Genomic DNA, 71610 nt, shown 5'->3' with positions numbered 1-71610 from the left:
CTCCTCATCACTGATCATCAGGGAGATGCAAATCAAAAAAATGATGAAATATCATCTCACACCACAGAGATTGGCACACATCACAAAGAATGAGAACAATCTTCTTCTGAGGAAACTGAGGAACTGAAGGGAGCCCTGTCCTGTGCTTCTCTGTCTTTCCTGAATTCTTGAAGCTCTCCTCAGAGCCCTGGGAAGTGAACCCCAAAAAAACTACATTCTGAAGCTACCCAGCGAGTGAGTGAGTAAGAAATGGCTGGCTGTGGGGGTTGTCAGGCAGAGTGCTGATTGCTCTACCTGCAGAGTCTCTGCCCTGCTGTGCTTCTTCTGAGGAAATTGAGGACCTGAAGGGAGCCCTGTCCTGTGCTTCTCTGTCTTTCCTGAATTCTTGAAGCTCTCCTCAGAGTCCTGGGAAGGGAACCCCAAAAATACTGCATTCTGAAGCTGCCCAGTGAGCGAGTGAAAACTACGCCTGCCCAGAGGGGCCCGACTGTGAAAAACTGTGAGTGCTGCCTGTGTGTGTCTGTCTACTATTCTGTTGCATGAACCTCTTGGGAGTGGGCCGAAAAGAGGCTCCAGCAGAGCACTTTGGCTCTGCTTCGCTACACAGCTGTGCACTCTTTGTAAGAAAAGAACACCATCGCAACAAGAAGAAAAAAATGACACTAAGAACTGTGCTGGATCACAGAAGCAAGCATTTCTCTCCGGACTGTCTTCTCTGCTGCGTGCAAGGGGATAAGATTTGATCCTGTGTAAGGGAGGACTCCCCTCCCTTAGAGGCAAATCAGCCCATCCAGAAAGGGCGGAGCCAGAGGAGTGTGCTGCCTGCATCATGTAGCCAATGAATACCAACACAACACGTAGAAAAACCCACAATACAAGTGTGAGAATGGGGAAACAACGCAGGCCAGCATCAGACATAGAGAATGAAGATGACAATTCTGATGACCAGATAATGACCAACCAACTAATCAATCTCCCAGATAAGGACTTTAGACTAGCAATATGGAAGATACTCAACGAACTCAAAGAAACCATGGATTGAGTTGAACAGAACACTAATAAGAACCAAGAAAATATGAAGACAGAAATGACAAAACTCCAAACTGAAATAACATGTCAACTAACAGGCCTGAAAAAGTCAGTAAACGAAGTGAATGACAAAATGGATAAGCTCTGGGACAGGGTATCAGAAGCTGAGAATAGAGTTGGTGCTGTGGAAGATGAGATAAATAACAATTCCATACAGCAGGAGAGATTGGAAAAAACTTAAAGCAAATGAAAAAAATGAAAAAAAAAACTTAAAGACAATGGAAAAATTAGTCAAAGAATGGGAACAGATGAAAATAGAACTCTATGATAAGCTCAACAGAAACAACTTAAGAATCATTGGAGTCCCAGAGACCCAGGAAGAAAATTTCCAGGAAGAATCAACGGTCAAGAACATCATTAAAGAGAAACTTCCAGAGCTAAAGAATATATGTGATCAAATCCTGCCTGCTCGAAGAGTACCAACCAACAGAGACCCCAGAAAAACCACCCCAAGACACATCCTAGTCACAATGACAAATCCCACAGATAAAGACAGAATTCTGAAAACAGCAAGATCAAAAGGGGAAATTACATTCAAGCAAGCATCCTTGAGATTTACAGCAGACCTGTCACCAGAAACACTCAAGGCCAGAAAGCAGTGCTGGGATATTGTGACAAGACTGAATGAAATGAATGCTTCACCCAGGATACAATACCCAGCAAAACTCACTTTCCGGTTTGACAGAATACATGTTTTCACAGACAAAAAACAGCTCAGAAACTTTACAGACTCAAAACCAGTCTTAAGAGAGAAACTGAAAGACCTAATTTAAGACAAGACTAACCAGGGCCGGGCGGTGGCGCTAAAGGTAAGGTGCCTGCCTTGCCTGCGCTAGCCTTGGACGGACCGCGGTTCGATCCCCCGGTGTCCCATATGGTCCCCCAAGCCAGGAGCAACTTCTGAGCACATAGCCAGGAGTAACCCCTTAGCGTTACCGGGTGTGGCCCAAAAACCAAAAAAAAAAAAAAAAAAAGACAAGACTAACCAAAAGACACACCAAATTTCGATATAAAGATGGCATTAAATCCCAGGATAATTCTTTCTCTCAATGTCAATGGACTAAATGCACCAGTTAAGAGACACAGAGTGGCTAAATGGATCAAAAAACTCAATCCAACCTTCTGCTGCCTACAAGAAACGCACCTGAATAGTCAGAACAAACATAGAATCAAAATAAAAGGCTGGAGAAAAATTATCCAAGCAAACAACACCCATGAAAAAGCTGGAGTGGCCATACTAATATCAGATAATGCAAACTTTATACTCAGGAAGGTTGTAAGGGACAAAGATGGACATTTTATATTAATCAAGGGGTATGTAGAGCAGGAAGAAATAACTCTCCTAAACATATATGCACCGAATGAGGGGCCAGCAAAAATTTAATACAACTGTTGACAAATCTGAAAAATAATATCAATAACAACACAATAATTGTGGGGGACCTCAACATGGCTTTGTCAACACTGGATAGGTCAACCAGACTGAAACCCAACAAGATTATACTAGACTATACTGAGGAGAGAAATGGAAGAAAGAGGCCTAGTGGATATATATAGGACACTCCATCCCCAGAAACCTGGGTACATATTCTTCTTCAATGTACATGGGACATTCTCCAGGATAGACTACATGCTAGCACATAAAACATACCTCCATAATATCAAGAGGATAGAAATTTTGCAGACTACTTTTGCTGACCACAAGGCACTGAAATTATTTGTGAATTCCAAAGGGAATCAGAATGAACACTTTAATACCTGGAAGTTAAACAGCCTCATACTCAATAACCAGTGGGTCCGAGATGAAATCAAGGAGGAAATCAAAAGGTTCCTGGAAACAAATGACAATAAAGACACAAACTATCAGAACTTATGGGACACAGCAAAAGCAGTAGTGAGAGGAAAATTTATAGCTTTACAAGCACACATCAGGAAGGAAGAAGTAGCTTACCTGAGTAGCTTAATGACACAGCTAGAAAGTGCTCAACAAAGGGACCCAAAAATAGGGAGACAGAAGGAAATAACAAAGCTGAGAGCAAAAATCAACGAAGTGGAAACCAAAAAAACAATCCGAAAGATCAACGAAAGCAGAAGTTGGTTCTTTAAAAAAAAATAAACAAGATTGATAGACCACTGGCAAACCTAACAAAGAAAGAGAGAGAGAAACTTGATAACTCGTATTAGGCATGAAAAAGGAGAGAGCACTACTGATATGACAGAGATTCAAAGGGTAATCAGAAACTACTTTGAGAAACTCTACGCCACTAAAAATGAGAACCTGGAAGAAATGGATAAATTCTTGGACTCTTATAATCTTCACGGATGAAGGAAGAGGATGTAGCATATCTAAACATAAACATATCTAAATTAAAATGGTAATCAAATGTCTGCCCAAAAACAAAAGCCCAGGCCCAGATGGATTCACTAATGAATTCTTTCAAACTATCTTTCAAACTACTACCAATCCTGGCAAGATTCTTTCATGAAATTGAACAAACAGAAACACTTCCAAATAGCTTTTATGAAGCCAACATCACCCTGATACATAAAACCAGACAGAGATGCTACGAAAAAAGAAAATTACAGACCAATATCGCTGATGAATGCAGATGCAAAGATCCTCAACAAAATCCTGGCAAATAGGATTCAATGCCTCATTAAGAAGATCATCCACTATGATCAAGTAGGTTTCATCCCAGGAATGCAAGGATGGTTTAACATCCGTAAATCTATCAACATAATACACAACATCAACAACAAGAAAAATAAAAACCACATGATCATATAAATAGATGCTGAGAAAGCATTTGGTAAGGTCCAACACCCATTCTTTTTTTTTTTTTTTTGGGTTTTTGGGCCACACCCGTTTGACGCTCAGGGGTTACTCCTGGATATGTGCTCAGAAATCGCCCCTGGCTTGGGGGGACCATATGGGACGCCGGGGGATCGAACCGCGGTCCGTTCCTTGGTAGCGCTTGCAAGGCAGACACCTTATCTCCAGCGCCACCTTCCCGGCCCTCCAACACCCATTCTTGATCAAAACTCTCAGCAAGATGGGAATGGAAGGAACCTTTCTCAATATAGTTAAGGCCATCTACCACAAGCCAGTGGCAAATATTATCTTCAATGGAGAAAAACTAAAAGCCTTCCCTCTAAATTCTGGCACAAGACAAGCCTGTCCTCTCTCACCACTCCTATTCAACATAGCACTGGAAGTACTCGCTATAGCGATTAGGCAAGAAAAAGATATCAAGGGAATCCAGATAGGAAAGGAAGAAGTCAAGCTCTCACTGTTTGCAGATGACATGATACTCTACTTAGAAAACCCTAAAGACTCTACCAAAAAGCTTCTAGAAACAATAGACTCATATAGCAAAGTGGCAGGCTACAAAATTAACACACAAAAATCAATGGCCTTTCTATATGCCAATAGTAATAAGGAAGAAATGGACATTAAGAAAACAACCCCATTCACAATAGTGCCACACAAACTCAAATATCTTGGAATCAACTTGACTAAAAATGTGAAGGACCTATACAAAGAAAACTATAAAACTCTGCTCCAAGAAATAAGAGAGGACACGCGGAAATGGAAACACATACCCTGCTCATGGATTGGCAGGATTAACATAATCAAAATGGCAATACTCCCGAAGGCATTATACAGATTTAATGCTATCCCTCTAAAGATACCCATGACATTCTTCAAAGAAGTGGATCAGGCACTTTTGAAATTCGTTTGAAACAATAAACACCCTAGAATAGCTAAAGCAATTATTGGGAAAAAGAATATGGGAGGAATACTTTCCCCAACTTTAAACTTTACTACAAAGCAATAGTTATCAAAACAGCATGGTATGTGAATAAGAACAGGTCCTCAGATCAGTGTATTAGGCTTGAATACTCAGAAAATGTTCCCCAGACATACAATCACCTAATTTTTGATAAAGAAGCAAGAAACCCTAAATGGAGCAAAAAAAAGCCTCTTCAACAAGTGGTGTTGGCACAACAGGCTAGCCACTTGCAAAAAAATTGAACTTAGACCCCCAGCTAACATCATGTGCGAAGGTAAAGTTGAAATGGATTAAAGACCTCGATATCAGACCCAAAACTATAAGATATATAGAACAAACCATAGGCAAAACACTCCAGGACATTGAGACTACAGGCATCTTCAAGGAGGAAACTGCACTTTCCAAGCAAGTGAAAGCAGAGATTAACAGATGGGAATATATTAAGCTGAAAAGCTTCTGTACCTTAAAGGAAATAGTGCCCAGGATACAAGAGCCACCCAGTGAGTGGAAGAAACTATTCACCCAATACCCATCAGATAAGGGGCTAATCTCCAAAATATACAAGGCTTTACAAGAAAAAAACATCTAATCCCATCAAAAAATGGGGAGAAGAAATGAACAGACACTTTGACAAAGAAGAAATACAAATGGCCAAAAGACACATGAAAAAATGCTCCACATCACTAATCATCAGGGAGATGCAAATCAAAACAATGATGAGATACCACCTCACACAATATAGAATGGCACACATCACAAAGAATGAGAATAAACAGTGCTGGCGGGGATGTAGAGAGAAAGGAACTCTTATCCACTGCTGGTGGCCCTCGAAAACAGTCTGCTGGAGCCACAGCAGGGTGGCATCAAGGAACCATGAACAGGTCCACCCCTACCTTCAGTCAGACTCCGAAGAGCTCAGCTCTCTGTGCTTCTCTCAGATGGACCCAGGGATCACAAAGCTGCTTCAGGTGTGGCCCTCAAAACAGTCTGCTGGAGCCACAGCAGGCAGGGATCAAGGAACTGTGGACTGGTCCACTCCTACCTTCAGTCAGACTCCGGATAGCTCAGCTACATCTGCTTCTCCCAGATGGACCCAGGGCTCACAAAGCAGCTTCAGGTGTGGCCCTCAATAATAGCCTGCTGGAGCCACAGCAGGCATTGGTCAAGGAACCTTGGACAGGTCCAACTCTACCTTCAGTCAGACTCCAGAAAGCTCATCTCTCTGTGGTTCTCCCAGATGGACCCAGGTATCACAAAGCAGCTTCAGGTGTGGCCCTCAAAAACAGTTTGCTGTAGCAGAATCAACAGCTAAGAAATTTTACAGATACATCAATTTTATAAATTAATATGGCATTAACTCACATGACAATCACCTCTCAATGTCAATGTATTAAATGAATCAATTAAGAGGCACAGAGTGGCGATATGGATCAAAAAGAAGAATTCAACCTTCTGCTGCCTACAAGAAACACAACTGTATAGTCGTAACAAACATAGACTCAATATCAAAAGCTTGAGAAAAATCATCCAAGCAAACAACAGCCTTATAAAAGCTGGTGTGGCAATATTAATACCTGTCAATGCAAAGTTTAGACTCAGAAAAGTTGTAAGGGATAAAGATGGATACTATGTACTAATCAAGGGATATGTATAGCAGGAAGAAATCGCAATATTATATATATATATATATACATATATATATATATGCACCTTATGGGAGACCAGCAAGATATCTAGTACAACTATTGGCAAATTTGAAAGAGGACATCTGTAATAACACAACAATTTTGGAAGACCTTAACACGGCCATTTGAACACTTGATAGGTCAACCAGACTAAAACCCAACAAAAATACATTAGACCTGAGAAGAGAAATGGAAGAAAGAGGTCTAGTAGATATATATAGGACATTCCTTCCTCAGAAACCTGGATACACATTCTTCTCCTGTGCACATGGCTTATTCTCCAGGATAGACCACATACTAGTACATAAAACGTATCTCCATAAAATTAAGAGGATAGAAATCTTTTAGGCTATCTTTGTTGATCATAAAGCTCTAAAATTGGATGTGAATTACAAAGGCACACAGAAGAAGAACTTTAACAACTGGAAACTAATTAACCTGCTACTGAATAACCAGTGGATCTGTGATAAAATCAAAGAGGAAATTAAAACTTTCCTAGAAACAAATGACAATGAAGACACAAATTATCAGAATCTATGAGACATAGCAAAAGCAGTACTGAGAAGAAAATTCATAGCTTTGCAAGCATACATCAGGAAGGAAGAAGGGGCATACCTGAATAGCCTAATGGACGCAGCTCATTAAATTAGAAAATGATCAACAAAAGGAACCAAAAACTAGAAACAGAGAGACAGAAGGAAATAACAAAGCTTAGAGTAGAAATCATTGAAGTGGAAACCCAAAAAACAATCCGAAAGATCAATGAAAACAGAAGTTGGTTTTTTTGAAAAAATAAATAAGATCGATAGACCATTAGCAAAACTCACAGAGAGAGAAACTTAATAATCCGTATTAGAAATGAAAAGGGGGAGATCACCCCAGATATTGCAGAGATTCAAAGGGTAATCAGAGATTACTTCGAGAAACTTTATGCTACGAAACCTGAGAATCTGGAAGTAATGGATAAATTTTGAACTCTTATCATCTTCCACGGTTGAACAAGGAGGATGTAGCATATCTAATCACCCCCATCACTATTGAGGAAATTAAAACAGAAATCAAATGTCTCCCCCAAAAGAAAAGCCCAGGTCCAGATAGATTCATTAATGAATTCTTTAAAACTTTTCTTTTTTTTGTTTTTAACTTTTTTATTTTATTTTGTTTTTAATTTTTAAATATAACTTTTATTTTAATCATAGTGGTTTTCTTTTTTTTTTTCTTTTTTTTTTTTTTGGTTTTTTGGGCCACACCCGTTTGACGCTCAGGGGTTACTCCTGGCTATGTGCTCAGAAATCGCCCCTGGCTTGGGGGGACCATATGGGACGCCAGGGGATCAAACCGCGGTCCTTCCTTGGCTAGCGCTTGCAAGGCAGACACCTTACCTCCAGCGCCACCTACCCGGCCCCAATCATAGTGGTTTTCATATCGTTCACAGTAATATTCCAGGTACAAAATAACATTGAATCAGGGGAATTTCCATCACCAAATTGTCTTCCCTCCACCTCCGTTCCCATCCTGCCTCCCATATCCTCCACCCTCACCCCAGGGGCTGCTAGATTGGTCCCCTCTGTGTCTAGTTTATTACTTAGTGATCTTATAACTGTTTGGTCTTGTACCTCCATTACTTCCCCCTCTAATTGGGAGGCGGGACTCCCAAGTTATGTGGTTTTGTTTGAGGAAGAGAAAAGTAATAAAATAGGGTAAAAATCAACTACACCAACAATGGGTAAAGTCCTTCTAGAGGCTCTCATCTTCGGTTTGAGAGACGAAGGGGAAAAAAGAAGGTGAAACACCACAACAGTTCAAAAAGAAGTATCAAATAAGATATCCAGTGAGCACTGCAGCAATAAAGATATACACCACATAATTGCCATGGTCTTGAGATATAAAACATGACAGAGCTCAAAAAAGGAAGAAGAGAAAAGAAAGAAAAAGTAATTATATAAATAAAAAAGTGGACAACTACTTCAATATCCACCCCAAAACAAAGAAATCGACAAAAACTAGATTAAAAATTATTTTGTGCTTTTTGTCTCTTTCTTTTTTCCCTTCCTGTATAGGCACAGTAAATATTGGGGTCATTCGAAAAGGGAATCCCCTTGGCCTAAGAGATACAGGGTTTCTCCACCCTTGGAATATATTGTCATGGAATTATCTATAGACTCCTTTCAAGTTCATTTACTCTCCCCTTGGTGCTTTTGTGGTGTATGGAAGACTTCTGCTCCAATCTGGATGATAAAATCAGACCTCTATATCTAGAGATCTGTCTTTGCACAGGTCAAGGAGTGGAACTTAAGATGAAGTCTTTCTTTGTGATTTTAGAAGTTCTGTTTCCTCAGTGTCATTTTAATCTGTCTTCTGTGGTTGGTGGTCTTGGACCTTGCGCTGGACCTCGGATGGAGCCTGGGATATTGTCTTTCATTATGTTTCCAGAAGACCCATTCAGTTGCAATTGCCTCAGTCAGGTCTCTGGAATTAGAGATCATGGTTGTTGTGCAGGTCGTAGAACATACCCTAGACTAGGGCTTTCTTGTTGGTCCCAGAATACATACTGCCCGGTCATGGTTCTGTCAGCCAGTTATCTGTAGATCACATTCTTGGCTTTTGTACAGCCCAAAGTGTGACAAGTCTTCTGATTTTGTCTTATCGTTAGTTGGTGAGGTAGGATAATTTGTTCTTATGTCCATTTGTTCCCAATTTCATTGTTGTCAGGCTATCATATTAGAGCTGGCACATGTTGGTGTCTGATCAGTATTAAAGATGTCCCAGATGGGATTTGGTTCCTGTAGCTGTTGTGAAGAACTGTATCGTTTTTTGTCTGGGATTCAGGGTTCAAGGCTGGACGGTCGGTGTCTAATCTCCTAGAGTCTAAAATGGGTCCACATGACTATTTTCAAGGTGAGAGGTTCCCCTGTATTGTAAATAAGTATGAGTTCTTATCCCTAGTAGATAAGAGCTTGTTTATATGCGTGAGATTTCCCCTTTTTTAGTGTGCCTTTGCAGGAAGAAATGGTGCTTCACTATATTGCCGGTGCATTTGGGGGTGGAAAGAGAAGAACAGAGAAACAAGTCACACACCCAAAAGAGATAAAAATAGAAATAAAAGTATATGTGTCTACATATGTATAAAGAAAATGATTAAAAAAGAAATAAAAAATAAAGAGACAGTGTTATACAGATCTTATGCTTATGTTAGAAGTATAGGTTTCCCCATTGTATTTTGAGATTTTCTTGTGGGGTGTGGGTTCCCAGGCATCTTTTCATCACACACCCTGCCCTTCTTGAGATTGGTAAAAGATTTATGGCAGGGGAGTCTTGGGTAGAGTTCTTGCTTTGGGAGTCCTTTTAGGCTAAGTCCAGTATCCCACAACAGTTCACGTTAGGAAGAGTTGGTAGGGAGGGCTACACAGCTTGAGTCTGCAGGGGTGTTGGTTGTCTTTTCCTGCCGGGGACGAGGTGTGGGTTTGAGTGGGTATCCCTTTGCTTGGGTGCTGGGTACTGGTTCGTTGGGGTAGGAGGTCAGTCTTGATGCCTAATAGATTAAGAACTGAAGGTGAAGAATTTTAATAAGGTGGAAAATCTGGATGGGATTGAGGGGTGAAGGGATAGTCGGATTCTTAGGAGGGGGAAAGGTGAAAGTATATGGGAGGGACAGAAAAGAAGAAAAGAGAAAATAAGATTAAATAGAAAAAGAAAAAAAGTAGTGAGAAGAGAGGAGAGAAGAAAGTGGGCATGTTATTTTGCTTGAATATGTTTGATGATTAGACCCCATAGTATAAGTCTGTAGGTCACAGTTGCTGCTTCGGTGGCCTGGCTGGTCACATGCTTCAGGTCCTAAAAGAAGGTATAACTAGAGATAAAGGGTCTATTAAAGAGTTATCGAGGGGCTGGAGAAATAACACAGTGGTGTTTGGCTTGCAAGCAGCCAATCCAGGACCTAAGGTGGTTGGTTCGAATCCCGGCATCCCACATGGTCCCCCGTGCCCACTAGGAGCCACCTCTGAGCAGCTAGCCAGGAGCAACCCCTGGTATCCAAGAATGCCAGTGGACAGAAAAGCTGAGAGGTTACTTTAAATATAGTAAGATTAAGGCATTAACATATATTATTTTGAAATGCTTCCATTGGAGTCAGTGATTTCCCATGGTATTCTTTACCTGCAATCTTGTATGAGATTCTTAAGAGATCATTATGGGCCTTTGTAGTAACAGGCTGATTATATACCTATTCTCTCTACGCTGCTGTTTCTGCTGTTGCTGGTTTCTTTATGGTATAATGTGTGGTTGAGAGTTAATGTTGTTCCTCTTTCATGTGTTTTGGGCACTACTCCCCAGTATATGTGTGATGTTACAATATTTGGAGTTTTTACCCTGTTAAATCCTGTTATTTGATCTTTGAATATGAGTTATATACATGGTGTAGTTTCTGGGTGCTTCATAATAGTGCTATCATTCTGTGTTTATCTTTCATCTTCTAACTTACTTTGTTTAACATAATATGTTCTAGGTCCATCCACGTTGCTGCAAAGTCTGTGATTGTATCATTTCTGAATGCCATGTAGTATTCCATTGTGTATAGATACCACATCTTAATGATCCACTCATCTGTTGTTGGACATCGAGGTTGGTTCCAAGACTTAGCTATTATACTGAGGATAAATAGTGGGGTGCACACATATTTTGGGATGAATGCCCTTCCGACTTGGGGGTAGATACCTAGGAGAGCAATTTCTGGGTCAAATGGCAGCTTGATTCTGAGTTCCTTGAGCTTTCTCCAGACTGTTCTCCATAGGGGTTGATCTAGGGGACATTCCCACCAGCAGTGGGTGAGAGTGCCTTTCATACCGTATTCCCACCAACATAGATTGTTCCCATTATTTTTGATGTAAGCCATTCTCACTGGTGTAAGGTGGTACCTCATTGTTGTCTTGATTTGGATTTTCTTAATGACGAGATGTTGCAAAAACAGTTCTTAGGATGGAGCTGGATGGTGGATGGATGAGGAGCCTTTCTCTGCCACCCCAGGCCACGTGGCTCCATCCCCTATTAACTGACAGGTCTGGGTCCAGGAAAGTGATGGGTATGGAACTCACAGGCAGGCTTCCAGAGAGATAACATCTTTATTTCCCTGGCCAACTGATGTGGCTGCTAACCATTTACACATGTCATTCTTAGCTAGCCCTGTGTCTTACTTCTTTCATCCATGTCTCCTCCAACCTCCATCCTGGCCAAAGACCAAAAGGATCTAATACCCTGGGTCAAAGGCCTTATATAACTTTCCCAAGACCACTCCCCCGAATGGAAGGAGTCTTGCAGGTAAGGTTAACGTAATATCCAGTTCCCAAGACCCCTCCCAGAAATGAGCGGGTCTCAGGTAGATACACCTAAATTCAGGGTGGAGTTACATCTCCCCCTTCTCTGAAATAAAAATGAAGCTTTTGTAATCCTGATTCTGCCTTTAGCCAAGGCGGGTAATATTTCCAAAGCAACAACATAATAAAGTGAAAACATACCAGCCCTTTTCAAAAACATAACATTTCTGCAAAATATACCATACACCTGTAACTTAAAATTTTCTTAATGCTTTTTACCAAGCACTATCCCGGAACTTTCATGTTCCTATACTTTTTTTTTTTTTTTTTGGTTTTTTGGGCCACACCCGGTAACGCTCAGGGGTTACTCCTGGCTATGTGCTCAGAAGTTGCTCCTGGCTTGGGGGACCATATGGGACACCGGGGATCGAACCGCGGTCCGTCCAAGGCTAGCGCAGGCAAGGCAGGCACCTTACCTTTAGCGCCACCGCCCAGCCCCATGTTCCTATACTTTTAAACTATTTTGAGGGAACTTTCTGTTCCTATTAACCTTCCCTAAACACAAGTACTACAGCATAAATGCATAACATACATTTTAAAAACAGGCTCAATACATAAAAAATACACAGTAGAACATTACACCAATGAAAACATCAACTATGAAAAACAATAAAGCACATTAAATTGTCAAGAACATGACTTAGATTAAAGTTAGATGCAGGCGGTTAGAAATCAGATCTTTCAGTTGGGCTAAGCTGTATAACTCCCCCTTTAAAAAATTTTAAACTACTAACTAAAACTTAACCCATTGCCAACTATGTGTAAACCACCCTTCACCTAAAACCATAAGTCCAGACGCTGGTTTGTCCCATGCTGCTATCACCACATGGCTTTTTCCATGGGGTTTCAGCCCCTGCAGCAGGTTTTCTTGTGCCGTTTTACCTTTCTGATCTGGAAGGCGGATCCCAGGCTCCCACTTTTGCCACTTCCACGTGGCTTCACCTTAACGGGATCCCGGGCCGAAGCTGTTCTGAACTGGGTTCGCTGTTACCGTTTCACGCACTGCTGCCTCTGGTCGGAGCAGAAGCTTGTCTTCCGCAGCTAGGGCGCTCAGCTGTTTTTCTGCCCCGCCTGGCCACAGGCTACAGTTAAAGCAGCCTAAATCGCTGAAGAGTGATGCCGGCTACAGCTGCCATCTCCGCAAGCAGGCAGAATTTGGAAGTGTAGCTTTTTGCTGCATTGTTGGTGCGTTGTTGGCTGATTGCAGCTGCGGCATTTTGGAAGCAGGTTTCACTGCCGCTGCTCTCGGCCACAGCTTCACTGAGCGCGTTTGGGTGTTCAAATTTGAAATTATTCAAGTTAAAAGTCCAGTCCGAAATTTTCAAAGTCGAAATCCAAATTCAGGCTAAAGGTCATACTCAGGAGTCAGTCCGTTTAGGGAAGATTTTTCTTCCTGATACTTTTCCAACCAAAGCCTTTTATCAGTCTCTGAGGAGGCTGAAATCTTTGGAAAAAGGATTTTCGGCAACAAAGTTTCAGTTCTGGGCCACAGATGGGGGTGATCCAAGTTTTCCCTTCTTGTGTTTTAATGGCCCGTGTTTCCTTGGAAGGGGTCATGGCCATATTTGAACATGGTTGCATGTGGCCCAGGGTTTTGAGCTCAGTACATCTGAAAAAAGCCAAAATCAAACTGAAAAGCAGAAATATCACCATAATCGCTGTATTCTTGGGTCCAGGGTTCACATCCATGTTCGAGCACCAGATGTTGCAAAACAGTTCTTAGGATGGAGCTGGATGGTGGATGGATGGAGGGGCCTTTCTCTGCCATCCCAGGCCACGTGGCTCCATCCCCCATTGATCAGCGGATCTGGGTCCAAGAAAGCGATGGGTATGGAACTCATTTACAGGCAGGCTTCCAGAGAGGTAACATCTTTCCCTGGTCAACTGATGTGGCTGCTAACCATTTATGCATGCCATTCTTAGCTAGCCCTGTGTCTACTTCTTTCATCCAAGTCTCCTCCAATCTCCATCCTTCCAAAGACCAAAAGGATCTAATCCCCTGGATAAAAGTCCTTATATAACCTTCCCAAGACCACTCCCTGGAATGGAAGGGGTCTTGCAGGTAGGTTACACGTAATATTCGGTTTCCAAGACCCCTCCCAGAAACAGGCAGGTCTCAGGTAGATACACCTAAATTCAGGATGGAGTTACAATGAGAGAAGGTGAACATGTTTTCATGTGTTTGTTGGCCATCTTTCGATCTTTGGAGAAGTGTCTATTCATTCATCTCCCCATTTTTCTATGGCTTTATTTGGTTTTGTGGAGCTCATCTTTCTGAGTGCTTTGTATATATATATTCTGGATATCAGTCCTTTATCTGACATGTTGAGTGAAAAGATTTTTTACCATTCAGTTAACTGTCTTCTTGTGTTAAGTATGGTTTCTTTTGCCATGCAGAGCTTTTTAGTTTCGTGTAGTCCCATTTGTTTGTGTTTGATGCTAAATTTCTTGCCATTGGTAATCTATCATCAAAGAATTTTTTTATATATAGGTCTTCGAGTGTTCTGCCTATTTTTCTCAATAAACTTTATAGATTCGGGTCTGATTTTAAGGTCTTTAATCCATTTTGAGTTGACTTTTGTATAGGGGGTGAGGTATGGGTCAATTTTCAATTTCTTACAGATGGTTTTCCAGTTGTACCAACACTATTTGTTGAAAAGACTTTTTTTTTGGTCCCATTTCATGTTCTTGGCTCTTTTGTCAAATATTAGTTGACTATGTATCTGGGGGCTTATGTCTGGAAATTCTGTTCTAACTCACTGGTCTGAGGCTCTGTCCTTGTACCAGTACATGCTGTTTTGATCACTATGGCTTTATAGTATAGCTTCAGGTTAGGTAGCGAGATGCCACCCAGCTTCTTGTTTGTTAGTATGCGTTTGGCTATCCTGGGCCTTTTGTGGTTCCAGATGAATTTTATGATTGATTGTTCTAAGTCTTTAAAGAATGATGCCTGAATTTGGATGGGGATTGCATTAAATCTATGTAGGAGTTTGGGTAGGATAGTCATTTTGACTATGTTGATTCTACCTACCCATGAGCATGGGATGTTCTTCCATTTCCTTAGATCCTTTTCAATTTCTTTCTGAAGTGTTTTGAAGTTTGCCTGGTATAAATCCTTTACTTCCCTTGTAAGGTTGATTCTTAGGTACTTAATGTTTTTTGTTACTATTTTAAACGGAGATGAGTTCTTAATCTCTCTTCTACTTCATTATTTGTATAGAGAAATGCTACTGTCTTTTGTATATTGACTATGTAGCCAGCCACTTTGCTGTATTGGTTAATTGTTTCTAGGAGTTTTACTGTGGACTCCTTAGGGTTTTCTGTGTATATCATCATATCATCAGCAAAAAAAAGGGATAGTTTGAGTTCCTCTTTCCTAATTTGGATTCCTTTGATTCCCTTCTCTTGTCGGATTGCTATTGCTAGGACTTCTAAGGGTATATTGAATAAGAGTGGGCAGAGTGGACAGCTTTGCCTAGTTCCTGACCTTAATGGAAAGTCTTTCCATTTTTCACCATTGAGGATAATGTTGTCTGTGGACTTTTCATAGATAGCTGTAACTATCTTGAGGAAAGTTCCTTCTAACCCTATTTTGCTGGGTGTATTCAACATGAATGGGTGTTGAATTTTGTCAAACGCCTTCTCAGCATCGATTGATATGATTGTGTGGTTTTTGTTTTTCTTGTTGATATGGTGTATGATGTTGATTGATTTACCTATGTTGAACCAACTTGTATTCCTGGGATGAAACCCACTTGGTCATGGTGTATAATCTTTCTGATGTAGTGCTGAATTCGGTTTGCTAAAATTTTGTTAAAAATTTTTGCATCTATATTCATTAGTGAGATTGGTCTGCAGTTTTTTTCTTGGTGCTGTCTTTGACATCTTTAGGAATGAGTGTGATATTAGCCTCATAAAAGGAGTTGGGGAGGGTTCCTGTCTTTTCAATGGTTTGAAAGAGCCTGTGGATCAATGGTTGTAAGTCTTCTCGGAATGTTTGACAGAATTCACCTGTAAAACCATCTGGACCTGGACTTTTGTTCTTAGGGAGTTTCTTAATTACATCTTCGATTTCCTCTGAAGTGATTGGTTTGTTTAGGTTTTCTAGATCTTCGTTTTCCAGTCTCGGAAGCTGGCATTTTTCCAGGAATGTCGATTTCTACTGGGTTCTCTAGCCTAACTGAGTATAGCTGTTCATAATATGACCTCATGCTATGTTGTATTTCTTGGGATTCTGTTGTGATCTCTCCCCTTCCATTTGTGATCCTATTAATTTGGGTGCTTTCCCCCCTTTTTTGGTGAGTCTTGCCAGTGTTTGTCTATCTTGTTTATTTTTTCAAATAACCAACTCCTTGACTCATTGATTTTTGTATTGTTTTCTTTGTTTCTATGTTTATTTCTGCTCTGGTTTTTATTATTTCTTGACTTCTGGTTATGGTTGAATTTCTTTGCTGCAGTTGTTCCAGTTCCTTAAGGTGATCCTTTAAATTGTTGATTTTGTCATTTTCCTCTTTTCTGACATAAGCTTGTATTGCTATGAGTTTTCCCCTAATTATTGCTTTTGCTGTGTCCCACAAATTTTGACTAGTTATCTCTTCATTATCGTTTGTCTCAAGGAATCTGTTGTTGAGCAGCATGTTGTTTAATCTCCAAGTGTTTGATTTTCTCCATTGCTTCTTCTTACAGTAAATTTTGACCTCTGTTGCATAGTGTTCTGACATGGTGCTTCTGATGATCCTTACACTTGTGGTTTTATACAAGTTAGATTTATATCCTAAGGCATGGTCTATTCTGGAGAAGGTTCCATGTGGTCTTGAGAAGAATGTGTATTCTGCTTTTGGGGGGTAGAGGGCCCTATATAAGTCTATTAGCCCTAGATATTCTAGTTTTTCATTTAGGGCTCTTATTACTTTGCTATTTTTCTGCCTGCTGGATCTATCCAGTGGTGATAGTGGAGTATTGATATCTACTACTATCACATTTCCCTTCATGTATTTCTCCAGGTTTGTAACTGCCTCACATATTTTGCTGAGTCTACATTAGGAGCATAAATATTGAACAGGGTTAGTACTTCTTGATCTATTATTTGCCCAATCAGTATGTAGTGACCGTCCTTGTCTCTGATCACTTTCTTGAGGTTGAATGCAATTTGGTCTGATATTAGGATGGCTGTTCCTGCTCTTTTTGTTTTCCATTGGCCTGAAAATTGATTTCCATCCTTTTATTCTAAGCCTGTGCCTGTCCTGCATTAGTAGGTGTGTTTCTTGCAAGCAGCAGAAGTCCGGTTTATGCTTTCTAATCCAGTTCTCTAGTATATGTCTTTTAATGGGAGAGTTTAGTCCATTAATATTTAGGGAGATTATTGACAGAGAGGGCTGCTGTGTAGTTGTGTAGGGTTGTTGTTACAATCAGGGGTTTGGATTGTGTGATTCGTCTCTGAGTAAGTCATTTAAGATTGGTTTTGTTTGTGCAAATACTGCAAGATTGTTTTTATTTGAGAATGTTTTTAGTCTTCCCTCCTATATGAATGAGAGTTTTTCTGGGTATTGGACCCTAGGTTGGAAATTTCTTTCATTCAGTTGTTTAAATATGTCATTCCACTGTCTTTCTTGCTTGAATTGTTTCAAATGGTAGATCTGGTTTGATTCTTATGTCCCTTCCTTTGTACTTGAGGTTTTTTCTCCCTTATTGCTTTAAAGAGTTCATCTTTCTCTTTTTTTTTTTTTTTGCCATTTAGATTACTATATGTCTTGGTGTTGGTTTATTAGGGTCTATTTTATTAGGGACTCTTTTCACTTCCTGGAATTGCACCGAAGCCTCTTTCCAGAGCGTTGGAAAGTTTTCTGCTATTATTTCCCTGACCACTTGTTCTTCCCCTTTTCCTATTTCCTCCCTTTCTGGTATACTTACAATTCTTAGATTATTTCTTTTGTCTTTGTTCATTAAGTATTGGACTTTCTCTTCCAGTGTTTTGCCTTTTATTTCCTTGTTGGCTTCCTGGTCATTTTTTGATTGCAGTTTTTCTTCTATTTGTTCTATGCACTTTTCCAACTGTGAGATTCTGCTCGTATGGCTTTTTACATTGTTTATTATTTCCTTAAATTCCATTTGTATGGAATCTCTCATCTTCTGTAGCAGTTCTTCTCTAAGTTGGTTGATTTTTTCATCCATGTCTTTCTTGTACTCACTGGTTAGTGCTTTTTTCATTGCATTTACCATGATTTGCATTTCTTTTCTCATGGCTGTTTTTAGATCTTCATCTCTTGGATCTGTTCGTTTTGGTGAACTTGGAAACTTGTTTGGGTTTCTTTCCGTATCTGCAGATGTTAGGGTCTTCCTTAGTTTACCCATATTTTTTTTGCAATTCTTGGTTTTACCTGGATTTCAGGGCCTTTCGATTATAGCTCGATTTTGCCACCTGTCTAGTTTAATATAGGTATTTCTGGCTTGTTTAGTGTTTTGCTTCCAATTTTATGGGCTATGAATTATTTAAGAAATTTGGGTCTGAGCTAGCTAGACCTATATGTTGTGTTAGGCTATCCTCGCGGGCTCGGCAAGGGTGGGCAGGGCTTCCCTACCCAATGCAGGTGGGGGTGACCAGGCAGAGGAGGGCTTGCATGGTTCGTGGGCTCGGTGAGGATCAAATTCTTTAAAACTTTTCAAGAGGAACTACTGCCAATCCTGGCCAGGCTCTTTTATGAAATTGAAAAACGGGAACATTTTCAGACAGCTTCTATGAAACAAATATCACCTTGATAACAAAACCAGAAAGAGATACAGCTAAAAAAGAAAATTACAGATCAATATCCTTAATGAGCACAGATGCAAAGATCCTCAACAAAATCCTGGCAAATAGAATTCAATGCCTTATCAAGAAGATCATTCACTATGATCAAGTAGGTCTCATCCCAGGAATGCAAGGATGGTTTAACATTCATAAATCCATCAACATAATTCACAATATAAACAAGAAGAAATATAAAAATCACATGATCATATCAATAGACGCAGAGAAAGCATTCTATAAAGTTCAACACCCATTCTTGATAAAAACTCTCAGCAAGATGGGAATGAAAGAAACCTTTCTCAATCTAGTCAAGGTCATTTATCACAAGCCAATGGCAAATATTATCCTCAATGGAGAGAAACTGAAAGCCTTCCCTTTAAACTCCGGTACAAGACAAGGTTGGACCCTCTCAGCACTCCTATTTAACATAGTACTGGAAGTACTTGCTATAGCGATTAGACAAGAAAAAGATATCAAGGGAATCCAGATAGGAAAGAAGTCAAGCTCTCACTGTTCTCAGATGACATGATACTATACTTAGAAAACCCTAATGATTCTATCAAAAAACTTTTAGAAACAATAGGTGCATATAGCAATGTAGCAAGCTATAAAATTAATACACAGAAACCAATGGCCTTTATACACCAATAATAATAGGGAAAATGGATATTAAGAAAACAACCCCATTTACATTAGTCTCACATAAACTCAAATAACTTGGAGTCTACTTGACTAAGGATGTGAAGGACATATACAAAGAAAACTATAAAACCCTGCACAAGAAATAAGAGAGGACACACGGAAATGGAAATCCATACCCTGATCTTGGATTGGCAAGATATTAATATCATTAAAATGACAATACTCCACAAAGCTTTGTACAGATTTAATGTGATTCCTCTAAAGATACCCATGACATTTTTCAAAGAAGTAGATCAAACACTTCTGAATTCATTTGGAACAATAAACAACCACAAATAGCTAAAGCAATACTTGGGAAAAGGAATATGGGAGGTATTACTTATCCTAACTTTAAATTGTATTACAAAGTAATAGTGATGGACAAAGAAGAAAAAAACAAAGTAATAGTGATTAAAACAGCATGGTATTGGAATAAAGACAGACCTTTGGATCAATGGAACAGGCTTGAGTACTCAAAGAATGTTCCCCAGATATACCGTCACCTAATTTTTGATAAAAGTACAAGAAATCCTAAATGGAACAGGGAAAGCCTCTTCAATAAGTGGTGTTGGCACAACTGGCTAGCCACTTGTAAAAAGGCGAATTTAGATCTCCAGTTAACATCATGTACAATGGTAAAATCCAAATGGATTAAAGACCTAAATATCAGACCTGAAACCATAAAATATATAGAACAACATGTAGGTCAAACACTCCATGACATTGAGACTAAAGGTATCTTTTTTTAATTTTTAATTATGAGAACAATGATGCTAAGAGGACAAGGTAAAGTTACAGTGAAAGGACAATTGCCCATAAACAGAGTTCTCAGAAGAACTCTGAGAACTGACGCCTAAATATTGAACTTACAGTAAAAAAAAAACATTAAGAAAAATAAGGCAGAACCCATGTACAATTACTTTGTCCACAGTCCCCAGATTGTAGTACATCATAACATTTCTTAGCAGTACACAAAGCAATCTAAAGCCATGAGATTTATGTGACTCCTTAACATTGAAGGCATAGTATTTTTATATATTCATGCACATACATATTAGTTTAAGTTAACATCAAAAGTTTAAGAGTGGGGCCAGGCGGTGGCGCTAGAGGTAAGGTGCCTGCCTTGCCTGCGCTAGCCTAGGACGGACCGCGGTTCGATCCCCCGGTGTCCCATATGGTCCCCCAAGCCAGGAGCGACTTCTGAGTGCATAGCCAGAAGTAAGCCCTGAGCGTCACCAGGTGTGGCCCAAAAACCAAAAAAAAAAAAAAAGTTTAAGAGTTTTTTTAAGGGTTAGTCAAAAGGGCACAGTAAAAATGGTGTTAGAGTGGCAAATATTGTTTGCATAGGCCCACCAAAATATGGGGGTCATAGAAAGAAATAGCCTTGGTCTAAATACAAGGAGACCACTACCCATGAAGTTTCCTGGCATAAGACCAACTCTAGGCTCCAGGCAAACTAGTTTATTCAATCCAAGTCATTGTCTGTAGTGCCAATACAGTTTTATTTTTCACACAGAGACTAAAGGTATCTTTAAAGAGGAAACTGTACTCTCCAAACAAGTGAAAGCAGAAATAAATAAATGAGACTATATTAAGCTGAGAAGCTTCTGCACCTCAAAGGAAATAGTGCCCAGAATACAAGAGCCACCCACTGAGTGGGAAAATCTATTCACCCAATACCCATCAGATAAGGGGTTGATATCCAAAATATACAAGGCACTGACAGAACTTTACAAAAAAAAATCTAACCCCATCAAAAAATGGGGAGAAGAAATGAACAGACACTTGGACAAAAAAAGAAATACAAATGGCTAAAAGGCACATAAAAAATGCTCCACATCACTAATCATCAGGAAGATGCAAATCAAAACAACTATGAGGTACCACCTCAAACCACAGAGATTGGCACACAGAACAAAGAATGAGAACAAACATTGCTGGTGGGGATGTGTAGAGAAAGGAACTCTTATTCACTGCTGGTGGGAATGCCGTCTGATCCAACCTTTGTGGAAAGCGATATGGAGACTTCTCCAAAAGCTGGAAGTTGAGCTCCCATACGATCCAGCTATACCACTCTTAGGGATATATCCTAGGAACACAAAAATCCAAAAATCCCTTTCTCACATCTATATTCATAGCAGCATTATTTACGATAGCCAGACACTGGAAACAGCCAAGATGCCCCTCAATAGATGAATGGCTAAAGAAACTTTGGTACATGTATGCAATGGAATATTATGCAGCCATCAGAAGAGTTGAAGTCAAGAAAATTTTCCTATACATTGATGTATATGGAATCTATTATGCTGAGTGAAATAAGTCAGTGGGAGAGAGATAAACACAGAATGGTCTCCCTCATCTATGGGTTTTGAGAAAAATGAAAAACATTTGTGTAATGATTCACAGAGAAAAAATAGAGGACTGGAGGGTCCAGCTCCCAACATGAAGCTCACCACAGGGATCATTTAGTGCAGTCACAGAAATAATTACACTGAGAACTATCATAACAAAATGTGACTAAATGAGGGAAGTAGAAAGCCTGTCTAGAGTACAGGCCGGTGTGGGGTAGGGAGGAAGGACACTTGGGATATTGGTCATGGGAATGTTACACTGGTGAAGAATTACACACACACACACACACACACACACACACACACACACACACACTTGGGATTAATCCTGGCAGAATTGAGGGGTCCATATTTGGTGCTGGGGATTGAATCCAGGTTGGCCAGATACAAGACAAGTATCTCTGGCCGTAATCTAAACATTTTAAAAGTAATTGCATATTAGAAAAAATGTAACAGTTAGAGGCCTAGGGAGCGCACCCCCAAAAACTGCATTTTGAGGCTGCTGAGTGAGTACATTCTGGGGCTGCAGGATCGCTCTGCCCTGCTGTGCCTTTGTTCACTCTGAGGACTTCAGGGGAAACTCCTATCTCTGTCTGCCTGAAACTGTGCTTCTGAATACCCGGTTTCCTCAGAGGCCTAGGGAGCGCACCCCCCAAAAACTGCACTTTGAAGCTGCTGAGTGAGTACATTCTGGGGCTGCAGGATCGCTCTGCCCTGCTGTGCCTTTGTTCACTCTGAGGACTTCAGGGGAAACTCCTATCTCTGTCTGCCTGAAACTGTGCATCTGAATCCCCAAAGGTTTCCTCAGAGTCCTAGGGAGCGCAACCCCCAGAAACTGAACATTTCCTGTCCCCCGATATAAGGTGCTGCTTGGGGGGAACACTTTCCCCCGATTCAGATTCCATGATTGGCATTATTGTCCCCTCAGATAAAATGGTCAGTTCAGGAGATATTTCTGCCCCTTTTCAAGTTTTTGGTTTTGGGGGACACTTTCTGTACCTGACTTAAGGTCGTAAGTTTGGCAGCCATTGTTCCCAATCCAGATGGCCACCTTGGGGATTAGTCCCCCCCCCATAAACATGCCCCATTCAGGAGACCTTTTCGTCTCTGTGGTTAAAAACCTAAGTTAGGGGACATTGTTGCCCCAACCCAGATGCCAATGACTGTCATGGATCTTTGCCCCCTGTTCCATTGCAATTGGGGGCATTTAAAAATTTTTTCAGTTTCACCTTCCATTGTTGAGGTTTAGGCACTCTATGTGCCTTTTTGTTTATTGACAAGGAGTAGAAGGCACTAGGCATCATGCCTTGGTTGAATAATATAAATCCACAGCTTAAGTGGCTTCTTTCCTTTCCTTCAATTTCTTCTGCCAGGAACAATAGTGAGTCCCAGGCATTATCCTCCCCACTTGCACAAGCGTCTCTCAAGGGTCCTCAGGATGTTCAAGACTAACCCTGTTTTCCTTACCTGTGCAGGTGGGGCGTATGCTCCATCTTTTTGCTGTCACACCTTCTGTAATGATCCAATATTGTTGTCCTACAGAGAGTAGGTGCAGGGCTCAGACACTGAAGCTCTGACCACACCTGAGGATGTGTCACCGTAGACAGCACTTCCAACTCTTTGCTTACCTTTACCATAACCACAACTTAAACCCTAACCCTAAACCCTCAGGCAACCCTAGCCAGTCTCTAACCCTATCCCAGCCCTAACCGCAACCCCTAACCCTACCTAGCCCTTAACCCTACCCCAACCCTGACCTAACCCCTAATCCTACCTAACACTTCTCCTATCCCTCCCCTAACCCTCTAGCCCTAATCCTAACCCTAAACCTCTAACCCTCACCCTGACCCTAAGGCACTGATTTTAATATTGGATATAATTCTCCCATTGTTTTCTTTTTCTTTGAAGGGGAAAGTAAACATTAATATACACTATGTAGATTTTGTTGATAGCACTTATTATTTGTGGATGCTTTATAGTCACTTTATCAACCATCTTTTATTCAAACATTGGCCTTCAAATATGTGTCCTGTCATGTGTGATGATTTATGAAATCTGACAGTAGTCTCGCTGAAACTAACCAAACATTGGGTTTTCCTGTGTGTCCTCTGATGTGTAATGAGACTTGACCTCTGAGCAAAACTTCACCCACTGTCTGTAAACATGGGGCTTCTCCTGTGTGACGCAGTGGTGTTGCCCACTGTCTGCAAATATACGATTTCTTCCATGTGTATCCTGTGGTACGATAAAACTTGATCTCAGAATGCCTTGCTCATAATCCCTGCAAATATAGGGCTTCTTGCCTGTGTGTCATCTGGTGTTTTGATTGCACAATTTGCAAACATAGGATTTCCCCCATGTTACCTTTAGTGTCTGAAATGTGACGTCTGAATGAAGCCTTTTCTATTCCCTGCAAACATGGGGCTTCTTTACTGTGTGTCCTCTCGTGTCTGATGAGACTTGCACTCACGCCCACTCTCCCTACAAACATAAGGCCTCTATTCTGTGTTCTCTGGTGCCTGATGACATTTGACCTCTCACTGAATGCATGCACACACTCCCCACAAAGATAGGGCAGCTTCTCTCTTGCGTGTGTTCTCTGGTGTGTAATGAGAGTTGACCTCTCACTGAAGAAAGGTCCACAGTCCTTGCAAACATAGAGCCTCTCTCCTGTGTGTTCTCTGGTGTGTGATGAGCTGTGACCTTACACTGAATGCACACCCACACTCCCCACAAACATGGGGCTTCTGCCCGTGTGTGTTCTCTGGTGTGTGATAAGAGTTGACCTCTGACTGAATCCACGCCCACAATCCCCACAAACATAGGGCTTCTCTCCTGTGTGTGTTCTCTGGTGTGTAATGAGATTTGACCTAAAACTAAAGCCACGGCCACACTCCCCACAAACATAGGGCTTCTCTCCTGTGTGTGTTTTCTGGTGTGTATTGAGATTTGACCTCTGCCTGAAGCCACGCCCACACTCCTTGCAAATGTAGGGCTTCTCTCCTGTATGAGTTCTCTGATGTGTGATGAGATGTGATCTCTCACTGAAGCCACGCCCACACTCCTTGCAAGCATAGGGCTTCTCTCCTGTGTGTGTTCTCTGGTGTGCAATGAGAGTTGACTTCTCACTGAAGCCACGCCCACACTCACTGCAAACATAGGGCCTCTCTCCTGTGTGTGTTTTCCAGTGTCTGATGAGATTTGACCTCTCCCTGAATGCACGCCCACACTCCTCACAAACATAGGACGGCTTTTCTCCTGTGTGTGTTCTCTGGTGTGTGATGAGATATGACGTCTGACTGAAGCCATGCCCACACTCTTTACAAACAAAGGGCTTCTCTGCTGTGTGTATTCTCTGGTGCATGATAAGCTGTGACCTCACACTGAATGCATGCCCACACTCCCCACAAACATAAGCCTTCTCTCCTGTATGTGTTCTCTGGTGTGTGATGAGCTGTGATCTCTGACTGAAGGTATGCCCACACTCCTTGCAAGCATAGGGCTTCTCTCCTGTGTGTGTTCTCTGGTGTGTAATCAGAGTTGACCTCTCACTGAAGCCACGCCCACACTCCTTGCAAACATAGGGCCTCTCTCCTGTGTGTGTTCTCTGGTGTTTGCTGAGATGTGACCTCACACGGAATGCACGCCCACACTCCTTGCAAGCATAGGGCTTCTCTCCTGTGTGTGTTCTCTGGTGTGTAATCAGAGTTGACCTCTCACTGAAGCCATGCCCACACTCCTTGCAAACATAGGGCCTCTCTCCTGTGTGTGTTCTCTGGTGAGATGTGACCTCACACGGAATGCACGCCCACACTCCTTGCAAGCATAGGGCTTCTCTCCTGTGTGTGTTCTCTGGTGTGTAATCAGAGTTGACCTCTCACTGAAGCCATGCCCACACTCCTTGCAAACATAGGGCCTCTCTCCTGTGTGTGTTCTCTGGTGTCTGCTGAGATGTGACCTCACACTGAATGCACGCCCACACTCCTTGCAAACATAGGGCCTCTCTCCTGTGTGTGTTCTCTGGTGTCTGATGAGCTGTGACCTCCTACTGAACCCACGGCCACACTCCCTGCAAACATGGGGCTTCTCTCCTGTGTGTGTCCTCTGGTGTGTAATGAGACTTGACCTCTGACTGAAGCCACACCCACAATCCTTGCAAACATAAGGCCTCTCTCCTGTGTGTGATCTCTGATGTGTGATGAGATGTGATCTCCAACTGAAGGTACGACACCACTCCGTGCAAGCATAGGGCCTCTCTCCTGTGTGTGTTATGAGAGCTGACCTCTCACTGAAGGTACGACCACACTCCTTGCAAGCATAGGGCTTCTTTCCTGTGTGTGTTCTCTGGTGTATGATGAGCTGTGACCTCAGATTGAAGTCACAGCCACACTCCCTGCAAACATGGGGCTTCTCCCTAGTGTGAGTCATTTGATGTGTGATGAGATTTGATCCATCGTTGACACCTTGCTCAGGCCTTACATACTTGTCTCTTAAAATTATTGGCAAGTCTATCCCTGGAACTACTCCACCTGTGTCTTTTGGATTTTCTTTCAGGCCTGTGTTAATGTCTTCCTCCATTGTTATCTGTTTACTAGAGCTACCTATTTGGCTGCTATATAGTCTAGAAAACACTGTTGAAATTCTTCCATGCTTCATCCTACTAGCCAAATGTATGGAGCTTTCTTTGTGCTTTTGACTTTCAAGTATGTCATTCTTGGGTTTGTCATTATATGGATCAGAACATTGGTTCTGATCATGTGGACAGGAACTCTCTGATGGAGGTTGCTTTCTTGCAGATGTTCCCGAGGGATGACTTTGTTTCATGTGATGACTGAGGAAGTTCTGATTAGAGAAGGCAAGAGAGCAGAAGGGACAAGGATGGATTTCTGGCTTGAGTTCTGCTGAAAGAGAAAGGTTTTGATCAGAGTAGATGTTGACAAGGCTGTCTGAAACATAGCTCTAGCTCCTGCTAATGTCTTTTCCCCTAGCTTTCCTTATTTTGTTGATAAAGCAAGACAAAATCTTCATGCTCCTAAATAGTCTGGTGGTTTTTCTATTTGGTTGGATTTTGTGGCCACACCCAGAGGTGTTCAGAACTTACTCTTGCACTGCATCTTCTCTGCGAAACAGTGAGAACAACCAGTGTGGCATGTATGCAGGGAGAAAGGCACTCTTGCTGCTGGTGAGAATGCTGTCTAGTCAAGCCTTTCTGAAAAGGATATTATGGATATGGCTTAAGAAAGTGGAAATTGAGACCCATATGTTCCAATAGTACCACTCCTAGGTATAGACCCTAGGAATACAAAAACACAATACAAAATGTCCTTTACACTATATTCACCACAGTATTATTTACATTAGTCAGAGTTGGTAAACAACCCAGGGGCCTGAAAACAGGTAAGTGGCTAAAGAAACTGTGGTACACCGACACAATAGTACGCAGTTATTAGAAAACAATGAAGTCATAAAATTGGCTTATACTGGGATGGACATGAAGATTATTATTATATTATGAATCAGAGACTGCGGGATTGCCAAAATAGTCAAACTCATCTGTGGTATATAAGAAAAATAAGATGGTATGATAATAATATCCAGAGACAATAGACAATGACAGAGAGCTGCGAAGACAAGCCCCTGATAAGAATCTTGCCACAGTGAGTGGTGAGCACAGAGCAGTAACTGCACAACTATCATGTAAGAGAAACAGAGTGCAAGTTTTAGACTCAGTGGGATATAGCGGGGGAGGGACATGGAGGACACTGATGCTGGGAAAGTTGCACTGGTGAAGGGCAGTGTACAATTTATGACTAAAACTCAACTATGAACATTTCTGTAAACATGGTGCTTAAAAATTTATTCAAAGAAATAAGTTGAATGAAACCTGGTTGAAGTGGCAACATAAGTGGAGCAAATACATGTTGTTTTCAGGTATTAAATAAGCTGATACGAGAAAGGCAAAACAGGTTGGGAGCACCACAGTGAGGAGGTTAGCAAAAATCTACATTAGCTTTGTGCTGGGCTTGCAGATAAATAGTTTAAAATATAGACAAAAATATATTTCTGAGTGGGCCAGAGAAAGCACAGCCTGGGGGTGTTTGCCTTGAAGCTGACATGAGTTCAACTTCCATCAGGCCATAATGTTCCCCAAGCCAACCAGGAGTAATTCCTGAAGCACAGGGCCTAGATAAACTCCAACGATTCTCACTGAGTGACCCTCAAAATAAAAGGAAAGAAAATCACTGCCTTGGGGATATCAAAGACCCCACAATAATCTAAGGGCAAAGATCAGAGCAAAGGAAAATGACAAGAGGACCTGAGAAGGGCACCCCGACATGAGGCTGTGCAATCACACTGAGAGCACAAACAGGGAGTGAAGGAATCTCAGGATCTGTTCTAAACACCCACAGACAGGAAACCAGAAAGAGCAAAGGCAAGACAGCAAAGCTGCAGATTATTCTGGGACTCAGCAACAAGAAAATTGAAAGGGAGCAAGAGAGGTCATGCACCAATGCTCTGGGAGGTGCAAGGCCCAAGTCCAGGGCCCCTACCTCACAAGACCCATGAAAATCTACACCCAAACAACACCCTGACCCAAAGAGGCTCTTCCCACACTCACCGGCAAACAGGCTTCGTGGAAGCCTCACCAGGGCTCCTCCTTCTAGCCAGGAGATTAATGCAGGCTTTACCCCAAAATACCCTGCCACAGAGGACAATCTTGGGTTAGAGACAATGAAGGGCATAGCAGTCTATGCATGAGTCTGAATCCCTAATGAAAATAGAACAAATGAAGAACAGAATCGTAGCTACCCATATGCATGTTGATTATTGCAGAGATGAGAATAGGTTAAAACTAGAGTCTAATTGAGGGGAATGGATAATACAGCAATGGGATGGGGAGCAATCGGTCAGTACTGGCCTTGCACATGGCCAATGTACATTTGACCTCGGCATCCTCTGTACTTCCCTGAGTTCCTCAGGGAGTGAGCAATGAGTGAAAAGCCAGGAGCAAAACCAAGAACTGCTAAAGCCCAAAGGTGTCTTAAAAAGAGGAGGCTGGAGGCTGCTGGTCCTGATCCCCCTATCCTCCTGTACTAATTCAGGATTTCTGGTCTATGTCTGAGTGGAGACAGGGTCCTTTGGGCCGTCCCATCAACCCTCTGTTTCCAAAACTACAAGGATGTTGGTGCATTTGCATAAGGACATTCCAATGTGCATCATTTATTTCCCGGTTTAATGGACCTAGCACTTCTTTTTCCTAGAAAATATACACCTCAAAACCCAGTTGAACAAACCAACGAATTAGTTTGCAATTTTTTTTATCGTGCTCAGATAATCTCGCTTATTTAGGAAAATAACCTCTCTAAACCAGATATACCTCTAGCCGCTTTTTATACAATCCATCCAATAGATCACTTTCTTAAACACCCTGCAACTACAGCATTCCAAACCACCAAATGCAAAGAACAATGGGAAAACTAAGGAAGACAGCTGCAGTTGGGATCTGGAGAGAAATCCTGGAAAATTTCCAAAATCACCAAAACACCTGAGCCTTATAGTTGAGGACCTAAACTCAACACTTAATGTTTCAGCAGCAGTAACTAAGGAGTCACACTAGCTGGTGAACATAAGCTATCTATAGACGAACAATACAACCAATTCAAAGAACTCTTTCAGAAGATGACAGAATCCATACAAACGGAACTGAAGGAAATAAAAAACATGTTAGCAAGCCACAATACCAGTATACACAGCAAGAGAATTTGAAAAAGTCGAATACAAAATGCAAACCAGCATTAATAAAGAAGTCAAAAAAGAGAGAGAGAGAGAGACAGACAAATCATTGGAATAAAATGTAAGGTACCTATTGAACAAAGACAAAAGAAATGATCTTCGAATCATAAGAAATACCAGTAAGAGAAAAAAGTGAAAGAAGAAAAACCAGTGAGGGAGATAACAACAGAGAAATTTCAACTCTCTGGAAAGAGGCTGCTATAAAAATCAGAGACAAAAACAATGCCAACAAAATAGACCACAGTAGAAAAGCAGCAAGGCATATAGTAATTCAAATGGCAGAAAGAAAGTGAGAGAGAGAGAGAAAGAGAAAAAGAGAGAGAGAGAGAAAGAAAAGAGAGAGGAGAGAAAAGTATCCATTGACTCTTTAAAGCAGTAAACCTGGAAAAACTTTAAGTATAAAGAAAAGAACATAAAAATCAATCAAGGGAGGAGCTGGAGCAGTGGTGAAAATGGTACGGTGTTTGTTTTGCACACAACTAACCTAGGACTAACCACAGTTCTACCCCTCAGCATCCCATATGGTCCCCCAAGCCAGGGGCAATTTCTGAGCTCATAGTCAGGAGTAATCCCTGAGAGTCACCAGGTGTGGGCAAAAAACAAAAAACAAAAAAATCAAACCAAGGGATGGAGAAATGGCACAGTGGCAGGGCATTTGCCTTGTATGCAGGTGGACTGGGGAGAGACCTGGTTCAATTCCCAACATTCCATGTGGTCCCCCAGCATGCCAGGGAAGATTCCTGAGTGCAGAGGCATGAGTAGCCCCTGAGCACTGCTGGGTGTAACCCAACGAAAAAATATAATAATTAAATAAAGTTAAAAAAAAAAAGGATCAAAAGTGATCTCCCAATTAAAACAACCCAGGCAAAAGGAGTGTAATGACATATTCCAAGTATTAAATAAAAGAAACTTTCAACCTAGTGTCCACTACTGAGCACTCTCATTTATGTGGGAGGGATGATTACCAACATTCTCGAACAAAATAGAGCTTGAAGTATTCATGCTAACAACTGACTCTAAATGAACTACTCAAACAACAATTACATTAACCAAATACCCAATTGTAACAACAACAATTCTACACACTATAATGGCACAAGAGTCCTTTCTGTCAATAGCTTCCTTAAATGTCAACAGACTAAACTCTCCCAGCAAAAGGCACAGAGTAGCAGCTCGGATTAGGAAATAAAACTCAGCCACCTGCTGCCTGCAGGAAACACACTTCAAAGTTCAGGACAGACAAAGATTTAGAATAAAAGGATAGAAAATAATTATATAAGCTACTGAAAAACAAAAGCTGGGACAGACATGCTTATATCAGAACAAACTGCATTTAACCTTATTAAAGTACTTAGAGACAAAGATGGACACTACATTGATGTGGGAGAGGGGGAAGGAGGGGAGGAGAATAGACCAAGAACAACTAACCCTGATCAATATTACGCTAATGTAGACCAGTGAAATATGTAAGGATTTTACTCACAAAACTAGAGAACCATATGGATGGAAACATGATACTAGTGGGAGATTTCAACACCATTATCTCTACTAGACAGATCCACTAGTGGGAATACTAGCAAAGACATAAGAATCCTAAATGAGAAATAGAAAAAGTAGGACTGATGGATCTATCCAGGACCTCTTCTCCTCAAAAAGCTGAATGAGGGGCAGGAGAGATAGCATGGAAGTAAGGCATTTGCCTTGCATGCAGAAGGACAGTGGTGAACCCCGGCATCCCACCTAGTCCCCAGAGCCTGCCAGGAGCGATTTAAGAGTATAGAGCTAGGAATAATTCTTGAGTGCTGCCGGCTGTGACACAAACACCAAAAAAAAATGCTGAATGAATACAAGTGCACATGGAACCTTCTCTAGTAGAGATATTTCAGGGAACAAGTTTATCGTACATAATAAACTCCCAAATATAAAAATTATACTGAGAAACATATCAGACCACGCTGCCACAAAGATCAAGACTGACTGTAAAAAGAAGATGTGGAGAAATCTAACACCTGGAGACTAAACAACATGTTGCTCAAAAACAGCTGGATCAAAGAGGAAATTGAGGAATAAAGAGATTCCTTTGGATGAAAGATAATGAAGAGAAAACTGACTAAATCTATGGGACAATGCTAGAGCAGTAATTAGGGGAAACTCATAGCAATAGAGGCCTACATGAGGAAAAAAAAAGACAAAATCAACAACCTCAGGGTCACCTTAAATATCTAGACAACCAACAGCAAAGGAACCCAAACACAAGCAGAAGAAAATAAACAATAAAAACCAGAACAGAAACCAACAATATAGGATCAATGAAAACAACACAAAGAATTGACAAGACCAGGAGCTGTTTTTTTAAATAAGTAAATAAACACGATAGATAAACCGCTGGCAAGACTCTCAAGGAAAAAAAGGGAAATACTCAAATAAATTGGAACAGAAATGAAAGGGGAGAGAGTACAACAGCACCCAAAAATCCAAGGCATCATAAGAGTTTATTATGTACAACTGTATTCATTTAAGCTAGAGAACCTGAAAGAAATGGACAGATTTCTGGAAAAATATCTTCCAGTACAGAGTGAGCAAGTAAAAAGCCTAAACAGCCGCCAATTTCAAGTAAAGAAATTGAAACAGTCATTAAGAAACTCCCACCAGGACCAGATGTGTTTACAGGTGAATTTTATCAAACATTCAGAGATGACTTACTGCCATTGACTATCCTAAATATCGAAAAGATGGGAATCTTCCCAAATTCTATTGTCGCAGAGAGCATTTAACAAAACCCTACACCCATTCATGAAGAAAACCCTCAACAAAATCGGTATGAAGGAACTTTCCTCAAGATAGTAATAGCTACCTATAAAAATGACTCAGCCAGCATTATTAATGGCAAAAAGTTGAAAGAATTTCCACTAGGGTCAGGCACTAGGCAAGGATGTCCTCTGCCTTCACTCTTATTCATCACAGTATTAGAAGTCCAAATACCGTATTTGCCAGCTTATAAGACCACTTTTTTTTTTGGTTTTTGTTTTTTTTTTTGGTTTTTGGGTCACACCTGGCAGTGTTCAAGGGTTACTCCTGGCTGTCTGCTCAGAAATAGCTCCTGGCAGGCACGGGGGACCATATGGGACACCGGGATTCGAACCAACCACCTTTGGTCCTGGATCAGCTGCTTGCAAGGCAAACGCCGCTGTGCTATCTCTCCGGTCCCATAAGACCACTTTTGAAAAGAAAAAAACTCAACCAAAAATCGGGGGTCGTCTTATACGCCGAGTATATCCCGAAAAAGTCTCGATATGCTGCTAAACGAAAATCATCTGGATATTGCCACGAAACTAATTTTCCAACTCGATCCTGCACCAATCACTGCAAGGCTGCTCGGACCACCTCTCTAACTCGGCCAATCCAAGCAGGCTTTTGATGCATGCAAATTAGACAATGTTCTGTATCCAAACCTACACTGTCAAAAGCCTGCTCAAATGTGCCAGAGTCAGAGAGGAAGTCTGGGCCTGGAGAGATACATAGCGGGATTTTCCTTGCAAGCAGCCGATCCAGGACCAAAGGTGGTTGGTTCGAATCCTGGTGTCCCATATGGTCCCCCGTGCCTGCCAGGAGCTATTTCTGAGCAGACAGCCAGGAGTAACCCCTGAGCAATGCCGGGTGTGGCCCAAAAAACAAACAAACAAAAAAAAAACAACCAGAGAGGATGTCTATTACAGTATACCCTTTAAACCTTTGCTTGTTGTGATTGGCTCACTGTGGTACATACAGTTGCAGCACAGTAATGTTCTGTCTTATACAGTGTATATAGGCCTAAGTATTAACTGTAAAATTAGGGGGTCGTCTGATACGACCATGGTATCTCTCCGGTCCCAAGCTATAAATATTTTTCTACTTTTCCCCACCAAAGGCAGGAACCCTAGATCAGAAGTTATAAAAATGGTTATTCTGCAATATGCACAATAAAAGTTGGCTCTAAAATCACCAAAGGTCAATTTGTGCATACATATTCTCAAAACAATCCACTTATTTCGTATCTTTGTTTTATGCATATCACAAAATTTTATTCCATAGACTTCCCTGAACCATAAACATTAGAACCTTTCTGAAAATACACTGAATTGAAAATTCTTAGACAACCTTAGGGTCTAGAATGTTTGAGTTTCTTCTCATATTCATCTCAAACAAAATCACAAGAACATTTCTGCAGATATATATAGTTAAAAATACGTTTGCCACAAAGCATCCTTATAATGAGCACTGTAATAAGAGTATAGTATTGAGTTCCTTTTCCATAGACTTCTGTGGGCAAAGACATTAGAACATTTTTGCAGATATAATTGGTGAATAAGTTGCTAAGTGATATACGCAAACATCACAGCCATTAGGAAACATTCACTCGGATAGCTGACACCTTTTAAAAGCCTAACATTTTGCCTTTCTTTGGAACTATGCAAACTGATATTAAACCATTAAGGTTGAAAGCAAATTTTTCTGTTGGCAAGGAACCTGGAACAACAAAAGAGAAGCTATTAGGATCTATATAGGCAGAACATACAGTTTAATCAGCAATATAATGACAGATATAAATAGGATCCATAGATTAACCTACAAGAAAGTTGCAGAGGTTCTGAAAGCAGTTTCTCCCCAGTATGGTCCTCTGCTGGGCTTGGATCCTCCATCTTCTTCTTCTTCTGTAGTAGGCTGGTGAGGTCATCTGGGATGGAAATGCCTTTGGTTCCTGAGCTGGAATCTGGGTGGCAGATTATCTCCCTGCTTATCTCCCTGCTATTATTAATGTTTCCCTCAAATGGAGCTTTCTCTTTGGCTTCTACACTATCAGTGACCTCAATATGTTGTGTGGGCCACGGTCCTCACACAAAACACTTTGGTAGAAGAAAAGTGGTAGGGTCTCAGTCTCTGGGATGGTGCTCAGAGTCTTCAGCTCTCTTTCTGCCTGAAAGGGTCTCTTAACACATTCAGAACAGGGGCAGTGTCCACCAATGTTCTGGTGATGGGCACTGCACACTCAGTCCAATTCAAGGAGGCCGTCATAGTGATTGTCCACCAGAGGGTCAAGGCACCATCATGCGGCCTTCTCGGGCCCCTGGGTCCTGGGTCTCTGGAGGTCAGTAGAAATAAAATCTCCAGTGTTGTGAAATCACCCAGTGCACCATAATTCTACCTACTCCCCCCTCCATGCAGACTGGTGTGGAGAAGCAGGGTAGTGTTTACGAAATACAAACTCAAGCTAGTCAGGAGAGAGTAATGGAGTCAGTGGCTGCTCATGGTCTCCCTCTGGTCTCTGCCAGAGCCAAAAGCCAGAACTCTTCTTTCATTAAGCCAGTTCCCAGTATACCAACCAGGAGGGGGAAGGTGGGGAGTAGTAATCCAGGTGGGATCTACATATCAAAACAGATTTATGGAAAGAGAAAGATGGGGAAGCACCTTTGTTTTGGGTTAATAGTTGGGTGTCATCTTCCAGTTTTGGTTTTTGAACCACAAGCAGAGGTGCTCAGGGGCAGCTCTTGGTTCTGCACTCAGAAATCACTCCTGGCAGGCTCGGGAGACCATATGGAATACCGGGTATCAAACTCGGTTTCGACCAGGATTTGTTGTGTGCAAGGCAAACACCGTGCCACTGTGCTATCACTCTGGCCCCATTGGACAGTATTTTAAATGGGATAGACTCTTTGACCCCTTTCTCCTCTGAGTCATTATTTGTATAAAGGAATGCAACTGTCTCTGTGTATTGACTTTGTAGTAGCCTGTCACTTTGCAGTATAAGTTTATTAGTTAATTAGTTTATAAGTTTATTAGTTTATTAGTCCAACACCTATGGAGAACAGTCTGGAGCGTGCTCAAAGAACTCAGAATTGAGCTGCCATTTGACCCAGCAATTGCTCTCCTAAGTATATACCCCCAAGTTGGAAGGGCATTCATTCCAAAATACGTGTGCACCCCACTATTTATCACAGCACTCAGTATAATAGCCAAGTCTTGGAACAAACCTCGATGTCCAACAACAGATGAATGGATCATTAAGATGTGGTATTTATACACAATGGAATACTACATGGCAGTCAGAAATGATACAGTCACAGAATTTGCAGCAACGTGGATGGACCTAGAACATGTTATGTTAAACGAAGTAAGTCAGAAGACAAAAGATAAACACAGAATGATAGCACTATTCTGAAGCACCTAGAACATAATCTTGTACACAACTAATACTCAATAATCAAATAACAGGGTTTAACAGGTTAGAAACTCCAAACACTGTAATAGTCAACATATACTTGGGAGCAGTGCCCAAAATACATGAAAAAGGAACAACACAAACTCTTGACTACACATTATACCACAAAGAAACCAGCAACACCAGAAACATCAGCATAGAGAGAACAGGTATGTAATCAGCCTTCTACAACAAAGGCCCACAATAATCCCTTAGAGATCGTATACAGGATCACAGGTAAAGAATACCATGGGAAATCACTGACTCCAATGGAAACATCCCATAACACTATGTTTTAATGCCTTTATCTTACTATATTTAAAGTAACCTCTCAGCTTTTCTGTCCACAGGCATTCTTGGATACAAAGGGTGGACAAACTAAGATGGCAGCTCGGGTCTCAGTCACATGAGATACCATACCTAGCTTGCACTACGAGATGGTCCCAAGAAAACTCTTTAACATACACTTTATCTCTAGGTTATATCTTCTTTTAGGAATTGAAGCACGTGACCAGTCAGACCACCGAAGCAGCAACTGCAATGTACAGAGTTAAATTACAGGCTTTACTCATTGAACACATTCAAGCAAACTAGCATTCCTTGCTATTTTCTCCTCTCTTCTCACTACTTTCTTTTTAATTTTTTCTTTTCTTTTTTTCTTCTCTTTTCTTTTTTCCTTTTCTCTTCTCCCTTTCTTTCTAATGTATTTTCTCTTTTATCACTTCCTACCCATTCCATATACCATCTCTTTCCCCCCTTTGGAAATCCAACTATCCCTTCACCCCTCAATTCCATCCAGACATCCCACCATATTAAAACTCTTTACCTTCAGTCCTTAACCTATTAGGCATCAAGATTGACCTCCTACCCCAACGAACCAGTACCCAGCACCCAAGTGAAGGGATACCCAGTCAAACCCACACCTCATCCCCTGCTAGAAAATGCAGCCAACTCCCCTGCAGACTCATGCAACTCCCCCTAACGTGGACTTTTACTTGAAACCGGACTTAGTTCCAAAAGTATCATCAGTGCAAGAACTCTTCCAAGACCTCCCTGCCGCAAATCTTTTGCCAAACTGAAGAAGGTGGGGGGGTGATGGAAAGGTGCCTGGGAACCCACACACCACAAGAAAAACCCAAAAGACAATGGTAAAACCTGTACTTCCAACATAAGTATAAGACATGTATTACACCACCTTATTACCTGCTTTTCCCCAAATGTAAGGTAGTCTTTTGCATCACTGGTCCTTTAAATACTTTGGTAATTCATTCTTTTTAAAAATGTCTGTTCTACATATACATATGTGAGCACCTACATTTTTATTCCTATTTTTTTTTTATCTTTTTTGGGTGTGTGACCTGTTTCTGTTTTCCTCTCTGTCCACCCCCAAATGCACCGACAATATAATGTAGCACCATTTCTCCCTACAAAGGCACACTAAAAAAAAAGGAAAATCTTACATATAAAAAAGAGCTCTTATCTACTAGGGATAGGAACTCATAGTTGTTTACAATACAGGGATATCTCCTACCTTGAAAATATGTCATGTGGAATCAACTTAGAGCTCAGGTGATTAGACACCATCCATCCAGCCTTGAACCCCAGATCCCAGACATAGAAACGGCACAGTTCTTCACAACAGCTGCAGGAAACAAATCCCATCCTGGACAGCCGAAATACTGCTTGGTCACCAACAAGTGCCAGCTCTAATATGATATCCTGACAACGAGGAAAACGGGAACAACTTGACCTAAGAGCAGGTTATCCTACCTTACCAGCGAACGATAAGACAAAATCAGAAGACTTATCACCCTTTGGTAGGTCCAAAAGCCAAGATCGTGATTTACAGATAACTGGCTGCTAGAACCATGACCAGACTGTATATATCTTGAGACCAATAAAGAAGCCCTAGTGGGGGGCCGGGCGGTGGCGCTAAAGGTAAGGTGCCTGCCTTGCCAGCGCTAGCCTTGGATGGACCGCGGTTCGAACCCCCGGTGTCCCATATGGTCCCCCAAGCCAGGAGCAACTTCTGAGCACATAGCCAGGAGTAACCCCTGAGCGTTACCGGGTGTGGCCCAAAAACCAAAAAAAAAAAAGAAGCCCTAGTTTAGGGTTTGAACTACGACCTGCACAATAACCATGATGAGACAATTGCAACGGAATGGGGCTTCTGGAAACACAAAGAAAGACGCTATCCTAGGTGCCATCCTAGGTTCATTGCAAAGACCAAGACCACCAACCACAGAAGATGGATTAATATGACACCGGGGAGTAATCCCTGAGCACAAAACCAAGAGTAATCTCTGAGTATTGATGGGTGCAGCCAACCTCTCTTTCCAAAATACTCAACACTCATATTTAGGAGTAGTATCATGATTCAAGTGGCAAGGCCCTAGGTTGAACCCTAAACACCGTGTGGCCCTGTGAACACTATTGGGTGTGACCTAGTAATCCCTACCACAATAAAAAGTGAGTAGAAGAGCCAACTCTGCATGCAGTTTACATCCCAAGTACTGCATAATTCCCCAGAATAATTAGGACACAGTCTCAAGCACTGTTCCTAAAATAGCCTCTGAGAACTAGTAAGAACAACCAGTGCTGGCATGGATATGGGGAGAAAGGAACTCTCATTCACTTATGTGAGAATTTGTCTAGTCCAGCCTTTCTGAAAAAAAAAATGAATATTTTTGGATATGTCAAAAAACCTGGACATTGAGTTCCCATATGATCCAGCAATAACATTCAAGGGATAGAGCATAGGAACACAAAAGCACAGTACAAAACTACCCTCCACACTCCTATGCTCATTGCAGCACTATTTATAGTAGCCAGGATCTGGAAAAACCCAGGTGACTGGAAACAGATGAGTGACTGAAGAAAATTGGTACTTTTACACAAGGAATAACTTGCTGCTATTGGGGAAACAATGAGCTCATCAAATTTGCTCATAATGGATGGACATGGAAATTATTATGCTGATATTATCAGTCAAAAGGAGGGGAATAAACATAGAATAGTCGGAGCCATCTGTGCGAGATAAGAAAAATAATAGATGGTATTGTCCAGAGACAATAGACAGGAAGGCCAGGAGAACCAGCATATCTTTTGAAACTTGCAACAAAGAGCAGTGAGTGCAGTTACAGAACTAACTCACTGACTGACTACTGCAATGACACAATATCAAGAGAAGCAGAATGTCTGTCCAGAGACAGGAAGGGAGGGATGATAGGAAAACAGGGGACATTGGTAGCAGGAAAGTTGCAATAATGAAAGATGGTGTACATTTACAGGAGATACCAAACTAAGATTTGTAACTATGATGCATAAATAGGTTATTAAAATAAAAGGATAAGTTGAGTGAAACTGTTTGAATGTGGCCACATGGGTGGAAGGAATACACTTTGTTTTCAGGTACTAAACCAGCAGTTAGAAAAGGCAAGACAAGTTGAGAGGGTCATCACAAAGAGCTTGACAAAGTCCACATTAGCTTTGTGCTGGGTTCACTCATCAATGGTTTAAGACTACAAAGAAAAATTAGTTCTGAGTGGGCCAGACAGAAAGCATAGCAGGGAGTGTGTCTGCCTTGCAAGTGGCCTCTGCTTCTGTGTTCTGCATTGGCCTGGGAGGAAAATTTTGTTCATTATGTGCTTACTGAGACAACAGGAATTGTTTTGGGGCCATCCTATCCAACACATAGGCAATGTTCCCTGGGGGGGGCTAGATAATGTTCTCTCATCAGTAGGAACATTTTTGATATTGTGAAACAAGAACATGATTCACTTTTTTGTAACTTTTTAAGTTACACCTGTAACTTAATATTCTCTTAATGCTTTTCTACCAAGCACTATTCCGGAACGTTCATGTTCCTATACTTTTAAACTATATTGGGGGAACATTCTGTTCCTATTAACCTACCCTACACACAAGTACTACAGCATATATGCATAACATGCATTTTAAAAACAGGCTAAGTACGTTAAAATACACACAGTAAAACATTTTGCAATCGAAAATATTAACTATGGAAAACAACACATTTAAATTATAAAGAAAATGACTTAATTAAGACAAAGATGCAGGCAGTTAGAAATTAGACCTTTAAATGGGCTAAACTGTTATTACTTCCTTTTTTTTAAACCACTAACTAAAACTTATCCCATCACCAACTATGAGTAAAATATATGACTACCCGCTTAGTCCCTACACCTAAAACCATAAGTCCAGATGCTGGTGTGTCCCACGCTGATCTCACCACGTGGCTACCTTCCATAGTCCCAGGTCCCGCAGATGGTTTACTCGCGCTGCTATTGACCTTGTGGTTGCAGGTTCGCAGCCGGTTCGATTGTGCTGTTTCACCTTTGTGATCTGGAGGGCGGATTCCAGGCTTGCCGCTTTTCTGGAGCAGAGCTGAGCAAAGCAGAGCCCCAGGCATTGTGCTTCTGGGCTGATAGGAGCTTTTCGCAGCTTCTTTGCTGCAGGATGCACGTTCTCTGCTGATTGTAGCTGCCTGCAGAACGGGCATTTTCTGTTGATAGTTTTGGCTGCTGCTTCTTTGCAGGGCACATCTGGATGTTCAGAATTTTAAAAGTCCAGTCCGAAATTTCCAAAGTCAAAATCCAAATTCAAGCTGAAGGTTGTTCTCAGAAAATCAGTCCACTTTCAATACAGTCTTTTTTCTCCTCCATTTCCAATCTAGGCTTTTAATCAGTCTTTGAGGAGGCTGAGGTTTTTGTTTATTGTAACAAAGTTTCAGTTTTGGGCCTGGGCCTGGGATGGAGGTGATGCAAGCTTCCACCTCCCTTGTTTCAGTTGCCCATGTGCCCCCAGAAGGGGTGTCAGCCATATTTGAAAATGGCTTCACATGGTAGCCCAAGGTTTTGGACTCAATGCAACTGAAAAAAGCCAAAATGAAACTTAAAAGCAGAAATTTCACCATCATTGCTGTTTTCTTGGGTCCAGGTTTCAAATCACAGTTCGAGCGCCAATTGAAGAATCAAATAATTAAAGATAGATCTTGATGGCGATGGATGGAGGAATCTTTCTCTGCCATCCCAGGCCACGTGGCTCCGCAACCCCCATTCAGCTGGCGGGTCCCAGGTTAGGTGAACGGCAGAATCAGACTCATCCAGAGACAGGCATCAGGAAGCATCAGCTTTATTCATCCCTATCCACCACATGTGTGTGGCCTACTCATAACCTTTCAAGCACTAGTTATTCTTGGCCCTGCATCTTAACTCCTTTCAGCCATCTTCCTTTGACCTCCATGCTGGTCAAAGACCAAAAGAGGCAAAGCCCGCCAAAGGCCAAAAGGGCAAAGACCCTAATCCCCTGGGTCTAAGGCTTTATATAACCTTCCAAGACCACTCCCTGGAATGGGAGGGGTCTTGCAGGTAAGGTTACACCTAATATCCAGTTCCCAAGACCCCTCCCAAAAACGGGTGGGTCTCAGGTAGCTACACCTAAATCCAGGGTGGAGTTACACACTGCATCCCATATGGAATCCTGAGAAGCTCCTTAGGAGTAACTCCTGAGTGCAGAGCCAGGAATGATCCTTACCATCACTGGTGTGTCCCCCAAAATTAACAAAAGTGAATGAATACATGTGTTCTAGGAAAAAGCTTTTTCATGTTGGTTATTGTAGAAAGACAAAGGGACATACTGAAAGTGTCTCTCAACTGAAACCGGATCTGTAAGTCCCATTCCGTGCCATAGACCTAACTCTGCAGGAAGATGTCAGGAAGCATCCGCATCACTGTCATCTCCTCATCCAGCACAGCTTCTGTTCCCTCGGGTTTCTGACACACTCAGGATGTGGGTTGTCATACGGTGTCTCTTGCACAATAATACATGTCCGTGTCCTCAGGTTTCAGTTTTTTCCATTCCACGTGGGCTGTGATGGTGAACTTGACTGCAGTGAAGGTGACTCTGCCCCTGGAACTTCGGTGCATAGACTGTTATCATTACAAGGTTTATAACTTCACTCAAACCATTGTCCAGGGATCTGCTGCACCCAGTAAATCCAGTAGCTAGTGAAGCTGTATCCAGATGCCTTGCAGATCTTCACTGATATCCCAGGTTTTCTCACCTCAAACCCAGACTGCACTAGCTGCACCTGTGAGTGCACACCTGTGAGACAGGAGTGGAAGGACTCCCTTGACTGGACCAGTTCTCTTCTTAGTCCAGGGACTGGGACCCTTACCTGTGGCCACTGAGAGCTGAAGGAGGATTCTCCGTTTACAGTGCATGCTGAGGACTTGGCTCTCAGGAGACTGAATGGAAGAGTTTGTTCATTTTGTAATGCCTTTTAGTATAAATTGATCTCTGTTCAACAGATTTCAACTTACTTGCTTATTTATTAAAGAGAAAATAATCTGCCCAACTCAAGAAGTGACTGTACCACTTGGGTTTTTCCCTTTGAAATTTCCATGGCCGATGGCTTGAGAACATGAGACTCTATCTTGTTCTTGGACGCTGTGCAGGAAATGTTACTCTCAAAGACACTCTAGGCTGACAGGACCTGCTTTCATAGAGAACCCTCTGAATGCCATAGATCCCTGTGTTTCTCTGTGCTTTGACATAGACATTTGATTTGAGATATTTTGCAACCAGTGTGTTTAAAATTTGGGTTAATTCTAAGTCAAAATATAATGTGCTCTTTACTTTGAATTTTCTAAAAATAGCAGCCATGATATAAAGGTTTTCATAAATTTATTTGAACATTACATTTTGCAATAGAATAACATACTGGGAAACAAGTCAGGAGACCATGTACTATGTCCTCCCTGGATGCCTATTGGAGAGGATTTTCTTGGAAAACAGGGAATCCAGGACTTGAGCAGATGCTACAGGCTCTGCATATACTCTAGGTGCCTGGACTGGTGGGCCGAGCGCCCCATGGAGCCCAGACCTGCCTTGCAGGGAGGATACTGTCTGAATTCCAGTTCTGTCATCCCCACAACTCTTGTTACTGAAGAAATGCTGTCAGTCTATAAGTGCTGTGAGTATTATGACCTGACCTCATCTACCACATTTAGTTTATATGACATTTTATATTAAATTCTCCAGTAGAATAAATTATTGAGAAACAACGCAGAGACCATGCACAATGTCCTTCACATGTGCCTATTTCAAAGTGTTTTCTTTAATATTAGGAAATTCCAGACTCTGCACCTACTTCTGGGCTGGAACTTAGATTGGTGTGTCCTGAGCATCGCCTGGGGCCATTCATGCTCTGCATGAATGATCCTTTCTTGGTTCCCAGCACTGTCACCCTCACAACTCCTGCTACCTATGAAATGCTGCCAGTCTGAGAGGGCTTGAGCATAGCGACCTGATTTTGTCCACCACATTTATTTTACATTATATGTATCTAACATGGGTACAATAATGTCTCCATCAGGGAGTTAATTCATACACAACTTGACCCTTCCAATGTGTCCCAGATTTTCTCACACTCTTGTCTGTGCCACCTGTAGTCTCCCTCCTCATTCACCCATCAACCTCTTACTACTTGGCAGTACAAATTTCGTTCTCCAAGGACCATGCTGCGGTTTTTTTTTGGGGGGGGGGTTGGGTCACACCCGGCAGTGCTCAGGGGTTACTCCTGGCTCGATGCTCAGAAATCGCTCCTGGCAGACTCAAGAGACCAGATGGGATGCCAGGATTCGAACCACTGACCTTCTGCATGCAAGGCAAATGCCTTATCTGTATGCTATCTCTCCGGCCTCCGACAATGCTGTGATTGATGGGTGTCCCCTGTTTCCTTTATGTACCACAGTTGAGAAGTGTTGCATACCTGACCTTCTCCTCTGACTCACTTGCCTAACATAAAACCTTTCAATTTATTCTAAATTGTAGTAATCTTAAAGTTAGAATCTTTTCTTAAAACTCTGTACTTATGAATATGGTGTACATATGCTAAAATTTACTAACTCTGTCCATTCATCTGTTGCTGAACAGTTGAATTGTTTCATGTCCTGGATATTGTACGAAGCATGAACATAGATGTGACTACTTAAGTTTTTCCATTTTTATATTGGCACAATGTTTTCAATGTTACTAACAATATATTTCATTATGAAATATTTTTTTTCTTTGTTTTTGGGCCACACCCGGCGGTGCTCAGGGGTTTCTCCTGGCTGTCTGCTCAGAAATAGCTCCTGGCAGGCACGGGGGACCATATGGGACACCGGGATTCGAACCAACCACCTTTGGTCCCGGATCGGCTGCTTGCAAGGCAAACGCCGCTGTGCTATCTCTTCGTTTTTGCAATATTCTAATACAGTCACCTAATTCAATATCTGCTTCCATCCATCAATAAGCCATGGAATCTTGTAATCCACATCTTGCCGCCCTGAAAAACTGAATTATGTTTGTAGTATATATTTTTAAGTTAACCATTTTAACTCAATCATTCTGAAATACAGATACAAGCTATATCATGATTGAAATTCATACAAGGTCCCAAATCCATTTCTTCACCAATGCACATTGACAACTACCATCATTTTACCATACCAATAACCTCCAATATTAAACTGCAAAATTCTAATATTCTATCACCCCAATATTCCATCACCTCAATTATTTCAAGATTCCAACATCGCAGTGTTCTAACATCCCAATTTTCCAATATTCTAACATCCTAACATTTTTCTATTCCAACATCCATATATTCCATTAATGTAATGTCCCAACATATAATTATTAATATATTTTTATGTGAAATCATACATTATTCTAACATACCAATATTTTAACAACTTAATATTCCAAAATTGAAAAATATCAGAATTCAAGCATACCAGTATATATTCTACTATTTATTCCAGTAAATATTCTACTATTTTCTATTATTATTCCAAAGGACCAATATTTCATGTGAGGTGTCTGTGTGGAGAGGGTATGTGTGTGTGAGAATTTGGTGCATCACCCATGTGTGAGGGGTGTGTATGAGGTGTGTATGTGTGTGTGTGTGTGTGTGTGTGAAAGAGGTATGTGTGAGCAGTGTGTGAGAGAAGTATGTGTGAGGGCAGCCATGTGTGAGGGGCATGCTTGAGGACCCCTCTAAAACATTCTTAAAGGAACTTTTTGGATTGGTTCATAAATTTAATTGTCATTTTTGTGCACGGATCACACTAATTTTCTTATTTTTCTAATATTAGCATATGAGCTCCTAGAAGAAAGCACTAGAATACAATTTTATATTAAAGAACACATTTGCATTTTATTATTTTAAATGAAAAGAATTAGGGTCTGAGGTATACACAATGCTTAGGGAGTTTGCCTTGTATGTGGCCGACCAAGATTTAATCCTAGCATATCAAAGGGTCCCCCAGGATGTCAAGAGCCAGAAGTATCCCCTGAGTATCACCAGGTGTGTTCCAAAAACAAACAACATAAAGGAAAGAATATACCAAACCCTCATTCACACCCCCTTTTTCAAAAAATGTATATTTCTCTCAGATATTTTCCTATCCCTTACCTGAGACATGTGCTTTCTCTTCCTTCTGCTTCATTTAATTTTTGTTTTGGAGTCACACCCACTGTGTTCAGCCCAGAGTTTCTACATTTGCACTCAGGGATCATATTCTATGGGGCTCGTGGAATCTTATATGTTTTGGGAATTTAACCTAGGGCTGGCCATGTGTGCAAGGCAAGAGCCCTGCTGACTATCTCTCCAGCACCACTCATTCATGTTTCTATAAATAAAACTTTTACTTCACACACAAATAAGCTCTCTCAACTTCAAACCCTTTATATACTAAAATATTTTCATAATAAAAATTCTGGGTCCCATTTTTATAATAAAAATACTTAGGTCGAGCAGGGTACATTATTCTAGGTGAAGCCTCCATTTCATTCAGTCTTGTCACTATATCCCACCACTGTCTTCTGGCCTTGAGCGTTTCTTGTGACATGTCTGTTGTAAATCTTAAGGATGTTCCTTTGAATGTAATTTCTCTTTTGGATCTTGCTGCTTTCAGCATTATAACCTGTCCGTGGGATTTGTCATGGTGACTAAGATGTGTCTTGGGGTGCTTTTCTTTGGATCTCTTTTAGCTGGTACTCTTTGGGCATGCAGGATTTGGTTGCATAAAGTCGTTATCTCTGGGAGATTCTTTGTAATGATGTCCTTGATTTTTGATTCTTCCTAGGGATTGTCCTCCTGTGTTTCTGGGACTCCAATGGTTCTTTTGTTATTTCTGTTGAATTTAAACAACATTTCTATTTTCATCTGTTCATAATTTCTTTGGGGTTCTTTACAAATCTCTTTTGTTGTATAGAGTTATTATGCCTATTATCATCTAGCTGACTAATTCTGACTTCAGCTTCTGTTACTCTACAGGAGAGGCTTTCCATAGAGTTTTGCATTAACTCTACAGCATTTTTCAGTCCCATTACTTCAGTTTGGAGTTTTCTAATTTCCATATTTGTGGTCTGTTCAGATCGATCTATGCTCCCCTTGAGTTCCATGAACATCATCCATATCTCCACTCAACTCCCTTTCTGAGAGGTCGACCAGGTAGTTGGCACTTTTTGGCTCATCAGAGCTGCCATCATCATACTCCACGCATGCAGTTGTCCTTCGTTGTTTCCTCATTATCACCCTTTAACTGTATTTCTGTTTATTGATATGGGGTATGTACTATATAATAAGTGCGTGGCAACAGAACGAAGTGGAGCAGCCGCACTAATATATATTTTTTCCCACTATGATCTTTTTGGTTGGACCCAGGGATCACAAAGCAGCTTCAGGTGTGGCCCTGAAAAACTTCGATGAAGCTGATACAGGCAAGGGTCAAGGAACGGTGGATAGGTCCACCCTACCTTCAGTTCGATTCCAGAGAGCTCAGCTCTCTGGGCTTCTCCCAGATGGACCCAGGGCTCACAAAGCAGCTTCAGGTGTGGCCCCAAAAACAGTCTGATGGAGCCACAACAGGCAGGTGTCAAGGAATGGTGGACAGGTCCACCCCTACCTTCAGTCAGACTCCAGAGGCCTCAGCAATCTGTGCCTCTCCAAGATGGAACCAGGGCTCACAAATCAGCTTCAGGTGTGGCCCTCAAAAACAGTCTGCTGGAGCCACAGCAGGCAGGGGTCAAGGAACAGTGGACAGGTCCACCCCTAACTTCGGTCAGACTGCGGAGAGCTCAGCTCTCTGTGCCTCTCCAGGATGGGCCCAGGGATCACAAAGCAGCTTCAGGTGTGGCTCACCTACAGATCATGCAGAGCCCTGGCAAAGGATAACCAGGACTGAGACTCTGTAGAGGCACCCCCTTTTTTGACAGACCTGACCGCTCCAAACACACTCTTTGGTTACCCTTCCTTGTCGAGCGCCTGAAGGCAGGACGTATCCCATAAGGCAACTGTCAGTTATGGACAGCAGCAGTGTCATACCTACTGTCTCACACGGAATCCTGTTTCCAGAACACGATATTTTTTTGTTTATACTCCAGAGCTGTAGACAAGCAAAGCCACATATGTTTCCAGTCTCCTTTTCTGCATCTCACAAAAGCAGGCAATGCAGGAGACATTCCAAGGAAGGCATTACAGGAGTCCCTCTGCCCTGAGCCCTCTTCCCTCCTTTGTGGCATGCAACAAGCATTATAGTGGGTACCAAGTTCTCAGCTGACCTGCTCTCAGGCCTACTGCACAAACAATAGCAAAACACATGTGGGACATGGGAACAGTAGAGTCATGTGCAGAAGGCACTGGTCTCTGCATGTCCAGCTGCTTCAGCTGTCTCTTGAGCTGCCAGAAAGTTCTCTCTTTACTTGGGCTAGGGAGGGCTTCTGCCAGGCCCTCCTCTGCATCTGGCAAGCCTCAGGACATATTGTCTTTCCTTTGGCCTTTTCTCATGTAGAACCTGGGTGACTCAGTGACCCTACATAGTCTTTTCTCCCTTTTCCTGAGGCATCAGAAGATCCTGAAATAACAAAGTTTCTGGGGATAGATGAATGTTATTTGGGGATGATAATCTTCATCCAATCTGTTGAAAAAGCAATACAAATCAAACATGGAACTAAGATTGGGACTGACTGAACCATTCAGAACCATGTCTTTTCTGGGGGATAGTCTGCCTCTTGGTCCCTGAAATTGCAGCACCTTGCTCCAGCCAGAGCTGCGAGCCTGTTCTGCTCTGCCCAGACTCAAGTTCTCTACTTTCTCTTTGAGTGCTAGCCTGTCTGCTCTCTCCCAGGGGTCCAGTTCACTGTTCCTCAGACCATTGGAGGGTCTGACTATAGTAAAAACAAAACTTGTGAACGAATTCTTATTCACACTGCATATATCTTATTTTGCAATGAAGAAACAAAACAGATACAAATACAATATGTGGCCTGCAGGCCATAGTTTGAGAACCAATGACAGTTGACTAAGGTCAAGGTGCAGAATGCAGGCTGCGGGGCCAGAGAGATAGCATGGAGGTAAGGCATTTGCCTTTCATGCAGAAGCCATTGGTTTGAATCCCGGCGTCCCATATGGTCCCCTGAGCCTGCCAGGAGCAGTTTCTGAGCGTGGAGCCAGGAGTAACACCTGAGCACTGCCGGATGTGATCCCAAAAAACAAACAAACAGATGCAGGCTGCAGAAGAGGTAGGATGGGATGAACTTGTGGCAGTGCCATGAAAGGACACTCCCTTCTGAGTCCTCAATGGGTACATGTGTATTTAAGAAAGTGGGATGCAGTCTGGTCCATGGATGTCAGGGGAAAGATGAGAGTTAAGAGTCTTCATGAAGAAGGAACGATGAGTTGAGGAGAGGAAGTCCTAGGGGCACAGATAAGGGGACTCTCTGAACGAGTCCTCTTGGCCGCTGTGTTTCTGGGAGACTCAAGTTTCTGGGTGTACACTCCACTATCCTAATTGTTTCAGCTGTCTCTGTTTTCTGGAATTACTACTTTTTGTTTTGTTTGTTCCTTGTCTGGGGTCCACATCCAGTAATGCTTGGGGGTTATTCTGGATCTGCATTCAGAAATTATTCCTGGTAGTGTTTGGGGCTTCGTAACAAATACTGGGGATCCAAGGTGTGTATCTAAGCTGGTTTAGCAGTAGGCAAGGGAAGCGCTAGAGTATAGTTCTAGCCCTCTGAGTTGTCACTTTGGCTGCAAATTTCCCGTCGGGAAATGAGCGTCCCTGAAGTGCCCCGGGATCTGCAGCTGCCCTCGAACCACAGGACGCAGTCCGCCTTCAAAGAGCAAAGAAGACAAAAACATACAGAACATCTCTTAAAAAGAAAAACCCTTTCTGCATGCAAACAAGAAAACCAGCTATTGCCCAGGCAACACCAGAGTGTGATAACATCTAAGGCTCGAGTCCAAGAAGAGACCAAAGTTGCAAAACCTAAAGCAAACATGGCTAATAAAGAAAATGCTGGTACAACTACAGGGAACAAAAATAATATATTGATGGAAAAAATTGTATTCCTTTAAAGCCATCTAAGGAATTAATCAGTCTATCTAAAGCAGTTGATACACAAAATCTGTGGGATAATAATCAAACTTTGCCTTTACTATTTAAATATGAACCCCAAAGTCAACATATGACATTAAGCCAAGCATTTCACTTTAAAAACAACAGTAAAAAGAAACAAATAATTCCAGAAAATCTAAGGCAAGAGGCTAACATGCCCAGGAAACCTATTCTTGGATCTTTTCAAGGCCAGATTGTTCAGTTGAAGGTTGATTCCTTTAGGAAACCTCTTCAAGGGCCCGGAGAGATAGCACAGCGGCGTTTGCCTTGCAAGCAGCCGATCCAGGACCAAAGGTGGTTGGTTCGAATCCCGGTGTCCCATATGGTCCCCCGTGCCTGCCAAGAGCTATTTCTGAGTAGAGAGCCAGGAGTAACCCCTGAGCACCGCCGGGTGTGGCCCAAAAACCAAAAAAAGAAAAAAAGAAAAAAAGAAAAAAGAAAAAAGAAAACCTCTTCAAGTGAAAGATGAGAGTTCTGTAACCAACAAAAAGACCCTTATGCCTCCCAAATAAGGTATTTTATTCTTTCCTTAATCGCCCCCACCTTAAATTCTAGGTGGGATGACAGGCAAAAACAATATTAAAAAAAATACACAACACACCTATCCTTTCGTGTCATTAGTTGTGGGGGACCCTCAGGGTCACAGTTTAGCAAGAGTGGTGAAGCAGTCTGCACAGGACCGTGAAGCCCAGTTGCCCAGCCTATAAATGTAGATTTTCCGATACCCTGTTCAATTTTTTCTGGTTTTAGCTGAATGTATCAACTGAGCCTGGAGGCGCTCATTTTTCATCTTAAAATCTTATAGAAGTTTCTAGAAAAGAGAGAAAGGAGGCAGAAAGGAGATAGGGAATGACATCTGCCTGCCCAGAGCCCACAGCCAAGGTCTCTGAGCAGGCTGTTCCTCAGTCTTAGACTTTTTCCACATCTACCTTGTTCTGAGTTTGCTCCTGCTGCAGCTGGTCCAGGACTCAATTTCAACAACATCGACTGCTATAGCAGCTTCCATCTTAGGGAATAGTTGCAGGTAGGTGACCAGATTCAGGAAAGCTCCTATGTTTCGCTATGTTTAGCAAAAATACTGGTACCTTTTCCCTCCAGAAACTGCCTTTTTTGTTTGTTTGTTTGTTTTTGGATCACACCCGTCAGCGCTCAGGGGTCACTCTTGGCTCTATGCTCAGAAATCGCTCCTGGACGGTTCAGGGGACCATATGGGAAGTCAGCATTTAAACCACCATCCTTCTACATGCAAGGCAAACACCCTACCTCCATGCAATCTCTTCGACCAGAAACTGCCTTCATCCTGCAGTTCCACATACAGCAATGCTGCCAGGAAGGAGGAAATATGGCTGAGCACAGGAATTCGAGGCATTTTCCACTCAGTCTTTTCCCTGAGCCATAGTTTGAGGAGCAGTGACTGCATCCTGTCATGACACAGTTTTGGACTTCCTTGGGGGTACTTTGTCCCAAAGTTGTGTCGTATTCATTGACAAACCTGCCTAGTTCGAAGTACAACTGTTCCCCCTGATCAATTCTTCCCCCTTGATGGAAGGTTGTGGAGGACTCACTATATACTCATATGCACAGCAGGGAATGAGACCCAATATCGTTGTTTAGATCCTCAAGCTAATCCTGGGTGGTGGTATTCACTTGTTTCTGTTGTCCATTCTTCAGTATATTTCAAGAGGAGGAGAGAAGGGATGAGGGGAAAAGGGAAAGGTAGACAAGGATGAAGAGGAATGTGAGCAGAACTTAGGCAGCAGGAGAGAGAAAGAACAAGGCTAGGGGAGATTACAGTGATTTTGAGAGGGTATGTTCCATGGGTGTGATAAACAAGGAGGTAAAACTTGAAAATGGAACTTAGCCCAATCTGGCTGATAGTTCATGCCAGGTGATGTTCCCAATGGGAATTCCACTCCATTCTTAGTGGCTTTATTATCCTGCTCCAGAGACTGCTTAGAGGTCGTTTTCAGATGCAAGTTCACATCCTCTAGACTCACTTCTGCCATCTCTCAGGTTTTGACTTCCTTCTGTGGGTAAGATCTAGGAAAAGATGAACCTTTGATATGTCCTTGGGAAAGACAAGCCCTTCACGGGGTTCTTGAGTTTTAAAGAGGCTGAGGGTGGCAAATGGCTCCACCCCTTCTGAGGCTGAGGTTGGCAAATGGCTCCATCCTCCTGAGCAGAATTTACTTCTTCAATTTCAGGGCTGGAATCTGCACTCCTGAGCACCAAAAATCATCACTCTTTAGCATTATTTGCTGAATGAATCCACCAGCAACTCCCCAGATTAGGCACACGCAGATCAAAGTTAACCTGCTCTCAGGCCACTTGGAATCTGTGGCCAAATATCTTGTTGGACTCAGACAGCATGTTTATGTGCTCAAGGTAGTGTTCTTTCTGGATTTGCAACTTCTTCAGCAGTGTCTTTAGGGGCAAAAAAGCCCTCTCAAAATTGGCATGAGGCAAAGGAGGCCAATTCTGACTTCTGCCTCTGTCACGTGTTTTGTCTTTTTCAGTCTTTGCTTTGGTCATTTCTCATGGCATGCCTTGTTGATCGATGGTTACTCTAGACCGGGGCTCTTCAAACGACGGCCCATGGGCCACATATTGTATTTGTTCCCATTTTGTTTTTCACTTCAAAATAAGATATATGCAGTGTGCTTAGGAATTTGTTCATAGTTTTTATTTTCACTATAGTCCGGTCCTTCAACGGTCTGAGGGATGGTGAACTGGCCCCCCTAACCCTAACCCACACTCCCACCATCTCTGCATCCCATTAATTGGAGTCAAGTAAATTGGAAGTTGAGAAAATTGCAGGAGAATAAACAAGATAGGAGATGGTGTGTCCCAGGGGCCACAGAGACTTGTGTGGCTCATTAGAGCCTCTTTGTCAGGGCTCCTGGCCAATTCAGTTTCTTGATGCTCTTTCCCTCTTTCCCACCATTCTCACTGTTCCCACTGCCTCCTACACTACTATCTCCTTTGCTGTTGGGAGCCCCAGGGATCAGACAACTCAGGGAGGTGGAGCAGAATTGTTCTTCAGCAGGACCTGTTAGTGCTTCAGCTCATGAGCCTGGGGACCCTGAACTCTCTGGAATCAGCATTATGTTTACCTGGAATTGGAGCATCTGACTCTCCTCCTCTCTAGTTCGAGGAGACCTAAATGTGAGCAATGGTTAGGCCACAGGAAAAGAGCCCATGGCCTTTCTCTTTCTTTGGTTTCTCTCAGCTATTCACTATTTGCTCTATTTCTGTATTGTTCTGAATCCCTCCACTACAACCAGTCAAGAGCTGCTTCTGCAGCACCATCTGCTGGTCCAGCTGCACCTTCTCTGCGCACTGTTACAAGGAAATGGCTGGGTATTTTTTTAAATATATTAATGGAAGTGTCCTAATGTTGGTGTGAAGATGGTGAGGCCATTCTCAGCTAGGCCTGGCTCCTACTGCCCCTTAAGCCCAAGGGTCTGAAAGCTGCAGGGTATACAGCAGAGAAACTCAAAAAGAACTCAGATAAAGTTCCAGAAGTCAGGCAGCTTTTTTTTGGGGGGGGGTCACCCTGGCAATTCTCAGGGGCTACTCCTGGTTCTACACTCAGAAATCGCCCCCGGTAGGCTCAGGGGACCATATGGGATACCTGGATTCGAAGCACCATCCTTCTGCATGCAAGGCAAATGCTTTACCTCCATGCTATCTCTCTGGCCCCAGGAGTCAGCCAGGTTTATTTCACAGTTCCTACCACCATGCAAACCTCCGCACATGGTCTCTATTCTTTTCCAAGCAGCCATTCTCTGCTCCTTCCTGTCTCTCTGGCTCTGTCTCCCTTTCTGCTGCTCTTCAGGCTTTGTTGCTGTCTGACTATATTGAGTTGGGCCTCGACCTACTCGTTTGCCAGCTTGATTGCATTTAGGAGTCCTTAAAAATGAGGAAAGGGCATTATTTCTTAGCATTGATGTTTAATCTTATCTCTGATTCATCTGATTCAAAGTATCAAAATGATATAAGCCAATTATGTATGTGATGAAAGATATAGGCCAATCATGTATACTGTGAAGGTTGATCTATTTCATTAACCAAGGAAATGCTTGTTCTTGTTAATGCTTGTAATGCCTCTATAAACTAGCTGAGATTTTGCTTCTGGGTCCTTGCTAACTCCACTGGTTGGATGACACTTGAACCTCAGCTAGCAGAATAAACTTCTTTTTCAGCTTGCTAAAATAAATAACTCTGTGCCTATATTTACTATATATATAGTAATTCTCTTGAATAGAAATCAAATAAACACAAATTGTTTATAATTAATTCATTATGAAATAATAAAGTATTTTATATTGTTAAAAACAAGAGAGGGAAGGAAGGGAAGAGGTAGAGATGGAGCTGATTGCAGATAGGTGCCTAATAGATAGATCCCCCTCCCTCTCCTACCCAGGATATGTATCTCTTAGATCCTTTTCTATTTCTCTAAATCTACCTTGTTCTGAGATGGTGCCTGCTACAGCTGGTCCTGAAGCTGTTTACATATATGTTGCATCTCTAGACCACCTGATGGAATGTGACCAGGTGTTTCTGGTGGTGGCCATGTATGGCTGTAGTAGGTTGAGATACTGGCCTTTTTGCTCAAGAGACTGTCCCCTCTTTTCCAGTTTCAGTTGTGGGCTGTCACTGGGAGTGATGATGGGTTACAAAGGCATCCAGATCAGAACCAGGAGATGAGGGGTGGTAAAGTACTGACTCAGGCCTAGACATCACCTGTTCTTGGTCCTAGGTTTATGATAGTGGAGTAACCGGGGCCTCCAGGCCTGAGTGACCTGATTATTGGCTGAGAAGAGACCCATGCATAAAGCCTGTGTCTACTTCCCTATACATCCTCCTTCACCTTAAGTCTCTGAAGTTCAGTTCACTGCAGTAAACAGAGTCGAGATAACGCTCAGGTCCCAGCCCCAGTCTGAGAGATGCCTTTCCTCAAAGACACACACTTTCCTGACACTTCATGTCTTGACCATGACAAAGACTCTGAACTCACATCTCATCTCTCCCTGGCAGACTTTGGCTCTATGCAGTCCCTGAGGCAGATTTCTGAGTTCCTGAGCACTGCCAAATAGTATTTCTAAGCATTCCTGGATAAGTGGCCCAAAGTTCTTGCTCCACAGTCCAACTCATCTATTCACCAAACCTCTCGTTTCAAACAGATTCAATGTACATTTGTAATTATTGGATAAGAAAATAGTCATGATGCCTTGGTTGAAATACTCACATCAGCTAGCACAAGACAAGTTTCTATTTTCTTCAACTGAATCCAGCAGGCACAGATCTTGTGTCCCTCTGTCCTGGTCAGCCAGCTACCACATCTGCCCTATGGAAGGTCAGGACCCACTTTCAGCATTTTCTTATCTTTCATAAGATGAGTACTATGCTTTGTCATCTCTTGGTTTTGTTCCTTCTGTACTGCCCTCTGATTCTGAGAGGGGGGGGGACTTTATCAAAGAGCTCAGAGGCTGAGAACGCACACAATGCCTTCGAATCTCCCAATTCCCAGTATGTCTGTTAATCTTTCCCCAGTCCACAGGAAACATCTATGTTCTAGTATGTCAAGATGATCTTTCAGCTCCACTTTCCCTTTGATCCTTTAAACTAAATGGTCTGAAACCAAGATGATAGCTCGGTGGGGGCACTGAAAGTCCAGGTTATTCCATGACTCTCATCCACAAAGTCCCCCAAGAAACACCTGCTTACTTGTAATAGTTTCATAGCCAGCCAGTGTCAAGGCCAACTGTTGTCTCTGGGGGACAGTCTGACTCCCACTCTCAGGGTCTGTCTACACTTCTCCAAACTGAGCTGTGAAACTGTCCAAAACTGGTCTGCACACAAGTTCTTTTTCTCTTAGGCGGCTCCCACTGGCCTTCCTGCTCCGTTTCTGCCTTTGCTAATGCCCATGAATGTATTGCAGCTGTCTCCCCTCTAAACTTGCTGAGTTTCTCCCTTCATCCTTTTTCCTTAGAGCTGGAGCAGAGACAGCTGAAAAGCAACTCCATATCTCCAAAATGAAACAAAATTTAAAATAGCTCTGAAGGAACATTCAGAACCTGGAAATGACCAGGTGGCTTCTCCCCCACCACAGTCTACCTCTGTTGGCAAAGCATGGATTTTGGAGGGTCATGGCCCAGGAGGACATTGAAGAGCCAAGTGAGGCTCCTTAAACCTCCCAATCCTTACTTCAATGGTCTCCTTCATTAGAACCATAACCTGACTTGCCAGTGAAGCTTTTGCTTCAATAGAAGGTTCACTGTGAAATTCCTGACCTGGTACTACTGTCTAGAGAAAAGGAGGAGGTTCCAGGAATCTAGCTTTCATGTGGTCCCGATCAAGGTGTTGACCAAGGAAAACTCCTACAATATCTTCTAACTCTGTCTCAAAGTTCAGGGCTGCTATCGCAGGACTCTTCCTCCTGAGGCATTTGGCAGTTGGTGAGACTGTTAACCAATAATATTGATGCTTCTAGGCCTTGCTTCAGGCTTCACCTGGGGTGCAGGTGATATCTCGGACATGAAGAGGCCTATGGGACAAATTCCCCACAATCCAGAATCACAGAATTTTGCGCTGGCAGGACCTGCCTTGTCCGGTGACACACACCCACACGGCTGGAGCAAATCTATATCCATTTATTTGAACAAGAGAGGAAATAAGACGGAATGTCAGAGAACGTCTCCCCCTTCCTCTCCTCTGCCTCCAATGGTCAGGACTCCCTAGCCATCCCAAAGAATGCTGGAACTCAGTCGCAAGGCCAGCTCTAGCGAGTGATGCTGACATGGTGTCTCTCCCAGTAACACACAATGAGTACTGGGCAGCTCTAACTTTTGTTTGGCTTTGGGAGCTCCTAGAGTTAAGGGTTGAGTATGGCCAGGTTTTAGAGTGCCAAGACACTGGCGTGTTTGCCTGCAAAGTATCTTATTCTGCACATAAGAACCTCTCAACAAAGTTTTCCTTAAATAATTGAGTTGCTTCATGCACCCCCACAATTGTTTCATTGAGCCTCATGGCCTGGATATATATCCACTAGATTTCTCATTTGGTATTTTTCAGTTACTACATGTGGTGCCAGAGAGGACTCGGACCTCATGTAGGCAAGCCTACATTTGTCGATGGCGTCTCGTCCCTGGACCTTCTGGACACAATCTGAAGTAAAAACTGGAGGCGGGGTGGGGGGGGGGAATGCCCTGCCTTACCTTCACCACAGCCCACAGTCTGCTACTACCTTGGCATTTCCCATCATTTAACATGCAGGAGCAAATGAAAATGTGGAGTCCTGTTCCATGCCAGTCTCTATTCGTCCAGGTTTGGGGGACATTTCTTTCCAATGGTTCCAATTCCCCCAGCTGCCACTCCTGTACTGATCCAATTTGTGAGGGCGACATCTTGTCGTCCTACAGAGAGAGTAGGTGCAGGGCTCAGACACTGAAGCTCTGACCACACCTGAGGATGTCTCACCATAGACTGCACTTTCAACTTCACCTAACCTAACCTTTAACCCTGCCCCATCCCTAACCCTACCTAACCCTTCCCCTATCCCAGCCCCTCTAGCCATAATCCTAACCCTAAACCTCTAACCCTCACCCTGACCCTAAGGCACTGATTTTAATATAGGATATACATTTTTCCATAGTTTTCTTGTGTTTTGAAGGGGAAAGTAAACATTAATATACACTATGCAGATTTTGTTAATAGCACTTTTTCTTTATGGATGCTTTATGGTCACTTTATCAATCATCTTTTATTCAAACATTGGCCTTCAAATATCTGTCCTGTCATGTGTGATGATTTATAAAATATGGCAGTAGTCTCACTGACACTATCCAAACATTGGGTTTTCTTGTGTGTCCTCTGATGTGTAATGAGACTTGACCTCTGAGCAAAACCTCACCCACTATCTTCAAACACGGGGCTTCTCCTGTATGCCACAGTGGTGTTGCCCGTCTGCAAATGTACGATTTCTCCCATGTGTATCCTGTGGTGTGATAAAACTTGATCTCAGAATAATGCCTTGCTCATAATCCCTGCAAATATGGGGCTTCTTGCCTGTGTGTCATCTGGTATTTTGACTGCACAATCTGCAAACACAAGGTTTCTCCCATGTTACCTCTGAATGAAGCCTTTCCCATTCCCTGCAAACATGGGGCTTCTCAACTGTGTGTCCTCTGGTGTCTGATGAGACTTGCACTCATGCTGAAGCCATGGCCACACTCCCCACAAAAATAAGGCTTCTCCCCGTGTGTGTTATCTGGTGTGTGATGAGCTGTGACCTAACACTGAATGCACGCCAACACTCCCCACATAGGGCTTCTCTCCTGTGTGTGATCTCTGGTGTGTGATGAGATTTGGTCTCTGACTGAAGGTATGCCCACACTCCTTGCAAGCATAGGGCTTCTCTCCTGTGTGTATTCTCTGGTGTGTAATGAGACTTGACCTCACACTGAAGCCACGCCCACACTCCTTGCAAACATAGGGCCTCTCTCCTGTGTGTGTTCTCTGGTGTCTGATGAGCTGTGAACTATCACTGAAGCCACGTCCACAATCCTTGCAACCATAAGGCTTCTCTCCTGTGTGTGTTCTCTGGTGTGTAATGAGACTTGACCTCTCACTGAAGCCACGCCGACACTCCTTGCAAACATAGGGTTTCTCTCCTGTGTGTGTTTTCTGATGTCTGGTGAGGTTTGACCTCACATTGAATGCATGGCCACACTCTTTACAAACAAAGGGCTTCTCTGCTGTGTGTGTTATCTGGTGTATGATAAGCCTTGACTTCATACTGAATGCACGCCCACACTCCTTGCAAACATAGGGCCTCTCTCCTGTGTGTGTTCTCTGGTGTGTGATGAGACTTGACTTCACACGGAATGCACGCCCACACTGCTTGCAAGCATAGGGCTTCTCTCCTGTGTGTGTCCTCTGGTGTGTAATGAGACTTGAGCTCTCACTGAAGCCACGCCCACACTCCTTGCAAACATAGGGCCTCTCTCCTGTGTGTGTTCTCTGGTGTGTGATGAGATGTGACCTCATACGGAATGCACGCCCACACTCCTTGCAAGCATAGGGCTTCTCTCCTGTGTGTATTCTCTGGTGTGTAATCAGAGTTGACCTCTCACTGAAGCCATGCCCACACTCCTTGCAAACATAGGGCCTCTCTCCTGTGTGTGTTTTCTGGTGTCTGATGAGCTGGGACCTCCTACTGAACCCACGGCCACACTCCCTGCAAACATGGGGCTTCTCTCCTGTGTGTGTGCTCTGGTGTGTAATGAGACTTGACCTGTCACTGAAGCCATGCCCACACTCCTTGCAAACATAGGGCCTCTCTCCTGTGTGTGTTCTCTGGTGTGTGATGAGACTTGACCTCACACGGAATGCATACCCACACTCCTTGCAAGCATAGGGCTTCTCTCCTGTGTGTGTTCTCTGGTGTGTAATCAGAGTTGACCTCTCATTGAAGCCACACCCACACTCCTTGCAAACATAGGGCCTCTCTCCTGTGTGTGTTCTCTGGTGTTTACTGAGATGTGACCTCCTAGTGAACCCACGGCTACACTCCCTGCAAACATGAGGCTTCTCTCCTGTGTGTGTCCTCTGGTGTGTAATGAAACTTGACCTCTGACAGAAGTGACACCCACACTCCTTGCAAACATAGGGCCTCTCTCCTGTGTGTGTCCTTGTGTGTGTTATAAGAGCTGACCTCTGACTGAAGGTATGCCCACATTCCTTGCAAGCATAGGGCTCCTTTCCTGTGTGTGTTCTCTGGTGTGTGATGAGCTGTGACCTCAGACTGAAGCCACGGCCACACTCCTTGCAAACATGGAGCTTCTCCCCAGTGTGAGTCATTTGATGTGAGATGAGATTTGATCCATCGTTGAAGCCTTGCTCAGGCCTTACATACTTGTCTCTTAAAATTATTGGCAAGTCTATCCCTGGAACTACTCCACCTGTGTCTTTTGGATTTTCTTTCAGGCCTGTGTTAAAGTCTTCCTCCACTGTCATCTGTTTACTAGAGCTACCTATTTGGCTGCTAACTAGTCTAGAAAATACTGTTGAAATTCTTCTATGCTTCGTCCTACTAGCCAAATATATGGAGCTTTCTTTGTGCTTTTGACTTTCAAGTATGTCATTCTTGGGCTTGTCATTATATGGATCAGAACATTGGTTCTGATCATGTGGACAGGAATTCTCTGATGGAGGGTGCTTTCTTGTAGATGTTCCCAAGAGGATCCAAGAGGGATGACTTCGTTTCATGTGATGACTTAGGAAGTTCTGTTTGGAGAAGACAAGAGAGCAGAAGGGACAAGGATGGATTTCTGGCTTGAGTTCTGCTGAAAGAGAAAGGTTTTGATCAGAGTAGATGTTGACAAGGCTGTCTGAAACATAGCTCTATCTCCTGCTAATGTCTTTTCCCCAGCTTTCCTTATTTTGTTAATAAAGCAAGAAAAAAATCTTCATGCTCCTAAATAGTCTGGTGGGTTTTTCTATTTGGTTGGATTTTGTGGCCACACTCAGAGGTGTTCAGAACTTACTCTTGCACTGCATCTCCTCTGCGAAACAGTGAGAACAACCAGTGTGGCATATATGCAGGAAGAAAGGAACTCTCACTGCTGGTGAGAATGATATCTAATCAAGCCTTTAAGAAAAATATTATGATATGGCTTAAGTGGAAATTGAGCCCCATATGATCCAATAGTACCACTCCTAAGTATAGACCTAGGAACACAAAAGCACAATACAAAATGTCCTCACTATATTCACCACAGCACTATTTACATAGTCAGAATCAGGAAACAACCCAGGGGCCAGACAACAGATAAGTGGCTAAAGAAAGTGTGGTACACTGACACAATAGTATGCAGCTATTAGAAAAAAAATGAAGTCATAAAATTGGCTTATACTGGGATGGACATGCAGATTATTATTATATTATGAAACAGAGAATGCGAGATAGCCAAAATAGTCAAACTAACCTGTAGGATAAAAGAAAACTAAGATGGTATGATAATAATATCCAGAGACAATAGACAATGACAGAGAGCTGTGTAGACAAGCCCATGATATGAATCTTGCCACAAAAAGTGGTGATCACAGAGCAGTAACTGCACAACTATCATGACAATGATTGTAAGAGAAACAGAATGTCAGTCTTAGACAGAAGTGGGGTATTGCAAGGGAGGGACATGGAGGACACAGATGCTAGGAAAGTTGCACTGGTGAAGGGCAGTGTACAATTTATGACTAAAACTCAACTATGAACATTTCTGTAAAAATGGTGCTTAAATAAAAACTTATTAAAAGAAATTAGTTGGGGCCGGAGAGATAGTGTGGAGGTAAGGCATTTGCCTTTCATGCAGAAGGTCATCGGTTCAAATCCCGGCGTCCCACATGGTCCCCCGAGCCTGCCAGGAGCGAATTCTGAGCATGAAGTCAGCCAGAAGTAACCCATGAGTGCTGCCGGATGTGACCCGAAATTCAAAAAGAAAGAAAGAAAGAAAGAAAGAAATTAGTTGAATGAAACCTGGTTGAAGTGGCAACATAAGTGGAGCAAATACATGTTGTTTTCAGATATTAAATAAGTAGATATGAAAAGGCAAGACAGGTTGGGAGCACCACATTGAGGAGCTTGGCAAAATCTACATTAGCTTTGTGCTGGGCTTGCTGATAAATAGTTTAAAATACAGACAAAAATATATTTCTGAGTGGGCCAGAGGAAGCACAGCATGCCTTGAAGCTGACCCTGAGTTCAACTTCCATCATGCCATAATGTCCCCCAGGCCAACCAGGAATAATTCCTGAAGCACGAGGCCAAGATTAACTCAACTATTCTCACTGAGTGACCCTCAAATAAAAGGAAAGAAAATCACTTCCTTGGGGATATCAAAAACCCCACAATAATCTAAGGGCAAAGATCAGAGCAAAGGAAAAAAGCAAGAGAACCTGAGAAGGGCCTCCCCCCACCCCACATGGGGCTGTGCAATCACGCTGAGAGCACAAACAGGGAGTGAAGGAATCTCAGGATCTGTTCTAAACACCCACAGACAGGAAACCAGAAAGAACAAAGGCAAGACAGCAAAGCTGCAGATTATTCTGGGACTCAGCAACAAGCAAATTGAAAGAGAGCAAGAGAGGTCATGCACCAATGCTCTGGGAGGTGCAAGGCCCAAGCCCAGGTCCCCCACCTCACAAAGACCATGACAATCCACACCCAAACCACACCCTGAGCCCAGGAGGCTCTTCCCACACTCACCGACAAACAAGCTTCTTGGCAGCCTCCCCAGGGCTCCTCCTTCTAGCCAGGAGATTAATGCAGGCTTTACCCCAAAATACCCTGCCTCAGAAGGAGAATCTTGGGTTAGAGACAATGAAGGGAACAGCAGTCCATGCATGAGTCTGGCTCCCTAATGAAAACGGTTAAATCATAGAACAAATGAAGAAGAGAATCGCAGCTACCCATATGCATGTTGGTTATTGCAGAGATGAGAATAGGTTAAAACTAGAGTCTAATTGAGGGGAATGGATAATACAGCAATGGGATGGGGAGCAATCGGTCAGTACTGGCCTTGCACATGGCCAATGTACATTTGACCTCGGCATCCTCTGTACTTCCCTGAGTTCCTCAGGGAGTGAGCAATGAGTGAAAAGCCAGGAGCAAAACCAAGAACTGCTAAAGCCCAAAGGTGTCTTAAAAAGAGGAGGCTGGAGGCTGCTGGTCCTGATCCCCCTATCCTCCTGTACCAATTCAGGATTTCTGGTCTATGTCAGAGTGGAGACAGGGACCCTTTGGGCCATCCCATCAACCCTCCATTTCCAAAACTACAAGGATGTTGGTACATTTGTGTAAGGACATTTCAATGTACATCATTTATTTCCCAGTTTAATGGACCTAGCACTTCTTTTTCCTAGAAAATATACACCTCAAAACCCAGTTGAACAAACCAACGAATTAGTTTGCAATTTTTTTTATCATGCTCAGATAATCTCGCTTGTTTAGGAAAATAACCTCTCTAAAGCAGATATACCTCTGCTGCTTTTTATGCAATTCATCCAATAGATCACTTTCTTAAACAACTGCAACTACAGCATTTCAAGCCACCAAATGCAAAGAACAATGGGAAAACTAAGGAAGACAGCTGCAGTTGGGATCTGGAGAGAAATCCTGGCAAATTTCCAAAAGCACCAAAACACTAGAGCCTTATAGTAGAGGACCTAAACTCAACACTTAATGTTTCAGCAGCAGAAACCAAGGAGTCACACTAGCTGGTGAACATAAGCTATCTATAGACGAACAATTCAACCAATTCAAAGAACTCTTTCAGAAGATGACAGAATCCATACAAACGGAACTGAAGGAAATAAAAAACATGTTAGCAAGCCACAATACCAGTATACACAACAGGAGAATTTGAAAAAGTCAAATAAAAAATGCAAGCCAGCATTAATAAAGAAGTCAAAAAAAAAAAAAAAAAAGAGAGAGAGACAGACAAATCATTGGAATAAAATGTAAGGTACCTATTGAACAAAGACAAAAGAAATGATCTCCGAATCATAATACCAGTGGGAGAAAAAAGTGAAAGAAGAAAAACCAGTGAGGGAGATAACAACAGAGAAATTTCAACTCTCTGGAAAGAGGCTGCTATACAAATCAGAGACAAAAACAATGCCAACAAAACAGACCCCAATAGAAAAGCAGCAAGGCATATAGTAATTCAAATGGCAGAAAGTGAGAGAGAGAAGAGAGAAGAGAAAGAAAGAATCCATCGACTCTTTAAAGCAGTAAAGTTGGAACAATTTTAAGTATAAAGAAAAGAACATAAGAATCAATCAAGGGAGGAGCTGGAGCGGTGGTGCAAGTGGTATGGTTTTTGTTTTGCATGCGACTAACCTAGGACTGACCACAGTTCCACCCCCCAACGTCCCATATGGTCCCCCAAGCCAGGGGCAATTTCTGAGCTCATAGTCAGGAGTAACCCCTGAGCGTCACCGGGTGTGGCCCAAAACCAAAAAAAAGAAAAAGAATCAAACCAGGGGATGGAGAAATAGCATAGTGGTAGGGCATTTGCCTTGCATGCAGATCGACTGGGGAGAGACCTGGTTCAATTCCCTGCATCCCATGTGGTCCCCCAGCCTGCCAGGGAAGATTTCTGAGTGCAGAGCCACGAGTAGCCCTGAGCACTGCTGGGTGTTACCCAACGAATAAATAAAGTAATTAAATAAAGTTAAAAAAAAAGGATCAAAACTGATCTCCCAATTAAAACAACCCAGGCAAAAGGAGTGGAATGACATATTCCAAGCATTAAATGAGAGAAACTTCCAACCTAGAGTCCACTACTGAGCACTCTCATTTACATGGGAGGGAGGATTACAAACATTCTCAAACAAAATAAAGCTTGAAGTATTCATGCTAACAACTGACTCTAAATGAAGTACTCAAACAACAATTACATTAACCAAATACCCAATTGTAACAACAACAATTCTACATACTATAATGGCACAGGAGTTTTTTCTGTCAATAGCTTCCTTAAATGTCAACAGACTAAACTCTCCCAGCAAAAGGCACAGAGTAGCAGCTCAGATCAGGAAATAAAACCCAGCCACCAGCTGCCTGCAGGAAACACACTTCAAAGTTCAGGACAGACAAAGATTTAGAATAAAACGATAGAAAATAATTATACAAGCTGCTGAAAAACAAACAAAAGCTGGGACAGCCATGCTTACATCAGACCAAACTGCATTTAACCTTATTAAAGTACTTAGAGACAAAGATGGACACTACATTGATCGGGGAGGGGGGAAGGAGGGGAGGAGAATAGACCAAGAACAACTAACCCTGATCAACATTACACAAATGTAGAGCCAGTGAAATATGTAAGGCTTTTACTCACAAGACTAGAGAAACATATGGACAGAAACATGATAATAGTGGGAGATTTCAACACCATTATCTCTGCTAGACTATCCACTAGTGCAGTGATCGGCAACCTTTTTTTTTTCTATTGAGCCAAACCACCATTGAAATTTATTTTGAGAGGTAAAATTTTTTCATTTTTTTTGGTTTCTGGGTCACAACCAGCAGCACTCAGGAGTTACTCCTGATTCTATGCTCAGAAATCACTCCTGGCAGCCTCAGGGGACCATATGGGATGCCGGGATTCAAACCACCGACCTTCTGCATGAGAGGCAAAAGCCTTACCTCCATGCTATCTCTACAGCCCCGAGAGCCACATTTTTAAAACCAAAAATACATAGGATGGTACATTGTTTATAGTTTCAATAAGTTTTTATTGAGAATATTCTGCATGCAAGTATCCACATAGGTCAGGAGGATACAAATAACACAACTAATAAACAAAAACTTGAGAATGATATTATTTATCGATAATGTTAAATTCCATAAAATTTGCCCTACAATGTAGAGAAAATTACATCCTGACAATGACTGACAAAATCAGAAACACTAATGTGAACATTGGCCTTGCATTTCCTTGGATAGTTTTGCTAAGTCAGTTTGTATATTATTGTTTTTAATTTTAGGCACAATTCCAGGGTCTCATCAATGAGACGATTTCTCATTTTACTCTTGATAAGATTCATGCTTGAAAATGATTGGTCGCATAAATATATAGACCTGAACAAGGAAAGAATAACAAACACTACCATTTTTAGTTGATTATATGAGTCAGGAATACTATTATAGGTGTTAAAAATTAGCATATCTTCCTTCTCCAGGTCTTTCAAAGCAGATCACTTGTACTGTGAACTAAGTTCACATTCGTTAGTTCACATTTGTGTTTCTCCAATTTTTCTAAATTAGCACAAAGACGTTCAAATTTCGAGCTCCACAGTTATTTTTTAAATCCAGCAATTGCATTTCCAAGTTGCCAATGTTGATATTAAAGGGAGAAAATTTAATTCCATTACAGTGGCATCCAGAGGTTTTTTTTTAACAAAGGTCAACATCACTTTGCTGTTTCTGAAATCCTGAAATTTCTTGAGAAAAGCTTCCTTCATATCTAAAAGTGCTGTTCTAAAATAGGTAATGTCAGTATCAGAATTATTTTCTTGGCAATGTTTCAACAGGCTTGGAAAGTAATCAAAGTTTCTCTGTCAAAATCTTTTTTTTTTATTAATATTTTTTATTTAAACACCTTGGTTACAAACATGATTGTGGTTGGGTTTCAGTCATATAAGATGACACCCCCCCCATCACCAGTGTAACATTTCCACCGCAATGTCCCAAATATCCCTCCTCCCCTCCCCGAACCCACCTGTACTCTAGACAGGCTTTCTATTTCCCTGTCAAAATCTTGAGCAAAAACAGATAATATGTTTTCAAACGAAATAACTTCTACCATTGAAAAAATTATGCTTCCTTTCCCCTGTAGTTTATGATTAAGCTGATTAAGATGTGAAGTAACATCCACCATGAAATACAGTTTTTGAATCCACTGATCGTTTGTTAATTCTGAATAGTGAACACCCTTCTAAAGGAAAAATGCTTTGATTTCTGATAATAAGGAAGCAAACATTTAAAAATATTTCCTCTTGATAACCAAAATGTGCTGAAAATTTGAAACCCTACAATATGGAGATGAAACAGGTAAAAGAGAAAAATCTTTTAACCATCTTTAAAAGCAAGAACAGTGTTCCAGAGAAAAGTAGGGATTTCACTGAAAGGAAAAAAAAATCTATTGGCACTTTAGTGTGTGCTGCAAGAAACCAAACTAAAATACACACAAAAACAAAAACGGCACTTTGTTAAAGGCATATCATGTCAAAATGTTAAAAAAAATTTTATTTAAGCATTTTTTTTTTTTCGGTTTTTCGGGCCACATCCGTTGGATGCTCAGGGGTTACTCCTGGCTAAGCACTCAGAAATTGCCCCTGGCTTGGCGGGACCATATGGGATCGAACCATGGTCCTTCCTTGGATACGCTTGCAAGACAGACACCTGAAGCGCCACCTCGCCGGTCCCTATTTAAGCATATTTGTTACAAAATTATTCATACTTGCGTTTCATAGAATGTACACCACCCTTCACCAGTGCACCCAACCACCAATGTCCCTTGTTTCCTTCCCCTTCACCCTCCTCTACCTATGTCAGGGGCAGACATTTTGCTTCTCTCTCTCTCTCTCTCTCCTCTCTCTCTCTCTCTTCCTTTATGACACCGAGTTTGCAAAATTTCCTTTTTGACACCGTGCTTTGCAATATTGTTAATTAAAGGGTACCATGCATGCCACTTATCATTTTCAGCATCCAGTTCTTGTCCAGAGTGATAAGTTCCAACTATCAATGTCAGAATTTACCTTTCTCTATTCTAACTGATCTCACCACTTTTAATGGCAAGCTCCCTATCATGAACTAGTCCTCCTGTCCCTCATCCCTATTTTCTCTAGATATTATTACCATATTGCCATTTATTATTCTTATATGCCACAAATGATTATTCTGTGTCTACACCTCTCCTCCTGACTCATTTCGCTCAGAATAATAATCTTATGTGTTGATGTATGTACAGATGATGCACTATGCATGGCTCAGTGTTTTTGTGTAGTCACAAAAAAACAGAAGCTGCACACCCATACATTGTATCCACTCAAAAAAAAAAAACAATTCAAAAAACTCCCTGCTGAACTAAACTCTGTGACAGATGACACAGTAAAGATAATTTGTGAAATTCACAATTGTGATCAAATCCAGGCTATTCACCACCCTGGGTGAGAGGATGGATGCCCACTACTAGCATCTTCTCCATGAAGAAGTGAAGTGGCTGTGAAGGGGAAGGGTGCTCTCTTGCCTTGTTGGCAAGAGGGAAGAAGTAGTGCAGTTCCTGTGAGAGAACTCTGGCTTTATACAGCCCCAGTTAGACAAGGAATGGGTACCTAAGCTTGTGTATTTGGCAGACATTGTTGATTTTCTCTATGAACTTAATATTTCTCTGCAGGGAAGTTTCACAAGTAGTTTTTACAGTGAGACATAAGATGGATGTGTTCAAAAAAGAATCTGATTCTGGGATAGCTGTGTCTGAGGAGATATTGAAATGTTTCCACTCTTGCAAAAAATTCTGATTGCCACTTGTATTATGCAGAAAGTCATAATCAATATGAAAAACAGCATTTAAGGGCATTAGCTCACAACTTTAATTCTGAGTACTCTGAACATGAAAATCCACGGAAAAGAAAACTCTGGGTTGAGAAACTTTTCATGGAAGAAGCCCACTCTTGTGCAAAATAAAATATGTGTTTTAAGATCATTCCAGGCACTGCATTTCTTTTTTTTTTCTTTTTTGGTTTTTGGGCCACACCCGGAATGCTCAGGGGTGACTCCTGGCTGTCTGCTCAGAAATAGCTCCTGGCAGGCACAGGGGACCATATGGGACACCGGGATTCGAACCAACCACCTTTGGTCCTGGATCGGCCGCTTGCAAGGCAAACACCTCTGTGCTATCACTCGGGCCCCGGCACTGCATTTCTAAACCCCACCCAACCTGGTCTGAAGAAGCAGGGTAGCAGGAAAGAAATAATAAACCAAGCTAGCCAGGAAAGGATGATCATGGAGTCCATGGCCTTTTACCTTGTACTCTCTGCCTCGAGCCCAAGAAGCTAGAACACCTCTTTCTTTATTAAAACCAATTCTCAATACCAGAAGGCTTCAGGTCAAGAGACAAAAGTACTTATTCAGTGGGCTTTTACATATCAAAGGAAGTGGTTTAAGAAAGGATGACATTGGGGGAACACCTTTGTTTGGGGTTGATACTGGGTAACATCTTACACTCTTGGAGCCTGCCACCTGGGCTGCACAGAGGGCGCACACTGACAGCGGCTAGGAGCAGAGTCCTGACTCCTGAAGCGGGCGCTTGGGCACACCAAAGAGCCAAATTAAAAGTGTAAAGAAGAGCCAGATGTGGCTCGCAAGCCGCAGGTTGCCGACCACTGCTATAGTGGGAACACTAGCAAAGACATAAGAGTCCTAAATGAGAAATAGAAGAAGTAGGACTGATGGATCTATCCAGGACCTTGGCTCCTCAAAAAGCTAAATGAGGGGCAGGAGAGATAGCATGGAGGTAAGACATATGCCTTGCATGCAGAAGGATGGTGGCTTGAACCCCGGCATCCCACCTAGTCCCCCAAGCCTGGCAGGAGCGATTTAAGAGTGTAGAGCCAGGAATAACTCTGAGTGCTGCCGGCTGTGACACAAACACCAAAAAAAAAAAAAAAAAATGCTGAATGAATACACATTCTTCTCAAGTGCACATGGAACCTTCTCTAGTAGAGATATTTCAGGGAACAAGTTTATCATACATAATAAACTCCCAAATGTAAAAATTATACCGAGCACCGTATCAGACCACGACACCACAGAGATCAAGACTGACTGTAAAAAGAAGATGTGGAGAAAATCTAACACCTGGAGACTAAACAACATGTTGCTCAAAAACAGCTGGATCAAAGAGGAAATTGAGGAATAAAGAGATTCCTTTGGATGAAAGATAATGAAGAGAAAACTGACTAAATCTATGGGACACTGCTAGAGCAGTAATTAGGGAGACTCTCAGCAATAGAGGTCTACATGAGGAACAAAAAAAGACAAAATCAACAACCTCAGGGTCACCTTAAATATCTGGACAACCAACAGCAAAGGAACCCAAACACAAGCAGAAGAAAAGAAACAATAAAAACCAGAACAGAAACCAACAAAATAGGATCAATGAAAACAACACAAAGAATTGACAAGACCAGGAACTGTTTTTTTTTTAAATAAGTAAATAAACAGAATAGATAAACCTCTGGCAAGACTCTCAAAGGATAAAAGGAAAATACTCAAATAAATTGGAACAGAAATGAAAGGGGAGAGAATACAACAGCACCCAAAAAATCCAAGGCATCATAAGAGTTTATTATGAACAACTGTATTCATTTAAGCTAGAGAATCTGGAAGAAATGGACAGATTTCTGGAAAAATATCTTCCAGTACAGAGTGAGCAAGTAAAAAGCCTAAACAGGCCAATTATAAGTAAAGAAATTGAAACACTCATTAAGAAACTCCCACCAGGACCAGGTGTGTTTACAGGTGAATTTTATCAAACATTCAGAGATGACTTACTGCCATTGACTATCCTAAATATCAAAAAGATGGGAATCTTCCCAAATTCCTTCTATGAGGCTAATATCACACTCATTTTCAAAACTGACAGATACTACCAAGAAAGCAAACTACAGACCAATCTCACTAATGAACACAGATGTAAAAATCCTTAACAAAATCTTAGCAAACCAAATCCAACAACACATCAAAAAGATTATAATTGTGACCAAGTGGGTTTTATTTCAGAAATGACATCAATATACACACATCAGTAAAAGGCAGGCTAAAAATCACAAGATCATATCTATTGTCGCAGAGAGCATTTGACAAAACCCTACACCCATTCATGAAGAAAACCATCAACAAAATAGGTATGAAGGAACTTTCCTCAAGATAGTAATAGCTACCTATAAAAATGACTCAGCCAGCATTATTCTTTTTTTTTTTTTTTTGTGGCTTTTGGGTCACACCCGGCAGTGCTCAGGGGTTACTTCTGGCTCCATGCTCAGAAATTGCTCCTGGCAGGCACAGGGGACCATATGGGACGCCGGGATTTGAACCGATGACCTTCTGCATGAAAGGCAAACGCCCTACCTCCATGCTATCTCTCCGGCCCCAGCCAGCATTATTCTTAATGGCAAAAAGTTGAAAGCATTTCCACTAGGGTCAGGCACTAGGCAAGGATGTCCTCTGCCTTCACTCTTATTCAACACAGTATTAGAAGTCCAAATACCGTATTTGCCAGCATATAAGACCACTTTTGAAACGAAAAAAAGTCAACCAAAAATCGGGGGTTGTCTTATACACCGAGTATATCCCGAAAAAGTCTCGATATGCCGCTAAACGAAAATCATCTGGATATTGCCACGAAACTAATTTTCCAACTCGATCCTGCACCAATCACTGCAAGGCTGCTCGGACCACCTCTCTAACTCAGCCAATCCAAGCAGGCTTTTGATGCATGCAAATGTTCTGAATCCGAACCTACACTGTCAAAAGCCTGCTCAAATGGGCCAGAATCAGAGAGGAAGTCTGGGCCCGGAGAGATAGCACATCGGCATTTGCCTTGCAAGCAGCCGATCCAGACCAAAGGTGGTTGGTTCAAATCCAGGTGTCCCATATGGTCCCAGTGCCTGCCAGGAGCTATTTCTGAGCAGACAGCCAGGAGTAATCCCTGAGCACTGCTGGGTGTAGCCCAAAAACCAAAAAAAACAAAAAAACAAAAAACAAAAAAACAGAGAGGATGTCTATTACAGTATACCCCTGAGCACTGCTGGGTGTAGCCCAAAAACCAAAAAAAAAAAAAAAAAAACAAAAAAAAAAAAACCAGAGAGGATGTCTATTACAGTATACCCTTTGAACCTTTGCTTGTTGTGATTGGCTCACTGTGGTACATACAGTTGCAGCACAGGAACGTTCTGTCTTATACAGTGAATATAGGCCTAAGTTTTAACTGTAAAATTAGGGGGTCGTTTTATAGGCTGGCAAACACGGTAATAGCAATCAGACAGGAGAAGGAAATCAAAGAATCCAAATCAGAAAGGAGGAAGTGAAACTACATTTGCAGATGACAAGATGCTATACATCGAAGACCCTAAAGACCCCACACAAAGGCGCCTAGAAACAATAAGCTTATACTGCAGAGTGACAGGCTACTACAAAGTCAATACACAGACATTTGCATTCCTTATACAAATAATGACTCAGAGGAGAAAGAGGTCAAAGAGTCTATCCCATTTAAAATACTGTCCAATGGGGCCGGAGTGATAACACAGTGGCAGGGTGTTTGCCTTGCACACAACAAATCCTGGTCGGAACCGAGTTTGATACCCGGTATTCCATATGGTCTCCCGAGCCTGCCAGGAGTGATTTCTGAGTGCAGAACCAAGAGCTGCCCCTGAGCACCTCTGCTTGTGGTTCAAAAACCAAAACTAGAAGATGACACCCAACTATTAACCCAAAACAAAGGTGCTTCCCCATCTTTCTCTTTCCATAAATCTGTTTTGATATGTAGATCCCACCTGGATTACTACTCCCCACCTTCCCCCTCCTGGTTGGTATACTGGGAACTGGCTTAATGAAAGAAGAGTTCTGGCTTTTGGCTCTGGCAGAGACCAGAGGGAGACCATGAGCAGCCACTGACTCCATTACTCTCTCCTGACTAGCTTGAGTTTGTATTTCGTAAACACTACCCTGCTTCTCCACACCAGTCTGCATGGAGGGGGGAGTAGGTAGAATTATGGTGCACT

General features: G+C 42.1%; 2 protein-coding genes across 2 annotated transcripts in view; both read right to left on the bottom strand.

Moving 5' to 3' along the window:
• Positions 1-13025: 13025 nt before the first annotated feature.
• LOC126013624 (histone-lysine N-methyltransferase PRDM9-like) lies at positions 13026-46388 on the bottom strand. Its single transcript, XM_049776726.1, has 8 exons — positions 46266-46388; positions 41633-41736; positions 40049-40350; positions 26123-26657; positions 25302-25385; positions 24711-24962; positions 24508-24626; positions 13026-13192 (listed from the first exon to the last, which is right to left on the bottom strand). Exons 1-8 carry the CDS (start codon positions 46386-46388, stop codon positions 13026-13028), a joined length of 1686 nt encoding a protein of 561 aa, XP_049632683.1.
• Positions 46389-57466: 11078 nt separating this feature from the next.
• The window catches only part of LOC126013623 (zinc finger protein 875-like), a 17600-nt gene continuing 3456 nt past the window's right edge, over positions 57467-71610 (bottom strand). Inside the window, exons 2-4 of the mRNA XM_049776724.1 lie at positions 61523-61603; positions 58973-59600; positions 57467-57548 (exon numbers count right to left, since the gene is read on the bottom strand). Coding sequence (XP_049632681.1) covers positions 57467-57548; positions 58973-59600; positions 61523-61603 — 791 coding nt within the window. The remainder of the gene's footprint in view (positions 57549-58972; positions 59601-61522; positions 61604-71610) is intronic.

Source organism: Suncus etruscus, chromosome 7 (genome assembly GCF_024139225.1).
Source record: "Suncus etruscus isolate mSunEtr1 chromosome 7, mSunEtr1.pri.cur, whole genome shotgun sequence".
NCBI lineage: Eukaryota > Metazoa > Chordata > Mammalia > Eulipotyphla > Soricidae > Suncus > Suncus etruscus.
The sequence above is the reverse complement of the archived record's forward strand: the minus strand, read 5'-3'. Positions and strand labels throughout refer to the sequence as shown.

Excerpts from the sequence above, each read along its gene's own strand:
- LOC126013624 (XM_049776726.1), bottom strand. The coding sequence starts at position 46,388 with ATGAGGAAACAACGAAGGACAACTGCATGCGTGGAGTATGATGATGGC. Across the intron at positions 25,386-26,122 it reads GGCTGTGACTTCAATCTGAG|GTCACATCTCAGCAAACACC; the intron begins GTCACAGCTCAT and ends ATTCCGTGTGAG. Across the intron at positions 24,627-24,710 it reads GGGCGTGGCTTCAGGCAGAG|GTCAAATCTCATTACACACC; the intron begins GTCAAATCTCAA and ends CTTTAGTTTTAG.